Below are 60,948 nucleotides of genomic sequence, written 5' to 3'. Positions count from 1 at the left end.
ATAATTAACTTGAGAAAGAAAGATTACAACATTTAGGAATGAAAGACTTGGGATCTATATACAAATGCATTTCATCCTGAAAACCAGACTTGATTGTGTAGTTACCAGGACAAGTTTGGAAAGTCCTGGACTCAGCAGCATCCTGAGTTGGAACTAAGCCCCCTAGCGCCCACTGCACCACATCCACTCCAGGATGCGTGGGGAGTGATTTTTGTACTCTTATCTCCCATGTGCCCTGTGTGGCTGCATCGCTGGCACAAACCTTGGAATGGCCCCGCTTGGAGTGGAGCAGTTTCCTAATGGTAAAAAAAAAAAACAGGGTGAGAAACCAGGGAAGCTTAGTTCAAATCCCACTGTGGCTGCTTGTGATCTTGGGCAAATCATTTAACCTTCCTTTTCCTCCAGAACAAACTTAGAGGCTGATGCACAAAGCCATTCATTAGAGCTGTGTGCCCATGGCTGAGCACATGGCTTTTAATACAAACATAATGAGAAAGTTTTGCCCACCAATTTAGGAAGCTAATCATGTGCAAATTTGAAACATGCAGAATGTGTTTGCTAATCAGGGTAAGCCTACTGCATATGTGCACACAAGGTTCTGCGCCAAGGGCGGCTAGTACTGTGTGTATGTCTGAGCAAAACAAAAATGTCGGTGCACATCTGCCCATGTGCTGGAATGTTATTCTGTGGATAAATATCAGCCTTGTAAACATCTCTTGCACATTTCATTTTTGCAATGTCGTTATTTATGCACAGAACAACATTCCAATACATGTGTGTGTACAATTTTTTTTTCTGCTTGGACCTGTGCACAGAACTGTCACCTCCCATTCTGTTCCAAAAGTTGCAAGTACTGTTATGCTTTCAGCAAAAATAAAGAAAACTGGCAATTAATTCCCCAAACAAGCATTAGATCCTTTCAACTAACCCTTTTATGCCTCTTCAGACCTGGCATTCAAGTTCTAGCATTGCACTTACCTGAAAGTTTTGTGTACTTCTCTGCATTGAGGGTGAATAGCTAATAACCTCATTACCATTCATTTTAATATGCTATGTGCCAGTGTCCTACATGTGGATTCACGCAGCATTATCTTCTGTGTGAAACACTTCTCTGCATCATGTAGCCATAAAATGGCATGCAGACATCACACTAACTGCATGCTTCTGCCAGGCTAGCTTTCCGCATCAATCCCTGGCCTCAGACTGTAAGCTCTCCAGGGATAGACAAATAACCTACTGTACCTGAAAGTAACTCACCTTAAGCTACAACTGAAAAAGACATGCGCCAAATCTAAATCAATAAGTCAATAAATAATAAAATAACTTCTAGCTCAGGGTGTCCTGCAGCTGGATGTCATCTTTTAGCCCTATTTGACATATACAGCTCCTTAGGATCCATTCCTTCTGAACAGGATTCCTTTATGTTTATCCCACAAATGTTTGAATTCAGTTACAGTTTTCGTTTCCACCACCTCCCGCGGGAGGGCATTCCAAACATCCACTACTCTCTCCGTGAAAAAAATGAAACTAACCACTCCTAAACTACCCAAGTGCTTCAAAAACCTCTCACACGACCTTAACTATCACCTTTCCATTTAAATCCTCATCTACCTTCAGCTTATTACCGACTATTTAAAATCATGTAATGACTATATCATAACATTCTGTAAGCCACATTGAGCCTGCAAAAATGTGGGATAATGTGGGGTACAAATGCAATAAATAATAATAATACAGACCCCCAGCGTTGCCTTTAGTTAAATCGTTACCTTAGGAAGCAATGTCTCAAAGGCACTGTAGCATTATTTTATGAGGCGGTAGAATCTGGAGTTATTGTTACATAAGTTTGTAGCAGAATTTTGATCAGCAGATGGTAAGACTGCACTGGAGATACTTATTTTAGTCCTTAGTACGCTACACATGTAGTCACGTGCGCATTTAGCTGGCAATGTGCCTTGGCCTATGCAACACCCTCTTAAGCTACCACCTGCTTGACGAGGAGTGTTGTGCCAGCAACCTGGCACTATGTAATCACTCAGTCTGTGCATGTGCAAGGAGCAGCGTGTGAGAAAAATGGTGGATTTTGGCTGAAAGAAGACACCAGCAGCAGTTTAACCACTTCGGGCTGCTGGTTCTTGGGCTAATGCTTGTGACAATGGGGATGAGGTGCTTGGCATGGTTGAAAGAGATAAATTGGTTGAAAGAGATCAATTATTTTTCTGTGACAGTTAGGGCACATCTTCCCAAATTCCAGGAGGGAATTTTGAGATCAGTCTTCTTAGATGTCTGATAACCCCATCTCAGCAGGATAGGATTAACCCTTTGGTAAGTTCTAGCCAGAGGTTTTCAACCCAGTCCTCGGGGCACAACCAGCCAGTCAAGATTTTCAGGATATCCCCAATGAATTCAGTGGGGATATCCTGAAAACCCTGACTGGGTTGAAAACCAATATGTTAGCTTTTACCCCATCTCCTCCACTCCCCTAGTAGTATTATCCTGTTTATCATCTCATCACTTTTACTTGATCAGCTTCAGCCAGCAGGGTCAGTAAGCAATGTTTAATAAATTGCTGTTTCTTTATCCTCTGCAGGTGGGCCTGGCAGGTGTCATGAGATCGCATGTTAAAACAGCAGAGGAAAGCTGAGATAGGAGGAGGCTGCAGGTAGGGCTCAATAACTTCTCCTGCTGAAAACAGAAGTACTCCAGTGCACAGGAGGTGAGGAAGTAAGAGCCTGGTATTCCTTGCTGTTTTGGGATAGATGATAGTTCATACTGTTTAACTACAGTTTCCTTGTGATTACATGGTATAAAACAGATTTTTAAGAGGACCTACCATAATTGCATTTATACCACACCCTGAACATTGCTGGTACTTTATATAGGCAGGAGATATTTACACTAGATCCCTGAGCACAACAAAGGTGAGAGAGAAGGATTGTTTTTATCAAACCCCTGTGGGGAAATATTCATGTGAATATGATTTAGTAGTGGAAGAGACTACATCTATAATACAGCGATGCATATCTAATAAGGATTATATTTACAGGCCAGACCACGAAAAGCAGTGCCTTTACAGGATGTCCCAGTGGACTGCTGTGGTTCATCCAATATCTTTAGTGGCCAATCAGAGCTTGAGGTTGCCACGCAACCTAAAAGCGACCTATGAACTGACCAACTTCCGCAAACTACAAAAGACCCATCTCTTCGACAAGATATACCATAAAGATCAAAACATGTGATGCTCCTACATATATCCAGAATTTGTCAAGAATGCTTTTTGTTATATCACTATCATGTATTCCATTACCATGTAACCCAAAATCCTACTGTAACACCAAATGTGTATTCTCTTCTCATTTCCACTATCCATAATGTAATGTAAGCCACATTGAGCCTGCAAAGAGGTGGGATAATGTGGGATACAAATGCAATAAATAAAGATAGACAGATTTTTGCAGGTGATGGTGGCTGTAAACCACCCCTGCCCTTCTATCTGTTGGCAGCTGACTTACTAGGGCAAAAATCTGCTTTATGAACCGTTGAGTTAGCTCATTTGAAGTGTCCTTAAAGTCTGGGCCACGACATAATTCTGCCCTACAGTACATCCCAGTGCATTTTGGTACTTGCAGCACTGATTTCCTTGGGTACAAGCAAAGACTTATGAACTGGGTAAATTGGCAGCTCTTCTAAAGTAACCAATCACTCCAGCTCAACCAAAGGTGTTGATTTAGTCATGGATTCTCCCCATTGCATGCGTGCATGAAACTGTAGTAAGCTATTCTGAGTCCTTTGTGAAGATGGCATATGCATTGAAAGTGTATTATAATAGAGACTGATTATATTAGGAAATTGAATGGGACAATCAGAACTACAAGGCCCTGTGTATAGTGGGGCAAACCCAGGCCTGGATCAGCCTCCTTGGTTGACCTTGTTTAAGGTGACAATAGTGCACTGCATTTCTTCTTCTAGGGCACAGGTAACACTTGCCAGCACAGAAGACAACAAATCCTGCAGAAATCCCCAGCTACTTCCCTGCCTAGAATATCTTTGAGTCTTTGAATCAGCATCAGATTACAGCAAATATTTAACTTTTATAGATATGGTGAAAAGGGTAAGGCTAACTTTACAACTTGATAAGCCACGGATGTTATTCCATCTTTTAATCTATGGTGACTTTATATGTAAGACTGGTAGAGTGAGGGTTAATGAATATTAAGAATCAGTGATGTCACAGGGAAGCTTTACTGTATTTAATGACTTTATATGATGTTCAAACAAGGCTTTACAGTATAAAATAACTTTGTATCCATGGTGATGTTATAATCTAGAGATGTTAGTCATATTTTTACCTTACATAAGGACTTTATTTCCAGCGTGAGCTTAGCAGTTAATGGTGGCATAATAAGGTTTTATCCAGGTCTGGACATGAGAGAACCAAACCAAGGGGTCTAATTCAGCTTTAGGGAGCAGACCACAAGCCAAGCAAATGTATCTAGTATGTGAAAAAATGCAATCTCATTTCCTCTCTTTGGATAGTGTGGACTGTGAGGAATAAGGAACGATTATGACAGGGGACTTTAACATGGAGGCACATTCTTGGGTAGTGATTAGTAGGACATAGAGTTGGTAAAAGATGTGATAGTATTTGAGTAAGAAGGCTTTGTAAGCAGTAACTTGAGCTTTGTTAATCATACACCCAGAATATGGTAATGCATTCACTTGGGTCCTCTGGTAGGATAGTAAAATGGCACCAATTGGTGCAGAGTGCAGCAGCAAGGATGATTTGGGGGAGACTTCACTGGAATGAGCTTCTCAGTTGTCGGGGGACTGCATTGATTCCTGGTAGAATTCTGGGTTAAATTTAAGGTGATGATGTTTTTCAGGCAGTGAAGTTAGGGAACCCACATTCTTGCAGAGAAGCTGCTAACTGCCCTTGGAAATGTTTAAGATCCAGTCTACAATGTTCTCAGTAATCAATGTGGTGGAACAATCTGCCAAGGGAGATTAGGAGGAAGCAAAATTATGGGATGTTCTATAAATTGGTAAATGAAAAGGGGATGGGATTTGATATGCCTTACTTATTATAAACAGGTACTTATTTTGTACCTGGGGCAATGGAGGGTTAAGTGACTTGCCCAGAGTCGCAAGGAGCTGAAAGATTGGCAGGTCCTGTAAAGAGTGGAGGTGAGTATTTTGGGCAGATGGCAGCAGTTGGATATAGGGTTTTTTGGCCTGATTTTTTAATGTTTAATAATGTATGTTGTGTAAAATGTGACTTGGGATTGTGAATGCTGTGAACTGCCTAAATGCAGTATATAAGTTTTTATAGTGCCGGGCAGACTTATACGGTCTGTGCCAGAACCGGTGGTGGGAGGCGGGGCTGGTGGTTGGGAGGCGGGGATAGTGCTGGGCAGACTTATACGGTCTGTGCCCTGAAAAGGACAGGTACAAATCAAGGTAAGGTATACACAAAAAGTAGCACATATGAGTTTGTCTTGTTGGGCAGACTGGATGGACCGTGCAGGTCTTTTTCTGCCGTCATCTACTATGTTACTATGTTACTCCTCCATTCTTCTATTATCCATCCATTTCTCCTATCTTCTCTCCTTCCATCATCTTTGTTCACCTCCTCACTTCACCCACCCATCAATGCTGTCTACCCATGATAAATCCCTTCTGTTCTGCTCCATATTCACACCATTGTCTTTCAGTTTTCATATCCCACTCCTATCACTCCTGGGAGAGCAGGGGGCATTAAATAGCAGCAGTAGATGCAGGGGGGCTACTGTAAGTAAGCTTTGTGCTCCCCCCTCCCATACACACTCTAGAATTCCATTTTAAGCAGGAAGCAGGTAAGTACAGAAGGGGTGTTCCCACAGACACAAGGAGTACTGTGCTCAGACAATCTTGTAACCTACCCTTCTGTTTCAATAGGTGGCAGTGCTGTAGGTGTAGAGGCTGCTTCAGCACCCTCAGTACTGAGCAAACTCCTTCACTATATCTAGGGAAGGGTAATGTTTGTCATCTGCATGCGTTTATGAAAGTTAGGTCCTACGGCTGTTTCTACTTCTTGCGACAATTGAAACAGGCCAGGAAAGAATCCATCAGCCATGTGGCAGTAAGGAGCCTGCCATAGGGAAGACATGCATGCCTGGCTTAGCTTAGCTATTGCTCACTCTTGATTCATTGCCTATAAGGCTAAGGAACTGAACTCAAGCCAAGACCTATGCTTGAGTCACAAGCTCTATGTTTTATTGTAAATAATGACTTACATTCCTGACAATTTTAGAAAAAAAATTGATATTATAGTAAAGTTGTACTACTTCCATACAAAACTGAGACCTCCTGTTGCTGTTACATTTGCAAAACAATGAGCAAGAATTATGGAACACATTGGAACATTCTGAAGGCTTTAATGGTATTGTGACATCATTATAAAGAATTGTTATAAAGTTTTAGATTTCTCAGCTGGGCAAGAATTTTCTCAGAAGCATTTCCTGTGGACAATGGAGGGGCCGGCCTCATCGTATTCTGGTTTACTAATCCACATTTGCTGGAAGGTGGAGAGAGAAGCTAGGATTGACCCTCCGATCCAAACAGAATATTTCCTCTCTGGGGGGGCAATTATCTGCTCAGGGATGAAAAAGGACACTGAGTTAGGACTGTACCAAAACCAGAGAGGGACAACAAGAAGCAGCTAGTTCACCATCTTCATTCTTATTCAATCGGACAGTGTTCCACTTACAGTTTCTGAGCCAATTTAGGCTTAATCCAAGTCAATGGTATACCAACTACATTTTTGATCTAATCAAATATTTTATTTATGTATTGAGAATTTAATGCACCTTCTCTGTAACACAAATACCCAAGTGAAGAATAACAAAAGGGAAAACACAATGGCTCATATAAAACCTATTAATCAGAAACATAATGGTGTTTCTTTTGAGAAGCATCTCCATGGCATTTATATATCTAGATCATATACAACTGTAAATCAGGGGCGTAGCTACGGGTGGGCCTGGATGGGCCCAGGCCCACCCAGCTTTGTCTCAGGCCCATCCTCACCTTCTCCCACCCCCACCGTAGCGCTGCCTCCTCTCCTGCACTTCACGGTCTCTGTTTCCCACCCTTGCGGCAGCGCTTTCAATTTGTTATCAGCGCTGCCTGCCTGACAGCTGACAGACGCGGCGCGACGTCCTCCTGCTCCGGGGCCTTCCCTCTGCCGCGTTGATTCAACTTCCTGTTTACGCAGGGTGGATTGCACGCAGCAGAGGGAGGGTCCCGGAGCAGGACATCATCGCGCCGCGTCTGTCAGCTGTCAGGCAGGCAGTGCCGATAGAGCGCTGCCGCAGGGGCGGGAGACTGAGACCATGAAGTGCAGGAGAGGAGGCAGCGCCACGGTGGGAGAAGGTGAGTGGACTCAGCGCCGATAACTTTAAATGTGCTGGACCGTGTGTGTGTGTGTGTGTGTGGGGGGGGGGTTGTAGTGCCTACCCATCCAACCCGCTGGCCCACCCAAAAATTGTCTTCTGGCTACGCCACTGCTGTAAATGACAACTTCAGAAAGCTGTTGTTTACACAGTATACATAGATTTCAAGGTGCATGGTAGGGGTGTGGTTTGGGTAGGCTAAAAACCTACACATATATTCTCCATTTGATAATGGGAATATACATATGCGGGAAAAATGCACCAACTCAAAGGCACAGACAGAGATACCAAGTTACCCAGTTCTAGGCTTAGTGGAGCCGTAGTGTAGCAAGCCCTGAAATTTTTTTTTTTTTTTTTTGGGGGGGGCAATGCATTCATCTCTCCCCCCCTTGCATGCACTAACTATACCTTTGGTGGCGGGAATACCGAGGTCCCGCTAGCCAAATAAATACAGTGCTGCCATTCCCCTCCTCCTTGCACTGTTTCCTTCCTACTCTGAGCATGCATGAGAAGTCCCAGCATGCTCAGAGCAGGAAGGAATCAGTATAAATAGGAGGGGACCGGCAGCACTGTATTTATTTGGCTGGTAGGGCCTCAGCATCCCCACCAGCAAAGGTAAAGGGATGCTGCAGTTTTGGAGGGGACCTGAGCCCAAGGTGGGGGATTCAGGCCCCAAGGCCCCCATGCACCCCCCTTCCCCATGGCTATGTCACTGGACTGGAGTTTCTTTGCAGTGTGGCATTTGTAGTGCCTGATCCTGCCCATTGAAATCAGTGCTGCAACTCCCATAATGCACCAGGATGGGGTGGTCAGAAATTAAGGACTGTGCCAAATCTCCAGCCTGGAACTAGATAACTGGGTAACTTATCTCTACACACACAGTTTTTTAAAAAGTGCTTATAATGGTTTATTGGGTATTTACTATACCACTTTTAGTGGGTACAACAAAGCAGTTTATATTCCTAACATATTAAGAAAACATTTTTCTTGACAGGGCAGAAGAAAATCCGAGCTTTGCACAAGGGAATAATTCTCCTTAATATCCCGTTATTTATTTATGTATTTATGCCTCAAAATGGGAAAAAATTGTAGCTTTACTGCTTAATTGGTGGTGTTTATATCTATAGGTGTTTTTTTTTAATGGGAGGGGTACACATCTAAGCAATGCCATTTACATATGGAGTCTGTAAAATTGCTGCTTTCCTGTTGAAATGCTGGCACTTCCATATGTATATTTGTAAAATGACTGCTCCTACTGTCCATGCTGGCAAATACATGTGTGCACTCCTGTTCATCCCTATCTATATTTTACAAAAGGCTCCACATTCAGCAGAGCATTTTGTAAAATGTCACTGGAATTGAGCACATTCTGATCTGGATGTCTCATTTCTGATTTCAAACTTCTATATAAAATAGGCCTTCAAACTTAATAAAACCTACAAATATGTTAGAGAACAATTCCTACAAGGTGAATTAAACTCTATCATAGCAAAATAAAATCAGTTCCATCAATAACATAACATAACATTCAAATTAACTGTAACATTGCATAGAAACAAACAAAACTAAAACCAGTTGAAACTATCATATTAAGTAATTTTAGCCATACCATACTGAATAAAAGCAACTAACTAACTAACTAACTAACTAACTAACTAACTAACTAACTAACTAACTAACTAACTAACTAACTACTAGCATCACATCAAATACAACAACTTACAAACCATTTAGAGCTAAAATAAAATGAAATAAAATAGTAAGAAACTGTGAATATACCTTTACTGGGTATACATGTTCATCCCCACACCTCCCTTTACTGGGTATGCATGCCCATCCCCCACCCCCTTTACTGGGGTATAAATGCTCATCCCCACACATTCCCACAGTTCCACACTGGTTCAGTTGTCACACATTCAGATTATACAGTGTGTTTTTATTTTTGCTTGTGATAGAAAGAACATTGCAGCCTGCCCTCTTACCCCTAAAAAATGAGCGCATTTGACACTGGAAAGACTCCTGTGTTTTCATATGAAAAAAATACAATGTGAAGCTACTTTTTTTTTCCAAATTAATGTGAAATTTCAGATAAATTAATCAGCAATTTTCTTCCTTTCCTATTTGGAGGCTTATCTGCATTCCTTCCTTTAATAACATCCTATATAATAATTTGCACCTCCGTCTGGATGCCTGGGTTCGTAACACAGTTCCCATTGGTCTGCCCTGGGGATGACATCACAGGGCGGACCAATGGGAAGTGAGAGGGAAGGGAACCCAGCACCAGCAACTGGAGGTGAATACAGAATCGCCCCTCCAAGTTCCATGACCCCCCACCTCCCTCCCTCCTTCCACTTGTGTCCGAGTTCCATGGCCCCCCTCTCCGACGAGTTCCACCGCCCCGAGTTCCATGCCCCCCTACCCCCCTCCCTCCTTCCACTCCCATCCGAGTTCCACGCCCCCCCCTCTCCTCCGAGTTCCACCGCTCCGAGCCTCCCTCCCTCTCTCTCTCTTTGTGGCCTCCGAGTGCAAGCAGGACGTGTGCGGCTGCCCCTCCGCTTTGTAAGTACCGGCTGTTCTTTAAAACGTTTTACCTCCTGGTCAGCTGGCAACAGTGAAGTGGAGCAGGCACGGCGCTTCACACTGCCTTCGCTTTCGCTTCTGTTTCAGCTGTGCCTCTGGTCCCGCCCTCATTTCCTGTTTGCGGAAGGGTGGGACCAGAGGCACAGCTGAAACAGAAGCGAAAGTGAAGGCAGTCTGAAGTGCCGTTCCATGCCTGCTCCACTTCACTGTTGCCGGTGGACCACGAGGTAAAACGTTTTAAAGAACGGCTGGCACTTATGAATGGGAGGGGCAGCCGCACACGTCCTGCTTGCACTTGGAGGCCACAGAGAGAGAGGGAGGGAGGCACAGGGTTGTGCAACTGGGATGACAGTGGGTGCATGGAACTCGGAGGGCACGGGACAAGAGACAGGGGGGAGGGGCACGGGACGAGAGGTAGGGGGAGGGGCACGGGGGAGGGGGTCCTGGAACTCCATCGGAAGGGGAGGGCTGGTCCTGGAACTGGAAGGGGAGGGGCGGGTACTGGAACTCGAAGGGAAGGGGGGAAGGGGTGGGAGAGGCAGGTCCTGGAACTCGAAGGGGAGGGGTTCCTGGAACTCGGAGGAGAGGGAGGGAGGCAGGTAGGGGGGCATGGAACTCTGAGGGAAGGAGGGAGGCAGGTAGGGGGGCATAGAACTCAGAGGGGAGGGGGGCTGGAACTCAGAGGAGATAGGGAGGGGGCCCTGGAACCTTGCTAGCCCCCATTTCCTTTCTGTTGGAAACAGGCCTCTTTTACTAGTTTTATATAAGGAAGAAAATCAGCTATAGATTAACGACATGTATCAACAACTTTAAAGTTTAGACCTAGCACAGTATCTGGTTCACAGGGGCATAAGAGAGCAGGTACAATAATCAGAAACACTTAAGCTATACTGCCAGACAGGCTCATAAAACATGAGGATCCCCATAACCCTCTCACATGTCTTAGAAAATATTTAGGGTCTTATTCAATAAAGATTTATTCCCGAATTAGAGAGCATCTTTTGTGAATAATTTCATTTCATTCACCTCTTCAGTGAGCAGACATACTTAGACTGTAAATCTTTTTGTTAGTTATTTTGGTTTTTCTTTTCTGCTGCATTGATACATATAGGGGATCTTTTACTAAGCCACGATAGCGTTTTTAGCTTGTGGTAGAAATCAGCTGGTGGTAAATGCCGAGACGCATGGACGTATCAGCATTTACCTTCAGCTGATTTCTACCACGAGTTAGAAATGCTACCGTGGCTGAGTAAAAGACCCCATAATTTGGTTAATAAAGTTGACTTATCTTTATGACAATGCAGAGATACTGTGTTACTGATGAGCTCTTGGCATCATTCTGACACATATCTCTGTATTCAAATTAATGGTAGTAGGTGGTGCATGACTGCAAAGTGAATCCTGAGTTCTGAAATGTTCAACAAAGAGTTATTAAGAAAAAGATTTAGACATACTTTAATTTTCATGGTGCTAGGGGCCAAGGCTGTGATTTCTTTCTGCATTCTGTCTGCAATCCCTGGGTACATGGTAGTCCCTCCAGAGAGGACATTGTTGGCATAAAGGTCTTTACGGATATCAATGTCGCATTTCATGATGGAGTTGTAGGTAGTCTCGTGAATTCCAGCAGACTCCATACCTAGAGGAAAATGTCAACATACCACCTTACCTTATATTTACACACCAGACCAATACTTACTCTCCCCAGTTTCCAATTGACCAATATGGATAGAACTATGGTAAATACCTTTTTCTGGTATAACTTTTGTACCATTGCCTTTTGAAACGTATCAATCATACACAATGGGGACGTTACAGAAAGGTTAGCTATTCCTGATAATATATCTGCTGTAGAGCAGTTTTGAGTTTGTAGAAGGGGTTCAGAGTTCCTGGAGCATATCTTCAATGAAACACAGTGACTTTGCACAGGACGTGAGTACTCCTATTACTTATCTGCCATCTTATAGTGCTGACTTTGTGGAGGAGTTGAGGGTTTTCAATATCTGAAGTGAAAGAATAGTGACATTGTAGAGAGACTGAGTGTTGTGGAAGCACATCTGCCATGGAGTAACAGTGACTTTGTGAAGGGGTTGAGTGTTTCTATAAGACACCTTCAATATCTGAGGGCAAGTCTCCCTCTGCTTTATGGTTTTGCCCACAGGTTTGCCAGCTTTGGTCCAAGGTATTACAGTATATGAGCAGGATTCTGGGTATATCAATCCCACTTTCTCCCCTTGGTATATTATTTGGGAAAGCATCTATTTGCAGGATGTTTGGTTTGGGAGGATGTTTATTATATGATGAAGTATGAGTGGTGGGGCATAAATGTTTAATGCAATATTGGGTACAAAATAAGCGGCCAATCTATTGGCACTGGAGAAACATGTTTCATTTGTTGTTGATACTGGAAGCCAAAGATGCTGGTGCAACCTTGAACCGGAAGAAGAGATTTCTTACCATTTGGGATCCATATCTTCATAACCTCTCACATCGAGCATGAAGCTTGATGTTGAATAACTTGAACAATTAGTCCCATGTACACTCTGTCTTGGAGCGTCACTCATGGGTGGGGGGAGAGAGGGAGGGGATTGGGGGAGTTGAACTTTGGATGGATGTTAGACCTTCTGCTAGTTTGTTTAGCTTCGTGGGAAGGGGGATTAATGGGGAACAGATGTATAAGTCTGATATATGTATTTGATTGTCATATGAGTTGTCTTAATTCAAATCTATTTATTAAACTAAAAGAGAACATACATATTCAATAAAATAGCTGTGACTTTCTGCAGGGGCTGAGCATTAGGTTACCTGCTAAATAACCTTCTTGTGAAATAACCTTTTATTTACAAAAGTTACATGTACAAACCAACAATGAAAAGTTAGGTAAAACATAGCCCAAATCATCTTGTCAGTGATAATCGGTTGTAACCAGATGAAACAAAACCCAGTCCTTATTGGTATCATAATGATTTTACTTTTACACCCTTAAACCTCCTCCTACCCTTGCCCCAACCCCACTCCCAACAATACCCAATAGAACAGAACTGTCAGTTTGTTGATAAGACCCCAATCCACTGGTAACCACAGCTATCAGGTCTCCTAATGTTTCATATTTCCAAGAATGAATTGATGGGGGAATTGGGTTGTAACCTTCTTATATAACAGAAATTACAATAGAAGTTCTACTTTTGCCTTCTAGTGATGTACACAGTCACTTCCTCCAGCATCAAATGGGCTTAAGGCGAGGGAGTCAAAAAAGGGCAATTCCTTATCTCTTACCAATGAAAGATGGCTGGAAGAGCGTTTCTGGGCAGCGGAAGCGTTCGTTGCCAATTGTTATGACCTGCCCATCGGGAAGCTCGTAGCTCTTCTCTAGGGAGGAGGAAGAGGCAGCCGTGGCCATCTCATTTTCAAAGTCCAGGGCCACATAGCACAGCTTCTCCTTGATATCACGCACAATTTCCCGCTCAGCTGTAGAAAGCAGACAGTTGAGTTTAGATCATTATGGAATCTTTTTATCATAGGCACTAGTGAGACTTTTGTTCCCTTACCACCCCTTGACCCCCAAACAAAAAGTTACACGACTAACTTTAGGTGCGAGCACTTATGCCAGCTCAATGGCTGGCGTAAATACTCACATCTAACTGTGAACAATTTGAATGTGGTAAAAGGAATTAGCTTAGCAAGGTTTAAAAAAAGTTTTGGATAGTTTCCTGAAAGTCCATAAGCCATTATTAAGATGGGCTTGGGAAAATCCACTGCTTATTTCTAGGATAGCAAACTGGTCAGAAGTAGAGCGTATATTTGGAGTAGCGCACGCCTCTATAGTGATTGTTCATAAATTGATAAATAATGGAGGAGGAGTCTTGTAAGTCTACACAACTGATTTCACTTCACCGCACAGTGAGTCTTAGCTTGTGTGTGCACTTGTAATCATAGACTCGCCTTCCTCCTCCTTACTACCAACTCTATAATTTTTGTGTCTTTTATCTCACTCTCACTCTGAGGCGATCTTAACAATGCTGATGGCTACGCATTACTTATCTGTATCAGCTGGTGTGCCCTCTTTCCCCGACAGGTGCCTGTTTCGCTAATAACGCTTTGTCAAGGGGGAGTCATAGCCCCGGACCGTTTCACCTTTCGCATGCCGTCTTAACGCCATCAATTGTTAAGATCGCCTCAGAGTGAGAGTGAGATAAAAGACACGAAAATTATAGAGTTGGTAGTAAGGAGGAGGAAGGCGAGTCTATGATTACAAGCGCACACACAAGCTAAGACTCACCGTGCGGTGAAGTGAAATCAGCTGTGTAGACTTATGAGACGCCTCCTCCATTATTTATCAATATATGAACAATCACTATAGAGGCGTGCACTACTCCAAATAGACGCTCTACTTCTGACCAGTTTGCAATTGTTGATATTACAAGTAGAGAAGAGCCACCTTTATTTGACAGGTTATTTCTAGGATAAGCAGCATAAAATCTGTTTTACAGTTCTGGGATCTTGCCAGGTACTTGTGACCTGGGTTGGCCACTGTTGGAAACAGGATACTGGGCTTGAAGGACTTTGGTCTGTCCCAGTATGGCAACGCGCATGTTTTTATGTTATAACCTGTATGCGTTGCTAGCATGTTTTTATGTTATAACCTGTATGCTTAGCTACCTGACATATGCCTACCTGTATGCTTAGCTACCTGACATATGCCTACCTGCTCATGCCTCTCTCAGGTCTACACCCCCTTGAAGTTCTGCACTCTGGAATTTGAGCACACAATTTATAGAATAGTGACTAAGGGCAGTTATGTAGGTAACTGTTAATTGGTGCCAATTAATGCCAATTATAGCAAATAATTTGGATTAACTCCAATTAACAGCCAATTATTGAATTGTTATATGCACAACTTACCTTAGTCTATAACATGTGCATTCAAATTTGCATACAAGTCGGAAATTTGAATTGGAAGTTTAACGAATTAGGGGATATAGTTCAAACATTTTCCTGTTAAATTTATTAGCTGTGCCAGTCATAGGGAATTCTGACATTGGAGTGAGGAATTTTATCTGCAAATACTGTACAAAACTATATGGAAAAGAGGAACTATCAAAGCAAGGGTGGGGGAGATGTTCAGGCTCTGAGCAGATGTATTGGCACCAAGGAATAACCAAAGACCTCAGTTAAAAGATTTATAACTTGATGGAGATGGAGAAGGGGAAAATAAGGTTGACCAAATTCAGGAAGGAGGCAAAGTTCTGGTGTGAATTAGGAATTGGTTAGTGGACAGAAAAGAGAGGGTAGGGTTAAGTGGTAATTTCTATCAAGAGAGGTGGGTCAACAGTGAAGTGTATCAGAAATCAGTACTGGGACCGGTGCCACTTAACATTTATAAATGATCTGGAAATCGGAACAACGAGTGAGGTGATTAAATTTGCAGATGACACAAAACTATTCAAAGTTGTCAAAACACATGTGGACTGTGAAAAATTGCAGGAAGACTTTAGGAAACTGGAAGACTGGGCATCCAAATGACAGATGAAATTTAGTGTAGACAAATGCAAAATGATGCAGTTGGGAAGAATAATCCGAATCATAGTTCTCAGATGATAGGGTCCACCTTAGGAGTCTAAAGATCTAGGTGTCGTTGTAGACAATACGCTGAAATCTTCTGCCCAGTGTGCGTCAGCGGCCAAAAATGCAAACAGGATGCTAGGAATTATTAGGAAAGGGGTGCAAAATAAGACCAAGATTATTATAATGCCTCTGTATCACTCCATAGTGCAACCTCACCTTGAGTATTGCGTTCAATTCTGTTAGTTGTATCTCAAAAAAGATACAGCGGAATTAGAAAAGGTTCAACAAAGAGCAACCAAAATGATAAAGGGGATGGAACTCCTCCCATATAAGGAAAGGGTAAAGAGGTTAGGGCTCTTCAACTTGGAAACGAGACAGCTGAAGGGGGATATGATTGAGGTCTACAATATCCTGAGTGGTGTAGAACAGGTAAAAGTGAATCGCTTTTTCACTCTCAAAAAGAACAAAGACCAGGGAACGTTCAATGAACTACATGGAAATACTTTTAAAATAAATAGGAGGAAATATTTTTTCACTCAAAGAATAGTTAAGCTGTGGAACTTGTTGCCGGAGGATGTAACAGTGGTTATTGTATCTGAGCTTAAAAATATCTGGAAAAGTCCATAGTCTGTTTAGATGAATATGAGGGAAGCAACTGCTTGCCCTGCGATTGGTAACATGGAATGTTGCTACTAATTGGATTTCTGCCAGGTACTTTTGACTTGGATTGGCCACTGGTGGAAGCAGAATTCTGGGCTAGATGGACTGTTGGTTTGACTCAGTATGGATATTCTTATGTTCAGGTTCCAGGGCCCAGGTATTATTAGGAAAGGAATGGAAAACAAAAATGAGGACGTTATAATGCCTTTGTATCGCTCCATGGTGCGACCACACCTCAAATATTGTATTGAATTCTGGTCACCACATCTCAAAAAAGATATAGTGGTATTAGAAAAGGTGCAGAGAAGGGCGACGAAAATAATAAAGAGGATGGGACGACTTCCCTATGAGGAAAGGCTAAAGCGGCTAGGGGTCTTCAGCTTCGAGAAAAGGCGGAGATATGATAGAGGTCTATAAAATGAGTGGAGTTGAACGGGTAGACGTAAAGTGTCTGTTTATGCTTTCCAAAAATACTAGGACTAGGGGGCATGTGATGAAGTTACAAAGTAGTAAATTTAAAACGAATCAGAGAAAATGTTTCTTCGCTCAACGTGTAATTAAACTCTGAAATTCGTTGCCAGTGAATGTGGTAAAGGCGGTTAGCTTAGCAGAGTTTTAAAAAGGTTTGGACGGCTTCCTAAAGGAAAAGTCCATAGACTATTATTAAATTGGACTTGGGGAAAATCCACTATTTCTGGGATAAGCAGTATAAAATGTTTTGTAGTGTTTTGGGATCTTTCCAGGTATTCGTGACCTGGATTGGCCACTGTTGGAAACAGGATGCTGGGCTTGATGGACCTTTGGTCTATCCCAGTATGGCAGTACTTATGTACTCTCTCTCTCTCTCTGTTTTGATGATGTTCTATTTGATTATTCTTTATAACATATATTGTGAGCCACACTGAACTAAAGTGATTTGGAAAATGTGGGATACAAATGTTAATGAATGAAATGAAAACCTGCTCCTTGTAAAATGGCTATTTACACTGTATGTGCCACCAAATACGTATATTTTCCCCACAGCTTTATATGAAGTTTTCAAAAGGCTCCTTATTGAGTGAGGCTCTTTGTAAAATCCACTGCAAATTATGAACATCCTGATATGAATGTCCGTTTCAGAACCTACACACAACTAGGCTTCACATCTATTTTAAAACACTTCTTCCTTCCTCTTCCAGCTCAGTTGGAGCCAGTGCTGGGATTCTAATACCAAGAGTCTTCAATGACAGCCACTCAGGGATTCTTCCCCTAGCTGAATAAATCTCTCTGCTCCAGGGTGCCTAGTTTGGACATTGTAGCAACCATCCTGAGAGCATGAGCAAGGCCCAAGTTCTCCTTTTGGAATGCCATATCATGGGCTCTCAATGCAGCCACTGGTGTCACCATTATGTGATGACTGTGACTCCCTTCCTGCCTCTCCTTCCCCTCCCCCCTCTCCCCTCCCCCACAGCATTCTGAAACCTGGCTGACTCAGGGGGCTGCTGCACAAATTCCAGTTCAGCAAATGGATTACACCATAGCACACAACACTTCCACTGAATCATTGGGCTGACTTGGCAAACTGAGTGTTCTAATGAAGCTAAGTACCCTGATACAAAAGAGTCACAGTATATTCCCCGAATGCCTAATTGAGGCTTACATGTAAGGTCCAGTCCATACTGTAAAACTAGCCCCCAGGACCTCTGTCAACTGATTTAATTAACACACGTCCTGGTCTATCCACTTCATCATTGAACCAGTTTAATCAAAATGGTTCCCTGAGGGACTGATGTTAGCTACATGCAGCACCAAATTTGTAGAGATGCTGGAGTGCTCTTGCTGCTGTTATCTGTGCCTGCTGACACCGTGTTGGTTTGTGAAACAGAATCCTTATGTGCTGACAAGCACTGTGGCAGTCCTGCTGGTTGCAAGGCTTTCCATGGTAACAGGAAGCCCATAGAGGAAGCTGGGATAGAGCCCTTGCAGATCCCTCACTGAATTTCATTTCAGAAGCTGTTGCCATGGATCTGGGGCTGCCGACTGTGGTAAAGGAAGAATGAGAATCTGGGGTCACCCCATCCCCGCAACTCTGATTTGTGAGCATAGGGGGGAGGGTCACCTCGAATTGTCTATGGGCTCACATCTGACCCTAGGCGAAAGTACTAAAAAATGTAAACATCAATCATTAATGCAAGTGAGGGTTTTTCATGCATACTAATCACTGATATTAATCACATGCAAATGACAATATCACAAACACTTAACTATACCTCCTTAAGAGGTACTAACATTTTAGTGTTGATGCATCTGTGAAACAGTTTGTGTGTATACTTTATTGCTACAGTAATAGGTAATGAGCTTTTTTCCATAGTTTTGCATCTCATTATTTTACTAGCATAGGTTTCACATTAAAATTATCACATGCTAACATATGTGCATTTAAGGCATTAATGTGCAAAACGTAGCAGGGGGCTTGAGAGTGGCCACGTGGACACAATGCTTGAAACTGGAAGGGCAAAATGGCTTCAGACTGGCAGACTGCTGGGGCAGAAGGTCAGAGCTTTGCCCCCAGACCACTGGGTGGCTCTGATAATTCAAAACTGAACAAACCAGAAGTGGTTTACATAGGGTCCACCCCTGAAGAATTGGATTGGCTCTCAGGGATTACAAAATGGATTGGTGTGAACACTGGTTTTTTTTTTTTCTTGACAGTTTGAGAGTTGTTGAGCTGTGTGCAGAAGGACCCAGTGGGAAATCTGTGAACACTCAGCCACTAGATGGACCAGGCAGCCACATAAGCTGGCAGAATTTAGGGAGTAGCAATGTGGCTCCAGCACAGTAGGAAAGTAACATGTCAGTATGCTGCTTCAGCTTGGTAGTGGGCCTTTTAGTCCAGGGCCCATGCTCAACTGCTGCCCTATCCCTCCCCCCTCCAGCAGGAAGTTTCATCAGAAGGGGAGGGATAGGCAGCATTGGAGCGCAAGCCTGTACTGTACTGTAAGGGCTATGACTGTTGAGTGCCATTATAGCTTTGGGCCTGGGAGGAGGTAGGATGGTGACAGCAGGCCTGGCAGTGGGAAGATGCTGAACCTGGAGGGGGATAAGAAAGGAGACATGACATGCTGGACCCCTTGGGGCACAGGTAGGGAAAGGGGAGATTCTGATCCTTTGGAGGAGGGATAAGGAGAAGAATGGGAGATATTGGCTACCTGAGGGGGCTAGGAAAGGTGAAAAGCTGGACTGTGTGGATGTGGGGATATTGATTTGAGCCACTCTGGGGAGGTACATGGCTGAAAGGTACATGGCTGAAGGTTCACCGATACTCAGTTAAGTGAGTTGTTGGTTTCTGACTGGATTGATTACCAGAAGCTGGAATAAATTTGATATGAGTAATACAAAGTGGACCTGAAACCATATGTCCTTAGAAAAAGCTATTCCGGCTGATATTCAAAGGTACTTATCTGGTTGGACAGTGCTGCTAACTGGACAGTGCTGGTGAAAGAATATTTAGTGGCACTAAATAGATGGTGCTGCTGAATTTCCCTCTGACACCTTGGCACTATCCAGACAGTGTTATCCAGTTAGTGACGATGTTCAGACCATTAACTGAATTGTTAACCAGAAAGCTTAACAGATAGCACAGCACAGAAGGACTTTATTATCAGCTTCCTTATGTCTAAGTTTAATGCTGTAATTTGTAAGCCAGGATACCATTGTTATCTTACTGTTATAGATAAGAACATAAAAATAGTCATACTGGGTCAGATCAATGGTCCATCTAGCCCAGTATCCTGTCTCCAATAGTGGCCAATCCAGGTCACAAGTACCAAATAGTAGCAACACTCCATGCTACCAATACCATGGCAAGCAGTGGCTTCCATGTCTATCTCAATAGCAAACGATTAACTTTTCCTCCAGGAACTTGTCTAAACCTTTTTTAAACCCAGATATGCTAATCTCTGTTACCACATCCTCCGGCAACGAGTTCCAGAGCTTAACTATTTGTTGCTTGAAAAAAATATTTCCTCCTATGTGTTTTAAAAGTATTTCCATGTAACTTCATTGAGTGTCTCCTGGTCTTTGTATTTTTTGAAAGAGTAAAAAGTCGATTCACTTTACCTATTCTACACCACTCAGGATTTTGTAGACCTCAATCATATCTCCCATCAGTCATCTCTTTTCCAAGCTGAAGAGCCCTAACCTCATTAACCTTTCCTCATATGGGAGGAGTTCCATCCCCTTTATCATTGTGGTCGCTCTTCTTTGAACCTTTTTTAAAATCTGCTATATCTTTCTTGAGATACAGCGACCAGACCTGAATGCAATATGCAAGGTGAGGTCACACCATGGAGCAATACAGAGGCATTAAAGTATTCTTGGTCTTAATTACCATCCCTTTCCTAATAATTCCTAGCCACCGCTGCACACTGGGTAGAAGATTTCAGTGTATTGTCTACAATGACACCTAGATCTTTTTCTTGGGTGCTGGCTCCTAAAGTGGACCCTAGCATCAGTGGCGTAGCAGGGGAGGCTGCCACCCGGGGCGGGGCGGTTCACCTTGGCACCCCCCCCCCGGGTGCAGCACAATGACATCCCCCCCCCTCGGCGCATCGACACCCCCCTCCCCCCCGACCAGCTCCCGCACCCTACCTTTAAAAAGAATGTCGGAATCCGAGGCGAGGCGCAGCCCCTCGCACCTGCCCTGCACGTAAAAGAAATGTGGACCGTCGGGCCTTCTCTCGCTCTGTCTGTCCCGCCCTTGCGGAAATAGGAAGTTGCGTCAGTGGAGGGCGGGACAGATAGAGCGAGGGAAGGCCCAACGGTCCATATTTCTTTTACGTGCAGGGCAGGCGCGAGGCGCTGCGCCTTGCCTCGGATTCTGATATTCTTTTTAAAGGTAGGGTGTGGGAGCTGGTCGGAGGGTGTCGATGCGCCGAGGGGGGGGAGCTGGCAGGGAGCACTCCCCCCTGAGCTGACACCCAGGGCGGACCGCCCCTCCCGCCCCCCCCCCCCTTGCTAAGCCACTGCCTAGCATCACTTTGCATTTGTCCACATTAAATTTCATCTGCCATTTGGGTGCCCAGTCTTCCAATTTCCTAAAGTCTTCCTGCATTTTTTTTCACAGTCTACATGTGTTTTAACAACTTTGAATAGTTTTGTGTCATCTCCAAATTTAATCACCTCACTTGTCATTCCGATTACCATCTCATTTATAAATATGTTAAATAGTACAGATCCCTGTGGCACTCCACTATTCACCCTCCTTTATTGAGAAAAATGACCCTTTAACCCTACCCTCTGTTTTCTCTCCAATAACCACTTTCTAATCCACAAGAGAACATTGCCTCCTATTCCATGACTCTTTCATTTTCTCAAGAGTCTCTCACGAGGAACTTTGTCAAAAGCTTTCTGAAAATATGGATACACTGTATCAACCGACTCACCTTTATCGCCAAGCCTTAATTCTACAATATGTGGAACGCACTTGTACAGGCTCAGAATCTGATAGCAAATGTTAAACTATTTAAATGTCTTTAAATACATTTCAAGAGCTAAAGTTTGGACAGGTCCAGTGCACAGATATCTGTCAGCATCAAGCCATAAAGGCCAAATTATGTTGCATGACCTTTCATACTGTCTTTTTCCAAAATATGGGATCCAAAATGGTTTACAACGTCAAGTTTAATATGATACAATAATAGTTCATGAAAAGTCAATGAATAATCCCTAATGCAAACTATTCCCTTCGCCTCACTCTTTATAGGGAATCAATTGGGGGTAATTTTATAAACTATTTTTGTATGTGAAATGGCTTTTATAAAATTACCCCAATCCTCAAATTCTATATATGATGCTCAAAATTGCATATGCAATTTAATTGAATAATGACCCAATTAGCATTGATGATTGGGTGCTTACAACCAATTATTGGCGCTAATTGGCAACAATTTGAATTTATGCGCTTATCTTTGTAGTCGGTATTCTATAAAGCTGCACATGTAAATTTTTATGTGTGGAATCTAAAAAGAGGTGTGACCATGGGAGAGGCATGGGCAGGTCAGGGTCGTTCCTAGAACTTGCGCTTGATGTTATAGAGTACGGCAGATCCGCGCCTAATTTAGGTGTGAGGATTTACACCAGGTTTCAGGTGGTGTATTTTGGCCACGGATCCCAGCACTAAGCACTACAAACAGCGCCGAACCTTGAGCGTTGTGTATAGAATAGCGCCCAATACTCATTTTTTTAGGGGCCAAATTTGGGTGCCAGTTACTATATTTAGCCCCAAGCGTGTAAATGTACATGCAATGCCAAGAAGGCGTGTACTTTAACGAGACACGAGTGTATTATGGGGTGGAGTTTGGGCTGAGCATGGGTGGAGTCATGATTTACATGTGTACCTGCTAACATTGAAATGCCCATGACTTCAGGATAGCCGCAGTCTCTGCCGGTCTACCCCTGGTATTTTATAGACACAACGGCACCTAGGGTGCCTTCCTGCCCTCTCAACCTAGGTGACCTGTTATAAATGACCCCCTTCAAGAGAAATTCAACAGGTGCCATAAATGGAAGGGGTCGTATACATGGGTGGGACATGGGCAGGGCTCTCACTTATTAGCGTAACTTACAGAATAATGTTTCTTTTACGTGCCCACAGTTACGCCAGATCTATGGCTGGTATAACTGCAAGTATATCAATATAAGCCATGCAGATACTGGGTTATGTTATTATTCTAATGGAATCTGGCTGCCCAGATACAGTTATAGAATAGACTCACAATACACATCCGTGGGGCACCCAAATGGAAGTGACCAGTTGTAGAAATGCCTCCTTAGTGCACAAGCTCCTTTTGCACTAAAGTAGTACTTTTAAGAACATAACTTCAGTTCTCTGATTCTGAGTTCTAATACTATCCCAGGGGTAGGCACCCTTTATACACAGAGGGCCACTTGAATCTCAGGCCACAACATTGCATAATGTCACAACTGGAAATGCACAGAGCTCCATAGACCTTCTGAGATACATAAATCAGTAAAAATGTAACTCAATGATGAAACCAAACTGCTAAAGTGGCTATTCTGAAAATATTTGTGAAATACAGTATTTAAAATAAAAATAAAAAATCCACAAACTCTGGTTAATGATGTTTTCTGTGTATACTATCCAGTGTCACGTGGCCCATATAAAATTCAGTGGCAGGCTGCAGGTTGCCCACTCCTATACTATCCCATTCTTCACCAGGAGAAGAACCATACACAATTCTGCTATGAAAGATGTTAAGACCAAGCCACAGCTGTGTCTTTTGCAACCCATTCATTCTCTAATTGCAAAAAGGCATTCCAAGGCACTGTTAAAACCAAAAAAAACTATGAAATTGAATGTGAGCGGATGTCAGGGCAGCTGTTCAGTACCTGTGGTGACGAAGGAGTAACCTCTCTCAGTCAGGATCTTCATGAGGTAGTCCGTAAGATCACGGCCAGCAAGGTCAAGACGCATGATGGCATGTGGCAGAGCGTAGCCTTCATAGATGGGGACATTGTGAGTGACACCATCACCAGAATCTAGAACGATACCTGAAGAGGACAGAAGCACAGTCACTTCCACTAAAGTACACATTTGGGCTTGTTGCACCCTTAGTCCCAATGTCTCTGTTTTCTTGCAGAAGAAATCCAGGACTCTAGATATTCAGATAAGATAATGACCACTTGAACCAGCTCTTCTACCTTTTGAAATCTCAGTGCAGATTCTTCTTAGTCTCTGGCTTACACCCTCCCTTTCTCACCATTAACCCTCTGTGTTTGGCCCATCCCGACGATACCTAATCTGAACAGCTCCGTCCAGGACTTCACAATAAACCTGGTACTGCATATTGAGACTACAGAACCCTATGTTGTTCAGACTTCAAAGTGTAGGTGGAAGAGAAGGAGGCAGTTACAGGTAAAAATAAAGCCACTCTTCTCCTGCCAATGGGAGGGATCATGCCCTATGCAGTTGTGAGGGGGTGGGGGCAGGAGTTTGGGGAAACAGAAGATGGAAGAAGCTGCCAGTGGTGCTATTGTAGTTCCACAGTGACCATGCAGGGCCTCTCCCTTGCTCATGGCTCTCCAGACAGTTGCACATTCCAAAAACCACCTCTGTCTTCCTGTCCTGGGTTTTCTGAAATATTGTTAAAAGCTTTGCATTCCATCATCTCCAGTAGGAGGCTGTTCTGTTCATCATCTCCCTGCCTGGAAAATTCACCCCCTTACATCAGTGTTTCAGCAACAGGCATATAATCTGCTGAACAGGGCCCTTAACATCTTAGTAATGCCACCCAAAGCACCGTCTGCTAGAAACACAGAAACGTCTGCTGCCATTTTAATGGACGCAGACAGATGGCTCTTGGTTTATTGCTTGCAAACCCAATTTCAACTTCAGGTCTGTTCTGCAGGAGACAGGGTGCTGATGGAAATCACTCACCAGTAGTACGCCCAGAAGCGTAGAGGGAGAGCACAGCTTGTATGGCCACATACATGGCGGGGACATTAAAGGTTTCAAACATGATCTAAAATATGAGTAGAAAAATGGTATTTAATTAGAACTCTAATATTTATAGAGACAAGTAGAAATAAACCTGTTCATGGCATCTGTTGTATTCACTTTCAACTTGCTCTGTAGAAATGTTTTTTGTCAGTATAACCCCTGCCCACAATGCATAAGTACATGTGATTACGCTCTTAGGGTTCTTCTGTGTAGGACTGCCAACTGACTCCATGTCATAAAGAACAGGATAATCCGGTCCTTGGTTTATCTCCAATGCATGCAGGGACTTGCAGTCCTTCATTTTGAAAGCTAATTTACCTAACAGAAGCAGGCACTACAAGTCCCTACATGCAATGAGGTACAGCTAAGACTGCCTCAGGCTGGTCCTGAGGCCATTTTTAGCCAGCTGGCAACCTAACCTGTGAGGACAGCCACCTCAGCTGCTACTAATTTACATCCTGATGGAGGTTCTCAGCAACATGGCTAGGCACAAGTTGAGAAGAAACCATTCTTTCAGCCTGACATTGTATTATATGTGGTCTCTGGATCAGCAGGAAAGGCTGAACCAGACCTGGTTTTGTTCGCTGCATTTCTGTACTTGTAGTTCTTGATTTTCTTAGGTAAATATGGATTACAAGTCCACTGCTGTATTGGAATAAAACCAGGACTGGCTCAACCAGTCTGAATGACATGGAGAAGTCAGCTGCTCCCTCTTGACACATTAGTACTCAGCTATGGATTTGTAGTGTGAGTGAGAACTAACTTCTCACACTAAAAAAAAAGTCTCAGTGAAGCAGAACTGAGATATATTGTGGATCATTGAGGGGAAGCTTGTACTGCTATAGTGCAGCAAATCCCAAACCCAGGGCCAGCTCAAGGGCATGAATGACCCTTCCCCCCAACCCAGGGGCAGCACAAGGTCCTACCTACCCCATAGTCCAGCATCTTCCCTTCCTTATTCTCCCCTGCCCCATATCCAGCATCTCATCCCAAATCTTCCCCTTCCAGAAGTAACATCTCGTATCTCCTTTACTCCTATCCCCTACCAATCAAGCATCTCATCTTTCCTTCCCTCCCCACCTCCCCTTACCATGTCCAGCACCTCCTCACTCTTCCCTTCCTTCTGTTGCTGCTGCTACTACTGTATCTTCATTGGGCCCCTGAGACTGCAGTAAAATAAAAGCCCAGTTCTCACACTGCACTATATCACTTCTGTGAGCTGGTGTGGTGTCTTGCAGCGCAGGCCTGTACTCAAGCACTGCCAAATTCCACCCCTTCTAATGTAAACTTCCCATTGGAGGGTTGAAGGTAGAGGCCAACTGAATTTCAGTTTCAGTTTTGGCAAGAAAACCAGCCCAAATTCTGTATTTGGCCTTGTTTCAGTTTCGGCTGATAATGCCAGTACATTTTCAACTGAAACAAACTCACTACTCTGTACCCATAGCATGTGCTCCCCCAAACAGGAGCAGGCTCAGCTCAGCTCCTTCCTTCCCTCTCCCCTCATCCCCCTCCCCCCAGGAGCAGGATCAGCTTGCTCCTTCCCCTCCTCTCTGAACAGTAGTGGGCTCAGCTCCCTCTTCCCCTCCTCCCCAGACCCATCTTTAGGCCTTTCTGGGCCTACCTTAGAGTCCCTGGTGTTGTAATGCTTAGTTGGGGAAGGAGACTACCACTGGAAGTCGCAGCAGCCATTTTGAGATTGGAGCTGGCTTGGACAGGAGCGATCTGGCCCTGCTGAAACTTGTCCTGGTGACTCCATGACCAGGAGGGTTTCCAGGATAGTGAATATTCACTCTGTGCAATAAATTTGCATATACTAGGTCTCTAGTGTATGCAGATTGACCTCATACATATTCATCAGAAACAGCCTGAAAACTTGACTGGTTATGGGGTCAACAAGGCAAGCCTGGAAATCCCTGAACTAGTGTAGTGTTTCCAGTCCTAAAGGCATGCCTCACCTGGCTGCTTATCAAGACAGCCAAAGGGATCTGGAGATCTGATATATTCAAATCTATCTCTCTCTTGCATATTTGTTACTGACTTGCTAAAAAAAACCCAGGTGTGTCTCTGGGAAAGGGTTGAGACCTGCTGCTCCAGTGGAGACCTTGTTTCTCAGTACTGTTAGCCTAATGAGCTGTTGAAAGAGCTACATTTGCCAGTGAATTAAAGGAAGCATTCTGATATTTTTCACCTGGGTCATTTTCTCCCGGTTCGCCTTAGGATTCAGTGGAGCCTCTGTGAGCAGAGTCGGATGCTCCTCAGGAGCAACGCGCAGCTCATTGTAAAATGAATGGTGCCAGATCTAGGCCGAAAGGGAAAAAGGAGATCAACAACATACAAATCATGTTCAGAGAAATGTGATTTGTGTGGATGTACAAACATTTCCTCTAAGAACAGATAGAGCTGGCAGGAATTGCTCTACAAGATAGAGTTGGCAGCATGAGCCGATCTATGACATCATGGGGGCCGTATTAATAATAATGTGTGCTTTGCAAATCCTTCGTGTGGAGATTGTAACAAAATGACCCAGAGTAAGTTTGTTGAAGGTATGTAAAGAACGGAACCCTCTTCGGAAAATGACTATCTGTAGCTTGTGGAGGAAGGGGGTGGGCAACAAAGAGCAACTGCAATTAAAGCAAATAGGTCCTACCAGCCATTAACTAAAACAGACTGTGCTGTTTCATCCACAGGGTATAAAACCCCTTTAGAGCTAGAGCTGCGAGCAGGTGCTAATACCATTAATGCATGTTCCTTTACCATAGGTCCCATTTTACACAATCAGGTGAATTTTCGAAAAAGAAGGATGCCCATCTTCCGGGAGATGGGCGTCCTCTCAGAGTCACCCAAATCGGCATAATCGAAAGCCGATTTTGGGCATTCTCAACTGCTTTCTGTCACGGGGATGACCAAAATTCACGAGGGCGTGTCGGCACCATACCGAAGGCGGGACTGGGGCGTGATTTAGAGATGGGTGTCCGATAATGGAGAAAAGAAGGGCGTCCCTGACAAGTATTTGGCTGACTTTACTTGGTCTATTTCTTTTCATGACCAAGCCTTGAAAAGTTGCCCAAACTGACCAGATGACCACCGGAGGGAATTGGGGATGATCTCACTTTACTCCCCCAGTGGTCACCAACCCCCTCCCACCCCCCCAAATTTTTTTTTTACCATTTTTTTCCAGCCTCTATGCCAGCCTCAAATGTCATGCCCAGCTCCATCACAGCAGTATGCAGTTCCCTGGAGCAGTTTTTAGTGGGTGCAGTGCACTTCAGGCAGGTGGACCCAGGCCCATCCCCCCCCCACCTGTTACACTTGTGGTGGTAAATGTTGAGCCCTCCAAACCTCCACAAAACCCACTGTACCCACATGTACCCACATGTAACCCCTTAGGGCTATGGTAGTGGTGTACAATTGTGGGGAGTGGGTTTTTTTGGGGGGGGGGTTGGAGGGCTCAGCACCAAAGGTAAGGGAGCTATGCAACTGGGAGCAATTTGTGAAGTCCACTGCAGTGCCCCCTAGGGTGCCCGGTTGGTATCCTGGCATGTGAGGGGGACCAGTGCATTATGAATGGTGGCTTCTCCCATGACCAAATAGTTTGGATTTGGTCGTTTTTGAGACGGGCGTCCTCGGTTTCCATTATCGCCGAAAACTGGGGACGACCATCTCTAAGATCGACCTAAATTTCATGATTTAGACGTCCCCGACCGTATTATTGAAACAAAATATGGTCGCCCATCTTGTTTCGATAATACGGGTTGCCCCACCCCTTTACGGGGCCGTCCTGCGAGGACGCCCTCATGATAACTTGGGCACCCCATTCGATTATGCCCCTCTACGGGATCTAGTTACTAATAATGGTCTCCTTTTACAAAGCGGTGCTACTGATTAGCATGCGCTGAATGCGAAGAAGACCATGGGAATTGAATGGGCTTCTTTGTATTCAGCACGCCACTAATAAATAGCCCCATTTTGTAAAAGAAGCTCAATGTGTGTTAATGGCATTAGCATTTGCTTATTTATTGGGATTTAGCATGTGGTGATGTGCAGTAGCACACCTTAGTAATTAGACAGGTAAATGGCTTTTGGAAATTTCAGGGTAATTTTTATGAAGCATTTTCCACATGTACAGTGTTTTTACAAGTGAAAAATGAGTCTTTGAAAATTGGTGGTGAAATACGCAAGTACAAGATCGTGCATACCCATATATGCACTGTGTACAGGCCACGGGGGGTGGAGGAGGCCTATCCCCCCCCACACACACACAATTTGGGTTTGGAATCCTCCCCAAAATTGAGATGCTGTCTGCTGCTTTGGCTGGCAGGGGTTCCCAAGCCCAACCAGTGGAGGCCCTCCTCCAGCCAAAGCATGGTGGTTGGTGGTGCTTTCCCTGGGCCACTAGTGCACCACGCTGCGCTGTACTGCTCCCTCCCCTCCCCACACATGCTTGATTTTTGTGAAACTGAATATGCATGAGGGAGGCCCTCCTTGCATATGCATGAAAACCTAGCATGCACAGGGGGCCAACCTCTCCCTTGTATGTTCAGTTTTATGTATGTTCAGTTTCTTGGCGACAGGCCAAGAAAAGCGCCACCAACTGCCAGGCTTCGGGTGGAGAAGGGCTTCCTTTAACAGGGCTTGGGGTCCCCTGTCAGCTCAGGTATGTGGGAGTCATGCAGAGGGTGGGGCAAATTTTGTGCCTCCCCTCACTTTGCACTCAGGCCTCTCTTAAACCTGAGGTCTAGCTAGGTGCCTGGTACAGGTGTTCCAAAGGTACAGTTTAAGTGGAGCAGGGACAGAGTTGTGATGTACATGAGTGTTATGCATTTGGTGAATTTGCATACTGCTTAAGTATATAAGTATGTAAGTGTTGCCATACTAGGACAGACCGAAGGTCCATCAAGCCCAGTATCCTGTTTCCAACAGTGGCCAATCCAGGTCACAAGTACCTGGAAAGATCCCAAAAAATACAATATACTGCTAGAAATAAGCAGTGGATTTTCCCGTCCATTTTAATAATGACTTATGGACTTTTATTTTAGGAAGCTAGCCAAACCTTTTTTAAATCCCGCTAAGCTTACTGCTTTTACCACATTCTCTGACAATTAATTCCAGAGTTTAATTACACATTGAGTGAAGAAATATTTTCTCCGATTTGTTTTAAATTTACTACTTTGTAGCTTTATTGTGTATCCCCTTGTCCTAGTATTTTTGGAAAGAGGGAAAAAATTATTAACATTTACCTGTTCCACTCCAAGCAGTATTTTATATACCTCTATCATATCTCCCCTCAGCTGAGGCTGGTTCTGAGTGCCTAGCTTATAGCTATAGCCGTACATACGTACCTATGGTACCTGTGTAAAATAGATGCCTTTTGGCATTTTGACACAGGTGCTCTGTTTTACTTCATTAAGGACACTTTTATATCATCTAGGTGGGGAGGCCAAGTAGGCAGCTCTTTTAAGCCTATTTTATAAAGACATGTAGGTGCCTGTGCTTCTTTATAAAATGCCAGCACAAAATCAGCTAATATGTGGCCATGTATATTTATACCAGTTCAGGATATTTAAAAAAGAAAATCTAACAAATAAGAGGGAGTATGTCATGCAGTGCTTAAATCTAGAACCCGTCCTAAAACAACTTTGCAAGGCCATAGTGAAATGTGAAAATCTGTATATATGAACATGAACAGATGGATATTCAGCAGCGTCTTAACAGTCACTACAAAGTCACCTGTGACCGAGTGAGCTTATATGCAATGAATAGCCACTACAAAAATGACACACCAATCAGTATTTCTGGACATTCAATGCTGGGCCTCTGAATATCCAGTTTATACGGAGTTGGCTAACACATGGCTGGTTAAGTCGACATTCAGAACTTCGCTGGCCATGGGTTGCCCCATAAAGATAGGACTGTGTTTTATACCTTGTTGGACTCATCACAACAGATTCTCAACAGATAAAAAAAACTTTTCTGATGTTGATGAAGTACATACGTAAGTGGAGCAGTAGTGCAGTGGGCTTTGATCCAGATGAATTGGGTTAAATTCCCACTGCAGCTCCTTGTGACTCTGGGCAAGTAATTTAACCCTCCATTGCCCCAGGTACAAAAAAAAAGTACCTGTATATAATATGTAAACTGCTTTGATTGTAACCACAGAAAGGCAGTATATCAAGTCCCATCCATCCTTTACAATATATTGAGACTATGGGCCCCTTTTACAAAGGCGAGCTAAAAAATAAGCATGCCCTAAATGTTAGAGACGCCCATATATTCCTATAGGCGTCTCTAGCATTTAGCACATGCTAAAAACGATAATGCGCCTTTATAAAAGACCCCCTCTGTGAATTACTATTACAGGGACTAAGTACAATGTACACTTAATTCATATTTTGAATGAGTGAGATTAATGTGGAGCTTTGAGCTATGATTTATATGTCATTTATGCAATGGTTATTTATGACATGTAAGCTCACTCAGTCACAGGTGACTTTGTGGTGACCATGAAGACGTTCATAGTCATATATGTACATTTTCAAGATTTTACTATGTCCTTGTAAAGTTGTCTTAGGGGGAGTAGACCAGATCAGGAGCAGGTGTAATTAAATTTAATAACTTATAAGGAACTGGATCATGCCAGACCTAGAGAATCTCCCCCTAATGGTAGCTAGTTCTGTGAAGGTGATGGGCTGCCCAGACTTTCTAAGGTCCTGGGTTCTGCGCACTCGCTGGTTACATATAACTTTCATTGTTTTAGTCAAATAGAAAATTGGAAGGCCTGGGATTATGCTTGTCAAGTTCAGACTAGTGTGAGACTCCATAAAAACTCTGAAAAGTCTAAAGCAATGCATTGAGTCTAGTCCACCTTCCCTTCAATGCTTCTATGGCCCCACTAGCTTATAAGCCTTGGCTGGGGAGACTGCTCAACAGCTTTGCTAGAAACTCAAATATGATAGGCGAACTGAGAGCAGGGGCCTAGGCAGGGGTACTAGGCACCCTATGCGAACCTTTAGCCTTGTAACCCCCCTCCTCAATTAATTTTCAGCCCCGACCCCTGAGATTTTGATAATTAAACTCAACAATAATGATTATCCCAACACCACCACATTCAAATGATTCTGTAAAAAGGCAAAATTGTACATTATGCTTTTGTTATATATAAAGGCTTTTTTGTTCATATATGTCTTTATATATACATAAAGGCCTCTTATAAATTTATCCCCGTTTCCCCCACATATAACAGGTCAATGTGTTTGGGGGAAGAGTTTGGGCAGAGCACTAGTGAAGTCATGAAGTATGTGTGTGCTTTATAACCCATAAAGCACACACAAACGTACGTACTTCAGCTGTGTATATTACATTGAGCCACTGTATTGGAACATGTTACATAGGATATATTTTTAATATGCTACATTTATTTTTTATTTTGGTTTCAAAAAGCGGCGCAGTGTAAGAGGAGGGAGGTTAAAAAAACATGTCTGATTCAACTGAGAAAGATGACAGGGAGTTGCAGAGTGCAAGTGTATGAGAATTTGAGTTGAATAAGAGGATTCTCCTTTACCTTCTCCATGTCATCCCAGTTTGTGATGATTCCATGTTCGATGGGGTACTTTAAAGTAAGGATACCTCGCTTGCTTTGAGCTTCATCTCCTACGTAACTGTCCTTCTGGCCCATTCCCACCATGACGCCCTAGAACACAGAACGAAGAGACATTTAGCAAGCCTGTTTCTGAGCAAACACACTCCAAAGACAGGGGCTGATGGGCTGATCTGCCAAATGGGTCCAGGGGCCAGGCTCTACCACTTTTGCTTTGGTTTTGCCCCTACTCCTGCTATCGACTTGTCTTAGATAAACTTGAGATACCAAGCCCACTAGTACAATGAAGGATAAAACCAGGAGTGGATCAGTGGCTTGCCTTCAAAGCCACAGCAGCCAGCTGGTAGCTCTACAGGAGCCTGGATGGCATTGTGTGTAGATAAAAACCCAGAGTTTTACTACTAAATGTATGCAGCTCTGCATAAACACGTAAGAGACAGTCCCTGCTCAACAGAGCTTATAATCTATCAAACAGGACAAATAAGCAACTAGGGGGTTTCATTAACGGGAATTGTCTGGGAAAACTGGTCAATGAATACCAGTGCTGCATCACTTGGAAGTCTCACAAAAAATTAGAAGGTTCTTGTCAACCTTCACTCATTGTTCTAAAAGTAAATGTGGGGTTCCTGATAGTATTCATTCTAATTCTGTGTTTAAGCATTTGTTTTGAACATTAATCTATGGATTTTTCTTCTATATTATTGCTTTTCCTTTTCTGTGTTTTCTCCCCGTACATTTTTCAAATTTTTTAAAAATTCTTGGGTGTATATTTTCTAAATATAACATGACATAAAATAAACTTATATGAAAACAACACGAAGAGCTTTTCTTTCATTAACTAATTGATTTTAATATCCAGAGAGTTGTGATCTCCCCCAGTCACTTGCCACCCTTCTGAGAATCCATTTTTTTCACAATTTATTCTTACTTGAAATGTACAGAATGGGATTAGTCATGGAATGAAGCTCTGAAACGATCATAGGTTAATTTCATTCTAGAAACAGGTGCAACTTATAAAACATCTTATTATTTCATTGACTGACAGGAGCTGATCTCTCCAAAAGCTGGTCACAACAGTATGGAATTAGCCCAGTAAAAAAAAGTGTCCCTTACACTGTACCTGCTGACTCTTATTTCTACAGAAAAAAATATAAATATATTACAAACTTTAAGAAAGAAAGGCATGGGGAGGAGGGTAACCTCCATGAAGCGGCAGTTACAACCTCAATGAAAGAATACGGAAGAGGGTAACCTACACAGAGTGACAGTTAAAACCAGTGGCGTAGCCAGACTGCCAATTTTGGATGGGCCTGAACCTAAAGTGGGTGGGCACAAAAGTTTCTCTCTATCCCCCTTCCCCAGCAAAATTTAGTCACACTAATCAGATGCATTTGTCAAATAGGGGTAAAGTGCTGCTTTTCAGTGCATCAGGTTTCAGAAAATTTATTTAAAAGCCTAACACCCTTTTCAATGAGCTTTCAGAGGCCAAAACCTCCTGCCTCAGGTCAGCATAACGCTGTTATGGTATCCTCTCCTGACCTAAGGAAGTAAGTATTGGTCTCTGAAACTTTATTAACACAGGTACCATATTACTTTATCCTCAATTAAAATAAAATTTTCTTTACCTTTGTTGTATGGCCATTTACTTTTTCTCATTGTGTTGCTCCCAGTCTCTAGATTCTACTTTCCTTCGTCTTTCTCTTGCCAGGGTTTCCTGTCCATTCACCACCTATGGCTTTTCATCTTTTCCTCACCCTTGTTCTCCACATGCCCCTTCCTCTTATTCTCCAGTCTTTCCCTACTCTGTCCTCTCCCTCTTTCCATCCAGCAGCTCCCCTCTTTCTTTTGCATCCAGCGTCTCCTTTTTCTCCCTACCCTTCCATCCAGTGTCTTCCCTCTTTCTCTCCTCAAACTTCCACCCATCTACCCTCTCTCCTGATCCTTCCATCTAGTGTCTCTATCTCTCTACCCTTTTCTGTTCAGTCTCCCCTCTCTCTCTCTCCACATCCTTCCAGTCTCTCCCCTTTCTCTCTGCATCCTTCCATCCATCACCCCTCTTTCTCTCCCTATCCTCCCATGTCCAGCGGCTCTCTCCCTTCCTCCTCTCCCTCCCATGTCCCAGCGGCTCTCTCCCTTCCCTCCAGTCCCTTCTTCCTCTCCCTCCCATGTCCCAACGGCTCTCTCCCTTCCCTCCAGTCCCTTCTTCCTCTCCCTCCCATGTCCCAGCGGCTCTCTCCCTTCCCTCCAGTCCCTTCTTCCTCTCCCTCCCATGTCCCAGCAACTCTCTCCCTTCCCTCCAGCCCCTTCCTCCTCTCCCTCCCATGTCCCAGCAGCTCTCTCCCTTCCCTCCAGTCCCTTCTTCCTCTCCCTCCCATATCCAGTAGCTCTCTCCCTTCCCTCCAGTCTCTTCTTCCTCTCCCTCCCATATCCAGTAGCTCTCTCCCTTCCCTCCAGTCCCTTCCTCTCCCTCCCATGTCCCAGCAGCTCTCTCCCTTCCCTCCAGTCCCTTCTTCCTCTCCCTCCCATGTCCAGTAGCTCTCTCCCTTCCCTCCAGCCCCTTCCTCCTCTCCCTCCCATATCCCAGCAGCTCAGCCATTTTTCCTCCAGGTCCGCCCATCCACATCCTTCGCACTGTCTCTATCCCTTTTGTCCCACGGAGGCAGCGCTTCCTTCCTGCCCTGTCTTCTCCCCAAGCTCCGCTGCATCGGTCTCTCCCTGCAAGTGGAATCCTCCTTCGCCGGTCGCGCTGCGCTGCCATGCACATGCAGCTTCGCTCCTCCCCCTGCCGCGTTCATCCGGCCCTAAACAGGAAGTGCATCACAGAGGGCCAGATAGACGCGGCAGGGGGAGGAGCGTAGCTGCGTGTGCAATTGCATGGCAGCGCAGCACGACCGGCGAAGGAGGATTCTACTTGCAGGGAGGGACCGATGCAGCGGAGCTTCGGGAGAAGACAGGGCAGGAAGGAAGCGCTGCCTCCGTGGGACAAAAGGGATAGAGACAGCAATGCGGATGGGTGGGCCTGGAGGGAAAATGGGTGGGCCTGGTCCCGTCGAGGCCCACCCGTGGCTACGCCCCTGGTTAAAACCTCAATGAAAACATGGGGAGAAGGGCAACCTGCTTAGAGTGACAGTTACAACCCTCAATAAAAGCATGGGGGCAACCTGAACAAAGCAGCATGTATAACTGTAAACTAAGACTTGGAGGTTAACCTGCATGGAGTGGCAGTTACAACCATAAAAGACAGTATGGCAGGGATATCTTGCTTGGGATTGGGGGGGGGGGCAATTAGAAATCTAAATGAAGACACGAGGGGTAAACTAAACAAAGTAGCAGCTATAATCCTAAATGAAGACTTGGAGGGTAACATGTATTGGGGGGGGAGGGAAGGTAGTTACAGCCCTTGAGGAAGATATGGGGGTTGCCTTTACAGAGAGACAGTTACAACCCTAACCACCTTACTGGTCAGACTTGATGGGCCCCTTTCAATCTTTATCTGCCATCATCTTCTAAGTCATATGTTAAAATGTAATATCTGTATTAATTCATAAAAATTATCTAAGAACCACAAGTTAAAAGAAATTCCTGCATTCCTGGGATGTTTGGATAATTGATCTGATGAACTCTTATGTTGTCTTTTGATATCTAGGAAGGACTGGAAACATATGTGCTCTAAGTCTAAATGCAGGGAGCAAAAAAGCCCAAGAAAGGGCTGGCACATACCTGGTGACGAGGACGGCCCACTATGGAAGGGAAAACAGCACGGGGAGCGTCATCTCCAGCAAAGCCAGCCTTGCAAAGGCCAGAGCCATTGTCACACACCAGGGCTGTGGTCTCCTCCTCACACATGGTGGATCTGAGAGCTGGTACCTGCAGGAAAGAGAAGAGAATCCACAGATGTAACAATCCATGAACCAGGGTTGGAGCCTCCTTGCAGGAGATTCACCGTCAATAGCTGTTTAATCAAAATGGAATACAAAACCCATGCAAAGGATGGTTGTTGATGAAGTGTTTTACCACAGGATTTTGTTGTAGAGCAAGGCTGGCTGGTAAGTAGATATTATTGTTTGTCTCCACTGGGGAAAGACAAGACATAAAGAGATATTGGGCTTACATTACAACAGGGAAGAATTAAGGTAGATGTCAGAATGGACTTTGTCATTGGAGTGTGTTAAGAGCAACTTGTATCTAGTTTTGGATGGTTTTATGTACAGGAGATGATGCCTGGAGTTTTAGAGTAAAAATGAAAAGAAGGGAGATATCTAAATTTTACAGCAAAGTGCTTAAATCTAGGGATCTATTTGGATAAAGAAAGTAAGGAAATAAAAAAACAAAACAAAAGCAACAAAAAAATGTAGCAATCCACAAATGGCAGCAGATAAGGACAGAAAGGCCCATCCAGCCTGCTCAATTTAGGTTCATGTACAATGACACAGAGCCCAGCTAACCTCAAGGTTTTCCTTTGTATTTCATAACTACAGATCCTCCATAGTTACCCCTGGAATTCTGTCACTGTTTGTGTCCCCACCACCTCCCATGGGAGGCACCTCCATGCACTCACTACCCTTTCAGGGAGGAAATATTTTGTGTGTCGACCTGTTCTCCAGTTCACTTTCCAGTGGAAAAGGTTTGCCTCCTGTCCTGTGTCTGCATTATTTACTTAGTACTCATCCACCCACAAAATTGCTCAGGGCAGGGTACAATATAATCAGAAAAATGCAGTCTCAATGCACAATATAACCCAAAGCACAGATTATAGATAACTTGAAAAGAAGAGGCTTTTTCATGTAAAACTACCAAGCCAAAATAATAAAAAATGCAGTATAAAACAAGAAGTAATAAATACATCTGCAAAACTATTCTAGGCTGACTCAATGACTCAGATTATAAGTGCTGTACATTACTATGTGGAAGGTCCCACAACCTATCCCTGGGTTGGTTCTTCCATTCCTCAGGTCAGCTAAGGCTGGGGATGCTGTGAAAACAGTATACACTGCCCCTGGAGGGAGAGGAAGGAGGTGTTGTGGTCATTGTAAGAAAGTGACAGAGCGGCAGACAGGTGTGTGCTGCTGGGGCCGCACAGGGTACAAGGAAGGTGAGGTGCCAAAAATATGCCCTGTCCATTGCTTCCTCTGCTTGGCCATGACACAATGGGTGGGATGGGAGTGCAAGGGGGCATGTCACTCAGGGCGTGTTACCCGCTCAGGACACTCCTGGAGAGTGATGGCTAGATGGTTAGAATCAGGATCCATGGTAGTAAGATTCAGAAGGGGCCCAGGCTACATGGTCCCTGGCCCTGGATGGCCACTGCAGTGACCTGAGTATCTTTGAAGGATGAGTACAAAACGTGTGTGTGGGTGGGAGGTGGGGGAATTCCAGAGTAGTGTGAATGAAAGATGGTGCTAGATCTCTGTCCGGTGTTAGCTGAGCTGAAGAGAAAAGGAACAGGAGAGGACTTGCAGGTCAAATAAAATGTATTCTAAAATGGTAATTCTTTAAAAAAAAGCATAAATATTTAAAAACATTCAAAATAATACACTTGTTTAAGTGACTCCAAACTGCTGCTCCTGTCCTGCTACGTGTTTTCTGGAGGGGCAGTGCTTGTGTGCATGTGCTTATATGGGTATGTGGGAGATCCTCATTGAACTGGGTTTTCAGGATATCTGTAATGAGATAAACTTAAATGCAATGGAGACAGTACCTGCAGGATATCTCATGCATATTTACTGTTCATATCATTAGACTAATCCACACATCTAAATATCAAACCAACTAACATGTATTAACTAACAAGGATGTTACTTTCATACACAATACATTTTATTTATTTTTTTATTTTATTGCATTTGTATCCCACATTTTCCCACCTATTTGCAGGCTCAATGTGGTTTACAGAGTTTTGTTATGACATAGTCCTTACAGGATATCAGATACAATTGGTAGTGTACAAAGATTAAGTAATTGAAGAGTGAAGGAAGGTGTTAGGGAGGATAGTATAGAAGGGGGACTATCATATCTGGGTAGGTTAGTGGGGTAGTTTTGTAAGGCTATGGGTTCTCTTTGTAGGCCTTGTTGAAGAGATGTGTCTTCAAAGATTTGCGAAAGTTAGTTATTTCGTTGGTAGTTTTCAGGGCTGTAGGTAATGCATTCCACAGCTGCATGCTCTTGTAAGAGAAGGTGGTGGAGTGTATCAGCTTGTATTTTAGTCCTTTACAGCTGGGGAAGTGTAGATTGAGAAATTTACAGGATGATCTTATGGCGTTTCTGGGAGGTAGGTCCACAAGGTTTAGCATGTAGATTGGGGTGTCTGCGTGAATGATTTTGTATACCATCATGCAGATCTTGAACACAATGCGTTCCTTGAGTGGGAGCCAGTGAAGTTTCTCTCTTAAGGGTTTTGCACTTTCATATTTAGTTTTTCCAAATATGAGTCTGGCGGCGGTATTCTGGGCTGTTTGGAGTTTTTTGATACTCCTTTGCAGCCCGCGTATAGTGCGTTGCAGTAGTCCAGATGACTTATTACCATTGATTGTACCAGGGTACGGAAGATGTATCTCGGGAAGAAAGGTTTTACTCTTGAGTTTCCACATGGAGTAGAACATCTTTTTCGTTGTATTCTTCACGTGGGCATCGAGTGTGAGGTTTCGGTCAATGGTAACTCCAAGAATTTTCAGATTTTGTGAGATGGGAAGAGAGCAGTATGGTGTAATGCCTATACCCATATTATGCTACCTGAATGCAATAAACATTCACCACTCAAAGTGGCTTAAACCATGTCCAACAAATAACTGTTAGTTATTATAGCTACAAACAGCACTATAGCCACATTTTGGATAAATGGCTATGATTCCAGTCCACTTATGTGTCCAAGTTATCCGATGCTGTCTTCAAGCAGCTGAATCACATTCCTCCTTCAAGGCAATCACAAGTTGAACTTCTGACTGAGGAAAGATTTTGACTCTCTGCTGGAATATAAGTGAATTATCAGAAGAAGTTCAACTTGTGATTGCCTTGGAGGAGGAATGTGATTCGGCTGCTTGAAGACAGCATTGGATAAATTGGACACAAAGTGGACTATGAATATGCATGAGACAGATTTGCATTCAGTGGAGGTAGTAGGCATGCAAATCTCTTTTATACATATTTATTAGGGATATCCTGAAAACCTGACCCACTGGTATTCTTCAAGGACTGGGAGTGAAGGCAAATGTCTCCCTTGTGTTTTGTGTCATGTGAAAACCATAATTCTAGCTTTGAACATTTAGGAGCCAGGAGGCATTATTCCAAGGGAGTGCTTAGATATCAGTGTTTAAATATGCAGCATCAAATGTTCTTTCTGAAAGAAATGTTAATTTCCATATAACTGTTAGATACTCACCATTTGTTGTAGTGTAACCCTATTATTTGGTGCTTTTAATATATGCTGAACTAAAGTAGTTTTTTTAGCTTCTTAAGACAGACATGGCAGCACAGGTATGAGGAAGAGTAAATCAAAGAAGACATGCAGTGGATCTGCACACTCTTTTTCAACTTTGCACAAATTCTAACTAACTCCAGCGACTAAGATGACTCCATGTTACCTAGCACAGGGTGAGTCAATCCGGGCTTTACTTTGGGAAGTCATGCTGACTCCCCGGGCCTCAATATTGGAAAATAGTAAGAAGAACATGCCCTCTCACCCAGACACTTGACCCAGTTTCTGCAGGAAACTTATAATAAGCTGTACATTAGAACTGTTCGCTGAGCATCATTGCATTTTATAAGGAATGCAATGAAAAAATGTTTTCATCACAGTGCTGTAAACTAATGGCATGCAAATTACTGTGTGCTGGGCTTTATTCCAGAATATTACAAAATGTTATTGCTGCAATTCTGTGGCCTCTAGAAGGCACAGCAGAGCCTAGTTCAGTCTTCATTCCCGCCCACCCCTAGCACATCTCTTCATTTATAGTCTTAATTTATAGTCAACACACTAGAAAGCCATGCGAAAAATACAACAAAGAAAATGTTCCATTCAATGTGGAAACTCAAAAGAGTAAGACCTTTCTTCCCAAGGGAAATATTCTGCAGCCTGGTACAATCAATGGTGCTAAGCCACCTAGATTACTGCAATGCAGGTGCAAAGAACAAATCATTAAGAAACTCCAAACTGCCCAAAACATAGCAGCCAGACTCATATTTGGAAAAACGAAATACGAAAGCGCCAAACCCCTAAGAGAAAAACTACATTGGCTCCCACTTAAAGAACGTATTACGTTCAAAATCTGCACTCTGGTTCATAAAATCATACACAGTGAAGCTCCAGTATACATGTCAGACCTCATAGACTTACCAACCAGGAACACAGAAAGGTCAGCACGCACATTCCTGAATCTCCACTACCCCAGCTGCAAAGGACTAAAATATAAATCAACATATGCATCCAGCTTCTCCTACATAAGCATGCAACTATGGAATGCACTACCAAACACCATAAAACAATGCACGACCTAACAAACTTCTGAAAATCACTAAAAACCAACCTGTTCAATAAGGCATACCACAACGATCCATCCTAAATACCAGACAATGAAACTTATACCAGAACTGGACAAAACCGAACTCTCTCTACTTGACTGCTTCACTTTGTCACTAATGAACTTTAATGCAATACCACTTTGTATTTCTTATTCCGGAAATGGCGATCGCTATTACAGCATAATGTAAGCCACATTGAGCCTGCAAATAGGTGGGAAAATGTGGGATACAAATGCAACAAATAAATAAATAATTAGGAGAGCAAGAGAGTTATTTTCATTACAGAGTTTTAATTACATTTCATTACTTGCTGAGAAGCACACAATATACAATACTAGTAAAAAAGGCCCATTTCTGACACAAATGAAACGGGCTCCAGCAAGGTTTTCCTCGGAGTGTGTATGTTTGAGAGAGTGTGTGTGAGAGAGAGAGAGTGAATGTGTGAGTGTGTGTGTGTGACAGAGAGAGTGAGTGTGTGTGTGTGTGTGACAAAGAGAGAGTGAGTGTGGGTGCGAGTGTGTCTGTGAGTGAGAGAGTGTGTGAGAGAGAGAGAATGTGTGTGAGACAGAGTGTGAGAGTATGTGTGCGATACACAGACTGTCTGTGAGACTGAGAGAGTGTATGAGATCAAGAGACTGTTTGAGAGTGACTGTGTGACACATAGCGAGTGAATGTGATACAGTGTGAGATATAGAGTGTGTGAGAGTGAGAGAGAGAAAGACACTGACTGAGAGAGAGAGAGAGAGAGTGTGTGTGTGTGACAGAGATACCTCCCCCCTCCCTCTCTGGTCTCAGGACCCCCTCCTCCCTTTCTGGTCTCAGGACCCCCTCCCCCCTCCCTCTCCCCCCTCTCAGGTCTCTGGACCCCCTCCACTCTGATCTCAGGACCACCCCCTCCACTCTGGTCTCAGAACCCCCCCTTCCCCCCCTCTCTGGTCTCAGGACCCCCTCCCCTTCTCTGGTCTCAGGACCCCCTCCCAATGTCTCCCCTGTTTCTTTCTGCATCCTTCCATCCAGTGTTTCCTTTTTTTTCCGTACCCTTCCACCCAGCATCTTCCCTCTTTCTCTCCCCATCCTTCCACCCATCTACCCTCTGTCCTGATCCTTCCATCAAATGTCTCTCTCCCCCTTCTTCTATCCAGTGTCTCTCTATCTCTCTACCCTTTTCTGTTCATTGTCCCTTCTCTCTCATCCTTCCAGTCTCTCCCCTTTCTCTCTGCATCCATTCATCCATCTCCCCCTTTCTCTCCCCATTCTTCCATCTGTTTTCCCTCTTGCTCTCCCCATCCTTCCATCCGTCTACCCCTGTCTCCAGATTCTTCCATCCTGTGTCCTCTCTCTATCCCCTTCTTTCCCTCCAGGCCCGCCCACCCAACACAGACTTGCCAAGTCTCCCACGAAACACGCAGCGCCAGCTCCCATTTCCGGCCACTGCTGTATACAGGTAGGGCTGTACTTACATCTGCCAGGACAGAATGAACAGACAGATGAAGAAATGCTTACAGAAATTAGGACAGCTAACAAATTGGACAAGCAGTATAATAATGGGTGATTTCAATGACATCAATATTGACTGGATAAATGTTACATCAGGGAGTGCTTGGGAGGTAAAATTCCTAGATGTAATAAATGAATGCTTCTTGGAGCAACTAGTCCAAGAACCAACAAGAGGGGGAGCTATTTTAGATCTAGTTCATAGTGGAATGCAGGGCATAGTACGAGAGGTAATGGTGTTGGGTCCACTGGGAAACAGTGATCATAACATGATCAGACTTGAGCTGATATCTGGACTGAAATCACTAAGGAAATCTACTCTAGCAGCATTTAATTTTCAAAAGGGCGACTGCGATAAAATGAGGAAAATGATTAAAAAGAAGCCAAAAGGATTGGCTGTGAAGGTTAGGACTTTAAATTGGGCATGGATGTTGCTTAAAAATACCATCATGGAAGCCCAGACCAGATGTATTCCACTTATTAACAAAGGTGGAATGAAGAGCAAATGACAGCCAGTATGGTTAAAATGTAAAGTGAAAGGGCTAGTAGTGCCAAAAGAACATCCTTTGAAGAATGAAAAAAGATCCGAATTAATAAAATAAGAAGAAACATAAGCACTGGCACGCTAAATGCAAAGCATTGATGAAGAGGCTAAAAGAGAATATGAAGAGAAACTTGCCACAGAGGCAAAAACATAGTAAGAACTTTTTCAAGTACACCAGAAGCAGAAAACCTGTGAGGGAATCTATAGGACCACTAGATCATCAAGGAGCAAACGGGGCATTTAGGGAGGGAAAGGCCAAAGTGGAGAGACAGAATGAATTCTTTGCTTCGATCTGTATGGAAGAAGATGTAAGAGCCAACCCACCTACTCTTTGGTCTGTCAGAGATCTACCTGTACCAGAAGTGGTTTTCAAAGGTGATGGTGCAGAAATCTCAGTGATCCTGGAAGACGTACTGAGCCAAATCAACAAGTTAAAGAGTGATAAATCACCTAGACCAGATGATATACATCTCAGGGTACTGAAAGAATTGAAACGTGAAATTGCTGAGCTGCTATTTGTGATCTGTAACCTGTCATTAAAATCATCTGTAGTAGCTGAAAATTGGAGGGTGGCCAGGGGTGACCTGAGAAATTACAGACTCGTAAGTCTGACTTCAGTGCCAGACTAAATAATGGAAACTATTATAAAGAATAAAATTATGGAACACATAGACCAACATGGTTTAATGGGACAGAGTCAGCATGGGTTCAGCCAAGAAAAGTCTTGCCTCACCAATTTACTTCATTTATTTGATGGTGTGAATAAATAAAGGTGAGCCAGTTGATGTAGATTTTCAGAAAGCTTTTGACAGAGATGCCTGAGAAAATTAAAAAGTCATTAGACAAGAGGTCATGTTTTTTTATGGCTAAGGATTGGTTTTTGGACAGAAAGGGTAGGGTTAAAGGGTCATTTTTCTCAATGGAGGAGGGTGAATAGTGGAGTGGCACAGTGATCTGTACTGGGACTGGTGCTATTTAACATATTTATAAATAATCAGGAAATTGGAACAACAAGTGAGTTGATTAAATTTGCAGATGACACAAAATTAAAGTTGTCAAAACACATGCAGACTGTGACAAATTATGAAGACATTAGGAAATTGGAAAACTAGGCATCCAAATGGCAGATGAAATGAAATGTGGACAAATGTAAAGTGATGCACATTGGGAAGAATAATAAAAATTATAGTTACCTGATGATAGGGTCCACCTTAGAAGTGAGCACCCAAGAAAAGATTTAGGTGTCATTGTTGCCAATACACTGAAATCATCTGCTTAGTGTTTGGCAGTAGCCAACAAAACAAACAGGATGATAGGAATGATTAGGAAGGGGATGGTAAATAAGACCAAGAATATTATACCTCTGTATTGCAAACAGGATGCTAGGTATTCATAGGAAAGGATGGTAAATAAGACCCAGAATATTATAATGCCTCTGTATCTTTCCATAGTGTGACCTCACCTTGAGTATTGCATTCAGCTCTGGTTGCCGTATCTCAAAAAAGATATAGTGGAATTAGAAAAGGTTCAAAGAAGAGTGACCAAAATGATAACGGAGATGGAACTCCTCTCATTTGTGGAAGAGCTAAAGAGGTTAGGGCTCTTCAGCTTGGAATGAAGACGGCTAAAGGGGGATATGATTGAGGTCTACAAAATCCTGAGTAGTGTAGAACAGATAAAATTGAATTGATTTTTCACTCTTTCAAAAAGTACAAAGACCAGGGGACACTCAATTAAATTTAATGGAAATACTTAAAAAAATTAAGGAGGAAATATCTTTTCTCTCAAAGAATGGTTAAGCTCTGGAAATTGTTGCCAGAGGATGTGGTAACAGCAGTATCTGGGTTTAAAAAAGTTCCTGGAGAAAAAGTCCATAGTCTGCTATTGAGACAAACATGGTGGAAGCCACTGTTTGCCCTGGGATTGGTGGCATGGAATGTTGCTACTATTTGGGTTTCTGCCAGGTACTTGTGACCTGGATTGCCCACTGTTGGAAGCAGGATACTGGTCTAGATGGACCATTGGTTTGACCCAGTATGACTATTCTTAACATGGATGTCAAAGGAGACCCCCCCCCCCCCATCTCCCAGTGGCAATCCTTGATGATTTCTCTTTTAATAGTTGAAAAATTGGGAGTAGGGGATATCACCTCTGTGCAGGGAAAGAAACTTTGTCACACTTGGGAATCATTCTGGTTATCACTATCACCTGTAGCAAGCAGTAGAATCCTTAATATTTGATTGGAAGTTATTGGAGGGTCTCCCAAAGGGAGGAATGGGGACAGGGATAAGAGGGGGGGGGGTATAGTTGAGTGATATGGGGGATTGATACCGATATTACACAGTGACTAAGGTTTAGAATGTACTGGTAGCATGGACAATATTGTTTGTTGGATTTGGTTCTATTCTATGAGATTAAGAACAAAATGTTAAATGGTATTTATATTATACTGTTGACATGTATGCAAAATCCTAAAAAAAATAATTTAAAAAATATGTGCTACTACTATTTATCATTTCTATAGCGCTACTAGACGTACGCAGTGCTGTACTTGTACAGTGCTGCGTAACCCTAGCAGCGCTATAGAAATGCTAAGTAGTAGTAGTAGTACACTGGATATGAAGAGACAGTCCCTGCTCAACAGAACTTACAATCTAATTAGGGCAGACAAAGAAGACAAATAAGGGATAAGGAAATTACTAAGGTGGGAATGATAAAACATGGGTACTGAATAAGTGAGTAAGGGTTAGGAGTTAAAAGCAGCATCATAAATGTGGGCTTTTAGCCTAAAATTTGAAGATGGCCAAAGAAAAGCCAGCACACACCACTGAGGTAACCTGCAGCTGTTCTCTGAATTGGGCAAAGCCTTTTTTCTTTTTCCTTTCCTGTCAATGCACAAGCCAATTCCTATCCACTGTTCAGTACTGATTGGGGATTGGCTCACACACTGACAGGAGGAGAGGCTATCAGTTCCAGGGCACCTGGGATAATAGGCATATGGAGGTGCTTGGTCAGAGAGCTCCTGAGGCTGTGGCACCCCCCTCCACCCCCACCATGGACAGCAATAATTACTTGTGCCAGGGGAGGCATCCAGCAGTGTTCTCCTCATATGATGTCATCTTGTAAAAATGGTGGTGCCTGACCCCTAGAGACATCAGAACATACTGCTAGACATTAGCCTAGCAAATGAGGGAGTGCTTCCCTTATTTGGCAAGCTAATTCCTAGTATTACAACAGAACATACCATAAGGGTGAGGCAGAAGCAATTGGGCATCACTCCTGTCTTCCAGCCCAAGGCGGGTGGAGGAAGGTCGGGGAAGGGGAGTGTTTGGGGTCCACTTGAACCACCAGAAATTTATTTGAGGGCCTTCAGGACCCACTTGGACCACTAGGGATATCTTCATACCCATTTACTAGGGACTTTTCAGTGGGAGCAGGGGGGCTTCAGGGTCCACTTGGGCCACCAGGGATTTTTTTTCATTGAAGGACGGGGTGGCTTCTAGGCCCAATTGGGCCACCAGGGAACTTTGCGGATCTAGTTATCTAAGGTGAAGTGCTGCACAGAAATTCAGGTACCCTGGAACTTGTCTTACAGCCCTGAGCTGCAGTAAAGATTCAGCGCTACAAAGGAAGTAAAAAAAAGAAACTGTGCCACACTTTAACATGACTTTTTTTAATATTGGGAGCAATTTCTGATTCAGCCATTTTGCATGCAATTTCTGTGGGCACTGGGCTACCCTCTAGCACATTGGTTTTATTGTCAATTTTTCCACACTCAAGAGTAAGATTATCACAGGAAAATCAGAAGTAAACCACAGCATAGCTTATGTCGTCCCCCTAGTGTTTTGAATTTCCATCCCAGTGCATTGTGGGATTTGTAGTCCTTTTCCTTCTGTGAGCAATCAACACACTATCAGAGGGCGTTGGTACGAATGGGTGTGTTTTAGGACAGCATATTAAAAACAAAAATCAGGACTTGGCTAAAATCTCCCTCTAGAAATTTGATCATGCCCCACTGTTGCTTTCAATGTCTCTTGCAATCTCTATGTGAAATGAGCTACCCTGAACCATCCACTCGGGTTCCTGTTTGCAAGGACAATTGTAAAACAAATCAGAAGAAAAACACTAGAGAAACACAAATTACAGTTCTTGCTGCTAAAAATAGCAGCCTTCTGAATAAGCAGAGAAATAAAGAAAAATAAACAGGTGATACTTTTCTTCTGGACATTGCTGGCCTCAGATTAGCTCCCAAGAGGTAGTACAAAAATGTATTGTTAGTCCAAAACAAAATATCATTTTACATTTGTAGTCTTCATGATCTGCTTTTTATTTCTGTGCATATGTTAGGACTGTACTGAGCTATATCTGCACCCTGTGCTATTTGCCCATTGGCACTCCCTTGCCCTGTCCACTTTGCCACTGCCAGCGAGAGGACATGGTGGACAGGGAACAATTTTTGCGCCTCTCCATATTTTCATCCAGTGTGGCTTTACCATTCGCATAGCCCTCGGTATGGCACTAATTCAAGTGGACTAGCAGAGCAATCACACTACCTTATCCTTCTGCATACATTGAGAATCCTGGATTCTCACGTCCACTTACTCTAACTTGTGCCCAACATTGACCTTCTTCACCATGGACCTGATTTTTATCAACACTTCTCCCACAGACAAAGGATCAGAGAAAGCCTTTTATCAACTCAGGTTCTGGCTGTAACATTGTATGCTATGGTATAAATACGGTCAGGACATCAAAATTTCAGACAAGGGCCCTTTATACGAAAGGAGAGGGGTTCAGCTAGAGAGATATGGACATCTGCAACACACTTTCAGCACAGGTTATAGGAGCCAAACAACTAGGAGAATGAAATCATTAAAGCAAAAAACAGAAAAGGACCTTATTGGAAGGGGAGGAAGAAAGGCATGTGACAGCATTGTAGGCAGGTATAAGAAATGAGGCGGAGGGCTGAAGTGCACGGAACTGACATTAACCTGTGAATCCACGCCCCAGTGGTGGTGGAGTTGCAGCAAAGCATCAGGGGACTCTGGTGGCAGAAAGCAGGTTTCCTGCCAAAGCCAGGCTCCCTGATGAAAAAGGAGGGACTCGGAGCAGGGGCTTAAAAGCCTGCGAGCTCAGTAGAAGATCTATCTTTTGCCACCGAGGACATGAAGGAGAGATGTCTAATGGGCAGATTGATGAACCATACAGGCCTGATTTGCCAGTGTCTTCTCTAAGGGCCCAGACTAGCCTTTCCTGACTCTAAAGGTATTCTCCAGAAGGAAGGGATGAGTCTAGGGTACATCCTCTAAACCAAAGCAGACACTAGCAAGCTCATAAACCCATTAATTATAGAAAACAATCCCCAGTTAATTCTACAGACTGTCCAGTACAGAAATTAGCTTATAATTTTGAGACAGCTCCTGTGTGCCTGATTCCAGATAATATAACTTCTACAGGATACAGGATGATTGTTGTATGTTCAGTTATCAAAATCTATAGGGGAGTAAAGCAGGGCCTATGCAAGATAAAAATATGATCTCCCTCCTCCAAAAGGAGAGGGGAAAAAAAAGACACAAATTTTCAGAACTGAAAGCAGCACCAGGCCTGACGTTCAGACTTCCAAAGCAAGTATTTTTATTAAGAAAACAAATGACATTCTCTAATGCTGCTTGCTTTATCTTCCCTGACATATCACGTTTGTGATCTGCCAAGATACGTGTATCAAAGTGTGCAGTGAGCTCTACACCTCATACCAGTACAAACACGACAAACATATTCCCTGCCTGCATCACAGCTGCTTCCAAAAATGGAAATCTTGTGCCCCTTGCTTTGGAAGGAGCAGTGCTAGGTTTCAATTAGACCTGGAGGCAAGGAGCCTTCCTTCCAATAACACAAGACTCAGAAAATTATCCTAGCACTTATCCCTGCTTTCTGCCAGCATCTGAGCTTTTCTTGTTACTAAGTGCCTTCCAAATTTAGCACAGAATTTCTACTGCTTGCGCAGCCCCAAAATCAGCAGCAGAATATTAATACCACTCAAACACGTCATACAAAGAAAGAAAAATTATATTGCCACTAGAGATCCTTAGCTCTCCTGAAGCATGAGAGGAACGGATCACAGAGATATGGGGCATAATACGGTCCTGATGTCTGGCTCCCAGAGTTCCCAGAACTTGCAGCTGTGTTTCCTTGGGTGTTGCACAACGCCTTGGGGATAGAAGCAGCATCCGAGAACAAGTTTTAATCGGTTTCAGAACCAAATCATCCCTAGGCAGAGAGTGACTAGGTGCCCCCAGTACATGGCATCACTCTCAGATCCTTCCTGCTGTATTATTGCCCTCTGTGAGATTTCTTGGCCACAGCCTGAACCAAGATAACTCCTGCAACGGTACTCACCACTCCTGCAGGCGTTCCTTTCCTCTGGGACTAGGTCCTGATGTGCATTTGATGCACGTTCCAGTGAGGATATAAAACCTCAGAGGCGTATCTGTTCCAAACCAGGACCCTAAAAAGGCTGAACTGATGGTGTGCTAGCCATATGGCCATATAAGGTGGTTTATTTCATCCTGCTGACCTTGGGTTGATCCTAGTACACAGAGCAGTGAATTATTGACAGAAAAAAATGTATGCATACAAATTGCAGTGGCCACACCCCTTTGGGAATCTGCTCCTTTTATGCTACATTATAATAAACAAGTTTCACCCAAGTCCTTATAAGCTGTATTAAAAAAAAAGGGAGCAGAAGTACCTACAGATTCATGGGAGAGAATGATACCAAGAATGGCATGAGAAGAACTGGGCACTATTCCCCCCAAAGTGTGCAGAGAAAAATTCAGGAGCGCCACCACACGACATAATCATGAAAGAATGGATGCAGTAAAAGCAGGATTGTAAAAGACAGCCCATTACTCATCCTCTGGCAGACCCTGCAGAAGAATAAACACACTCAAAGTCTTTTCAAGAAGGTGGGGTGCAAAGTTCTTGGATCCATATTGGTCCTGAAGGAAACTTGCTCCCATCCAGGCTGGAACAACCTTTACTGGACAAGCTGAGACTATCCCAAAGATGACCGGGAGCAGCCGAGAGCACACAGATCCATTCTTCAGATAGGTCACATGATAGGGCTGTCACCTGGTTTCCATGTCACAAGGAACAGGGTAATCAAGTCCTGGCTTTACTCTGTTGCTTGCTGTAGCTTGCTGTTCTCATTTTCCTAGGGAAAAGCAGAATACAATTCCTTGATTAGGTTGGGGTAAAGCCAAGACTGGATTAGTCTATTCCTTCTGACATGGAGCCAAGTGACAACCCTATCATGTGACCTGTGGAAAGTGCTTGTATCTGAAGAAGGGACCTTTGTGCTCTCAGCTGCTCCTGGACCATGTCATCTTTGAATAGTTTCAGCTTGGTCCAGTAAACGTTGTCTGAAATGTGTAGCTATATCATGCATCCTAGAGGTGGCTGTGTGTCTGTGTCTTGAAGGGTTTCCTTGTGACATGATCTAGGAAGGTTCTGGGCATAGCAGGGAAGAGGATTCCCTATGTAGGAGAAGATGAAAGGCACGAAGGAGTATGACTCGTGTAAATAAGAATAGTTAATTTGTAGATAAAAGGTAGGCCTTCATATAGCACTCCAGAAATGTAGTTGGCTATTCTACAAATATATTGAGAATGAATATGAATCCACCTCTAGGAAACTGGTTCAAGTTGGATGTATTGGGAAATGAAGACAGATTGGTGGTAACACACTGTGAAATTCCTTGCCACCGGCAATGTCCATCTTGTGACCAGCCAGAGTAGTTCATAACATTCACCTGTCCTCCGGCTTCCTAACTGTGATGGGTGAGCTGATATCACTGCTGCAGGAGGTGGGTCTGAAGCTAGCGTACCCAGCAGCACATACAGGCTGATGCAGAATCACCATGAGCCTAACCGCGCAGTTACTGCCAGGTGTGTTCATATCATTAGGCACAGAATTGAATCAGGGACGAGCTATGGACGTAATCTACTTAGATTTCAGCAAAGCTTTTGACACGGTTCCCCACAGGAGGCTTTTAAATAAACTGGATGGGCTGAAGATAGGACCTAAAGTGGTGAACTGGATTAGGAACTGGTTGACGGACAGACGCCAGAGGGTGGTGGTGAATGGAGTTAGCTCGGAGGAGGGAAAGGTGAGTAGTGGAGTGCCTCAAGGATCGGTGCTGGGGCCGATTCTGTTCAATATATTTGTGAGTGACCTTGCCGAAGGGTTAGAAGGTAAAATTTGCCTATTTGCAGATGATACTAAGATCTGTAACAGAGTGGACACCCCGGAGGGAGTGGAAAACATGAAAAAGGATATGAAGAAGCTAGAACAATGGTCTAAGGTCTGGCAATTAAAATTCAATGCCAAGAAATGCAAAGTGATGCACTTAGGGAATAGAAATCCATGGGAGACATATGTGTTAGGTGGCGAGAGTCTGATAGGTACGGACGGGGAGAGGGATCTTGGGGTGATAGTATCTGAGGATTTGAAGGCGACGAAAGAGTGTGACAAGGCAGTGGCTGTATCTAGAAGGTTGTTGAGCTGTATAGAGTGAGGTGTGACCAGCAGAAGAAGGGGAGTGTTGATGCCCCTCTATAAGTCGTTGGTGAGGCCCCATCTGGAGTATTGTGTTCAGTTTTGGAGGCCCTATCTTGCTAAGGATGTAAAAAGAATCGAAGCGGTGCAAAGAAAAGCTACGAGAATGATATGGGATTTGCGTAACAAGACGTATGAGGAGAGACTTGCTGACCTGAACATGTATACCCTGGAGGAAAGGAGAAACAGGGGTGATATGATACAGATGTTCAAATATTTGAAAGGTATTAATCCGCAAACGAACCTTTACCGGAGATACAAAGGCGGTAGAACGAGAGGACGTGAAATGAGATTGAAGGGGGGCAGACTCAAGAAAAATGTCAGGAAGTATTTCTTCATGGAGAGAGTGGTGGATGCCTGGAATGCCCTCCCGCGGGAGGTGGTGGAGATGAAAACAGTAACGGAATTCAAACGTGCGTGGGATAAACATAAAGGAATCCTGTTCAGAAGGAATGGATCCTCAGGAGCTTAACCGAGATTGGATAGCAGAGCCGGTAGTGGGAGGCGGGGCTGGAGGTTGGGATGCGGGGATAGTGCTAGGCAGACTTATACGGTCTGTGCCAGAGCCAGTGGTGGAAGGCGGGACTGGAGGTTGGGAGGCGGGGGATAGTGCTGGGCAGACTTATACGGTCTGTGCCCTGAAGAGCATAGGTACAAATCAAAGTAGGGTATACACAAAAAGTAGCACACATGAGTTGTCTTGTTGGGCAGACTGGATGGACCATGCAGGTCTTTTTCTGCCGTCATCTACTATGTTACTATGTATGTTACTATGTTACTATGTAATACAGACAGGGGCTGAGCACATGGTCACACACTGTATTCAAATGTCTGATAATGAGCTCATTTAATTTTCTGCACCAAGCAGAGAGTTTTGATGCATATGAGAATTTTTGCACTAGGTCTGGGGCAGCATAGATTTTGAAATTTCACTGTCAATTTGTCTTTTCCAACCAGATAGAAATGCCTGCAAGTTTCAAAGGCAGTACATATCTGAACAAAACCAAAAGTGAAAATACACACTGGTGCCTTTCTTCTGCACCTGAATGTGAGCTTCAGAAAGATTTTATGTACAAGAAACGTTTGTGAGGCAGGGGCTCATCTTTAGGTGCAAAAGATCAGGTGCTGATTTATGCTGGCACCTATGTGTACAAAGAAACCACCTTTACCCCAAAACGTTTGTGCGCATGCATCCAGCACGCTCCCCCCTCCCATTAGCCATATGTTTTCTGCAAATAAAATGTGAATATATTTAACTTTCTGCATGGTGTGGTATTACACTCATGGTAGAAGCCACTGTGGTGAAATGATGAATTTTCCAGCATATGAATTATAAGAATATTTCATGAAGTGTATTTCTCCACTGTGGCCAGCAGGTGGTGCACGTTTTATGTTTAATGCTGTTACAGAGAAATGGCTGTTCCCTCTTTAGTTTAACACAGAGATGAAATAACATAGCCAGCTACTTTTAAAAAATGTTGTTCTGGGCTCTAATTGGCCCAGGAGCTCAAATTCAGTCTGGAAATACTGGATTTATTCTCCAGTCTCAGTTTGGAAGTAGAGAAAGACTTCTTTACTGAGACCCTGTGAGCTGTTATAATCTGTAACCAGTGAGCAGCTGTATTTCCTGTACTTCCCAGGAACTATCCAGGTAGTGATAAAATGTTTAGTTTTATATTGATTCTTATTCAGGTACCTGTTATTTGCCAGTCATTTTCCATCTGTTTTTATAGTTCACGGTTCATTATTTTTATGACAATAATATTTTTAGTTTATTGACTCTGCTTGTGTGGACTCACTAAGAATTTGGTAGCTTGTGTGTTGGGTCTGTGAGTGCTTTCTAGGAACTGTGGAACCACTGGGAGTGTGGCCCCAGTGTCCTAGAAATCACCGGGGAATTGAATACCTTGAGAGCGGGAGACTCGCCCAGAGGTGGTTGTGACCCAGTCAGTGGGAGGAGGGTGCTAGTGTAGAGCAGAAGTGACAGATGCAGGCGGACCTGAACTGTGCTGGGGATCAGTGGCGTAACGAGGGCAGCTGACACCCGGGGCGGGTCGCTGATGCGCACCCCCCCCCGGGTGCAGCAAGACGCACCCTCCCCCCCCCCCCGGAACGCACCACCTCCTCTGGAATGCACCTCCCCTTCTGGAGCGCATACTTACTTCGAAAGCGGGGCGGGAGGGCCGAACCGCCCCGAGTGCATGTCGCTGGGAGCCGCGTCGGCTCTGCTGGTTCCCTGCTCTCTCTGCCCCGGAACAGGAAGTAACCTGTTCCGGGGCAGAGAGAGCAGGGAAGCAGCGAAGCCGACACCCCCCAGCGGCATGCACCCGGGGCGGACCGCCCCACCGCCACCTCTTCCTACGCCAGTGCTGGGGATAGACCCTCTAAGTGGCCGCAGGGTTAGCCCCAGGTGAATGGCTAGGTATTTTGTGACAGCCACGCTCTCAGACATCTGCATGCGGTTCTACCACAAGCCTTTCTGCACTGGCTCCACAATGATGTAAATTACCAGAAGGGACAGACACATTCATTCCCCTGTCATTTCCTGTCAACCAGGGATGTAGCCAGACAACAGATTTTGGGTGGGCCTAGGCAAGAAGTGGGTGAGCATGAAGTGTTCTCCCTCCCACCCCCACCACCAAAAAAATATCTCACCTGGCAGAAAAATGCTTCTTTCCAACTTGGCAGTCTGCAGCATGCGCAGGTGCTGGTATCGTGGAGAGTAGCGTTTTCGTTAGCATCAGGGGGAAGTCTTCAGCTGGTGGAACTTGGGATCCCCACCAGTTACCACTAAACGTGTGCTACTCTTGGGTGGACCTGTGCCCTAAGTGGGTGGGCCAGGTCCACCTGTGGCTATGCCACTGCTGTCAACTGACATCTGTGCTAGAAGGGAAGGCCTCCCCTACCCCAATTTCAGCTGGGATTCCTTGAATCTGTTACAACCTATGTGTCTGCTATGATATGGCCCTATTTCTCTAAAGGCCCAGCATTTCCTGCAACACATTTAGGGTTATCATGGAATGGAACAGGACCCCTACCTCGTATTTATAATAAAACATATTTCATTTCACTTGCAAACACTGGAGGAGGAGAGATGTTGATGTGAGGTAGGTGAAAACATCTATAATTGTTTTTTATATCAGGGTGGGGGGGGGGGGGCTGTGGAGTGCTGTGCTGTGCTATGGAAGGTCCCATCTAAGTTAGCTCTGGGCCCATCCAAAATACTGGGTCTGGCTACGCCACTGACATACACTATGTCATGAACATCCTGAAAACCTGACTGGCCGGGGTTTCCTCAGGACAGGTTTGGGGAACTGGTCATTGGTGAGATCTCATAGGGAGTATTGTACACATTCCTGGAGGTTGTGTCTCTGGAAGAATGTAGACATGGCATGCTGCCAAAGTGGTACAGACTCCTCTAACTCAAAAGCCCTGTGAGATAAGCCTTAACCTAAATATGAGGTTATGTATACTCTACAGGAAGGATTCCCCAACCTATAGCTTGTGAGCCACATTTGGCTTGCAGCTGAATTTCATCCAGCCTGGTGGTGTCTGGAGTAGAACTGGGAGCATGTGACACTTCTGCCAACCACTCTGACAGTGATTATAACAAATTGTATTTCTATCATTCACAACTTATTGTAAGCCACACTGAGCCCGCAAAAAGGTGGGAAAATGTGGGATACAAATGCAATAAAATAAATAAATTAAACAGGTCTGTTTGAAACTCAGACGTTGGCATTTCCTGTCTTCACTCTTAAACTTCTGAACATACTTGTGATGCTGGTCTAGTTTTTTTTTTGTTACATTTGTACCCTGTGCTTTCCCACTCATGCCAGACCCTGGAGTGGAGGAGTGGCCTAGTGGTTAGGGTGGTGGACTTTGGTCCTGAGGAACTGAGTTCGATTCCCGGCCCAGGCAGCTCCTTGTGACTTTGGGCAAGTCACTTAACCCTCCATTGCCTGCCGCATTGAGCCTGCCATGAGTGGGAAAAAGTGCGGGGTACAAATAAAAAAAAAAAAAAAAAATGTGGCTTACATGGGGCAATGGAGGGTTAAGTGACTTGCCCAGAGTCACAAGGAGCTGCCTGTGCCTGAAGTGGGAATTGAACTCAGGACCAAAGTCCACCACCCTAACCACTAGGCCACTCCTCCACTCCTCACTGGCTAGATTTAGATGTATTACCATTTATAACCCGCCTTTGTCCAAAGTGAGGAACAAACTACACATATAATAATACAAAGAAGAAACAAACCATGCACAATCAACTACAAAACAGTGAAATGAGAGCCTCAAAATGAATTCCTGTTTAAACTGGAGCAACATCAAGATGATACAAAAGCCTGCTGCAGAAAGTAATGCCGTAACAACTTCTTAAAGGATGCAGTAGGTTATGGCCGTCATATCTACAGAGGCAATTTGTTCCACTCCAAAGGTCCAGCCACTGAGAAAACCTGTCAACGAATCATTTCAAGTTGTAGTTTACGACAATCCAGCACTTCAAGCAGACTCTGAGCCAACACTCTCACAGGAAAATAAGGCTGAAGAACATGTTGAGTATGAAAAGATGCATCATGATAAAGGCCAGGGTATACTAGCAGAAGTAGTTTGTATTTAGCACGAAATGCCACCGGTAACCATCCCCGTTGAGCAAGATGAGGAGTAATGTAATCAGACTAAAAGTCCCAGCAACAGCTGTGCTGTAGGGTTCATTAAAACCTACAAAGCCCGCACAGAAGTAGAGAAACCCGGATAAGCAATATTACAATAATCCAACCCACTAAAAATCATTCCTTGCAAAACACATTTAAAAGCTGACAGTGGTAACTGCTGTTGCAGTTTACTCGGCAATCTCAGTTTAAAACAAGAGTTTCTAATCACAACCTATATATGAGATTGAAATGTCAACTGCAAATCCAACCTGAAGTACTCCTGCCATTCAAGCAAAGTGCGGAAAGAAGTAGAAGGGATGATGGTAAGAAGTCTGGAGAAGAGAGGAGAACATAAGAATAGCCATACTGGGTCAGACGAATGGTCCATCTAGCCCAGTATCCTGTTTCCAACAGTGGCCAGGTCACAAGTTCCTGGTAGAATCCCTGGCAATGAGCAAGCCTCGTCTTCCGTACATTCAAGACTTTCCATTCCATGCACTGGGTTTCCTCTCCAGAGTGGCCACATCTGAGGGCAACACAAAACTCTCAGTCCTAAACTTGTTCCCATCTGCTAGAAACCATCTGCCTCACATAAGGTGATGCACTTAGTTGAGATAAGGAGAAACCTTTCATAAGAAATGATCAGATCAAAGAACCTGCACTGCAGTTATCCCCCCTCCCCCCTACCAACTCCTGCCCAATGTCAGTGAACTAGGCAATAATAATAAATCCAGGGTATGATCTTTGGAATTGATTAAAAACATAAAATCCAGCAAAGTGAGAAGTTGTGAGAAGTCAATAGCTAGCGGACATGGCAAATAATCTAGAGTAGAGGACTAGCCTTATGGATGAGCAGCAGGCTGAGAACCAGAGAGGCCTGTTTCAAATCCCACTGTGGCTCTTTGTGGTCTTGGACAAGTCACTTAACCCTGCATTACCTCAGGTACACCAATTAGAGTGCGTTGAATGTGAAGAAGCCCATGGAAATTGAATGGTCTTCTTCACATTTGTTGGTAGCACTGCTTTGTAAAAGGAGCCCTCAGATTGTAAGCCCTGTAGGGACAGGGAAATATGTACAGTATCTCAATGTAATTCACCTTGAGCTACCACTGAAAACAGTGTGAGCTAAATCCAAAACCCTTCTCTTTCCCTATAATTTTTAAAAATCATTAAATTATCATATATCAAAACTACGTGGTGTCCAGAAAAAAGGTGGGGGACAGAAGAGGGCAGAGTTCTCTGGGATGTAGTAGGGTTGCTAACTTCTGATAAATATAGAAATATTGCTAACACTGACACTTAACTGTCACTGTCTCAACAGGGCAGAGGAAAGTTTGCTAAACAGGGTGGCACTGTCCCCTTGGTGATTTGAAATCTTTTGTGTGACTTTTCTCCTGAAAGGTTTGAAGGACCTTTGCTTGAGAGTCGAGGAGAAGCAGGAGAGGTACGACAGAGATGTTTAAAAACCTTTTCAGCAGAGAGGTCGTTCTACAACAAATAATTATGATAGAAAGTTCTGGGTGTGTGTTTGGAGGTGTAGACTCAGGAGCAACATCAGGAAATATTGTTCATGGGAAGGGTGGGAGATGCATGTTACACCCTCCCAGTGCAGGAAGCTAAATCAGTAGCAAACTGTAAGTGAAAGTATAGCTGGGTCTGTCTGGCAGGTTGTGATGACTGAATTGCAACAACTAGCAGCCAAGTCCATCTGGCAGACTATGCAGGAGATTTAGAAGGCTGGAGGTTCAGGCAGCTACTCCATCTTTCTAAATTGAGTTTCTTGTACCTGAATGTACACTGCTTTAATAGCTTCCAGGTTTGCAGATGGTATATAAGAAATTAAAAGAAAAAGATTATCTGTTCAAGGTGGTACAGTACAAATGAGAAAAATGTCTACTGTACCTGACTGTAACTTATTTATTTATTCATGGCATTTATACCCCACATTAGCCTGAAATAGACTCAAGTTCAATGTGGCTTACAAACAATAAAGTGAATAAAACAAATAATAATGTACAGAATATAACACAATTACAATAAATTCAAGAAGCAAATTAATACATGTGCAGTAAATAACCAGAATTTAGACTATCTCAAGGACAATTAACAAATATTAAATAATTGAACTACCAATAAAAAGCCATTACCTAAATCCAAATAGAAAAATTAGAAAAACTGCGCTAGATAAGGAATGATACGTTACAATGGTCACACACTTTAACCGTGCTGCTAAGGATATATCACCTACTACACACAAACTCCAGACTACATCTGCTTTAGTATGACTCAGATGTAATTAAGAATAGTTAATTTGTAGGTGTTTGCTTCCTTGAAAGGTAGGCCTACATCTATCATTCCAGAAATGTAGTTGATTATCCTACAAGTATATTGAGAATGAATATCAACCCACCTCTAGGAAACTGATTCGAGGCAAAGTTATCTTTCTAGTGGGTCATGTTGGAGAATTAAGGCAGATTGGTGGTAACACACTCTGAAATTCCTTGCCACTGGCGATGTCCATCTTATCACCAGTTTGTAACATTCTCCTGTCCTTTGGCCTCCTAAGTATGGTGGGTGAGCTGATGTCACTGCTGCAGGAGGTGGATTTGAAGCCAGTGTATTCAGCAACTCCAGAGCAGGACTTCTGATGCCAGTTTACACTGAAGAAGGTTACATATTTACTACCTTGGACTGGTCATTAGCCAGCATGAGAAATGTGTTTTGATGAAACATGCCTTTTACTACCTCTCATCCCAATACAACACGAACAAACCCACCAATATAAACACCCCAGATTACACCCTTCCTGTTTCAGACAGCCTGAAAATTCTCGGAGTTACAATCGACCGAAACCTCACGCTAGAGAGCCAAGTGAAATCAACAACAAAGAAAATGTTCCATTCAATGTGGAAACTCAAACGAGTGAAATCTTTCTTCCCGAGGGAAATATTTCGCAACTTGGTACAATCAATGGTACTAAGCCACCTAGACTACTGCAATGGAATCTATGCGGGATGCAAAGAACAAATCATAAAGAAACTCCAAACTGCTCAAAACACTGCAGCCAGGCTTATATTTGGAAAAACGAGATTCGAAAGCACCAAACCCCTACGAGAAAAACTGTACTGACTCCCAATCAAAGAACGTATTTCGTTCAAAATCTGCATTCTGGTTCATAAAATTATCTACGGCAACGCTCCGAGATACATGACAGACCTCATAGACCTACCAACCAGAAACACAACAAGATCAACATGCACATACCTAAATCTCCACCACCCAAGCTGCAAAGGACTCAAATACAAATCAACCTATGCATCCAGCTCCTCCTATATAAGCACACAACTATAGAACGCATTACCAAACGCCGTGAAAACAACGTATGACCTATTAAACTTCCGGAAATCACTAAAAACTAACTTGTTCAAAAAGGCATACCCTAACGATCCAACTTAAATGCCTGAACCCTGCAACACCACGATACTAAAGCTCGAACTGGACATAACCTAACTCTTCCTCCTTTCGATTCCCTAATGTGTCTGTCACACATGAACTTTACTCTACCACAATACCACTCTGTATTTGATATACCGGAATTGGCGATCGCCTTCACGGTACTATGTAAGCTACATTGAGCCTGCAAATAGGTGTGAAAATGTGGGATACAAATGCAACAAATAAAATAATAAATAAAATTGCTTCCGTTCTTAACAATCAGTGAGAAGTGAGTTATATGTTGCATTGCATCCCAAATCCTGGGTGGCGTTTTTGTGGTTGTGTGAATGAAACTTTTCCTTGACCTTACATTACTGTACATGACCCACCCACTGGGGGTCAGATATGGAATGTGACAAACACATCCATTTTGCTGGTGGTAACTCTGCACTTTTTGTTAAGCATGTTGCTATAAATAAGCGCTGAAGCCACTTACCATAGGAGTCTGTGATTTTCAAGACAGTGGGGGTTTTAAAAATCAGCCCTCAGCTCTCCCATTTTACTATGATTTTAAGTTGTTATTGAATCATTGATTTCAACAATAGCATGAAAACTGGAACTGGACTTGCGATGGAGTTTACATCCTCATAGGGAGCAGCAGTGATGTCTCTGGAGCGTCTCTCCATATATGGAGCCAGAGCTGGAACTAACATTCTGGTATCTAGGACAGGCCTAGTGAGGTGATCAAATCTGCAGATGATACAAAACTATTCAAAGTTGTTAAAACACGTGTGGACTGTGAAATATTACAGGAAGACTTTAGGAACTTGGAAGACTGGGCGTCCAAATGGCAGATGAAATTTAATGTGGATAAATGCAAGGCAACGCACATTGGAAAGAATAATCCAAATCACAGTTACCTGATGCTAGGGTCCACCTTGGGGGTCAGCGCTCAAGAAAAAAATCTGGATGTTGTTGTAGATAATACTCTGAAATCTTCTGCTCAGTGTGAGACGGCAGCCAAAAAAGGAATTATTAGGAAAGGGATGGTGAATAAGACCGAAAATACTATAATGCCTTCGCATCACTCCATGGTGTGTCCGCACCTTGAGTATTGCGTTCAGTTCTGGTCGCCGTATCTCAAAAAAGATATAGCGGAATTAGGTTCAAAGAAGAGCGACTAAAATGATAAAGGGGATGGGACTCTTCTCATATGAGGAAAGGCTAAAGAGGTTAGGGCTCTTCAGCTTGGAAAAGAGAAGGATGAGAGGAGATATGATTGATGTCTACAAAATCCTGAGTGGTGTAGAACAAGTAGTAGTATATCGATTTTTTACTCGTCCCAAAAGTACAAAGACTAGGGGACA

General features: G+C 43.6%; 1 protein-coding gene across 1 annotated transcript; it reads right to left on the bottom strand.

Annotated features, from left to right (window-relative positions):
• Positions 1-6,393: 6,393 nt before the first annotated feature.
• Positions 6,394-49,380, bottom strand: ACTG2 (actin gamma 2, smooth muscle). The gene is made up of 9 exons (XM_030201787.1): positions 49,275-49,380; positions 36,047-36,193; positions 32,291-32,419; positions 26,921-27,031; positions 24,670-24,754; positions 23,622-23,783; positions 13,284-13,475; positions 11,465-11,646; positions 6,394-6,628 (listed from the first exon to the last, which is right to left on the bottom strand). The coding sequence occupies exons 2-9, from the start codon at positions 36,170-36,172 to the stop codon at positions 6,485-6,487; spliced, it is 1,131 nt and encodes a 376-aa protein (XP_030057647.1). The 5' UTR covers positions 36,173-36,193; positions 49,275-49,380; the 3' UTR covers positions 6,394-6,484.
• Between the last annotated feature and the right edge of the window lie 11,568 nt (positions 49,381-60,948).

Source organism: Microcaecilia unicolor, chromosome 4 (genome assembly GCF_901765095.1).
Source record: "Microcaecilia unicolor chromosome 4, aMicUni1.1, whole genome shotgun sequence".
NCBI lineage: Eukaryota > Metazoa > Chordata > Amphibia > Gymnophiona > Siphonopidae > Microcaecilia > Microcaecilia unicolor.
Note: the sequence above shows the minus strand (reverse complement) of the source record. Positions and strands in the feature narration are given on the sequence as shown.

Bases quoted from the DNA above. Each gene is read 5' to 3' on its own strand.
- ACTG2 (XM_030201787.1), bottom strand. From the start codon at position 36,172: ATGTGTGAGGAGGAGACCACAGCCCTGGTGTGTGACAATGGCTCTGGC. The intron at 24,755-26,920 runs GTGAAAAATATC...CTCATATTTTAG, and splicing joins ACCGGGAGAAAATGACCCAG to ATCATGTTTGAAACCTTTAA. The intron at 6,629-11,464 runs GTATGTCTAAAT...ATCCCTGAGCAG, and splicing joins CTAGCACCATGAAAATTAAA to ATAATTGCCCCCCCAGAGAG.